The following is a 72089-nucleotide window of genomic DNA, read 5'->3' as shown; positions in this document are numbered from 1 at the left end:
GTGGAAGAAGCTAGGAAGCTGTGATGTATGTGCATCCTGATACTGGGCGTGGAGGACAACCAGCTGGTGCTCGCACTCCAGCACCTCTCCTTGGCCTTCTGCAGTGGCGGAGCAAGAAATTCAACTGAGATACTCATCCTTTCAGTTCTCCCCATTCGTCTGCTCCTGCAAATGTCTATCTGGTCCGATCTGGAGAGATCTTGAGGAGGTTACCCAGCCAGTCTCATTCCCCCAGGCTATTACTGCCCCCCCACACACACACACACTGCCTGAAATTCCACCACTGTGAGTCCTTCTTCCCTCTTTAGGCATTCTCCTTTAGAAGAGCTAATAGAGTTAAACCGTAATGAGCAAGTGAGACTCTACTAGGGAAGAATTCATCAGATGTCTTTTTCTCAACCACCCAACACCCCCTGAGAACCATTAAAGAGGCACTGCAAACACTCCACCAGGGTTTGGGAAAATGTCTCCAGGGCAGATTCTGCATTCCAATCTGCTCCCTTCCCACTAACAGTCTTTTCCTTTTAGACTTAGCTTTCCCATCTGGTCTCTCCCAAACATTGCCTTCAACTTCCCAGTGTGAGCTCTGCTCAGGCCTGCATTTGCTGCAACCAATCCTAGTTGTAACTATATCAGGTAGATGTGCTATCTCTTTGGGCCCCGACCTACCACCTAGTACCCTGAGGCACCGAGGGGAGGGACACTTGATGTAAGGTGGGTGAGAGAAAGACTCTGGGTTACGTAAACGGTATATAGTGCATAGTGACACCCAGACTTGTGGGCCCTGGGCAAATGACCCATGGTCTGAGTGGGAAGGGAAGGGTGGAAGAAGGGGAGGGAAGAGAAAAAAGAGATGTTTCCAGACTTGGACTCCCTGAACTCACCCATTCCTCTGCCTTAGCAACACAGGAATTTGGAGGAAGGCTCTTCCAAAAGGCAATATAGGGGAATACATTTGGCCAAATAACTGATGCTTATGGGTGCTCAATAAATAGAATGGATCGATAATAATAATAATGTGCAAATATCTTCAGGTCAGTTGCTCGTCAGTTTAATAAGACTTTCCACTTGTGTTTGCCAGGTGTGTGGAAGAGGATAAGAAGATGAAGTAAGTACTCCAGAGAGAAGCCCCACTGTGTAAAGATGTGGAGGCATCACGTGAAATAGTGATGGCGTGTAGGGGAACTCCAAGTAGCTCAGGTCTGCCGTATCAGAAAGTCTCGAGTGTCAAAATACAAAGTGGAAGTGACAAAGGGAGAAGCTAGGGAGTCCTGCAGACACCACTTTTTTGGTAAGGGGGAAATTTTAGCCTTTAGCCGCATAGAGCAAAAAGCAAGGTAACACCGTCCAATAAATAAGAATTACTACCTAATCATAGCCAAAGCCCCAGAAGGCTAAATTAAGTGGATGTGGTCACTCAGCAGGACTTATACCCTTCTTGAAGACCAGTCATCCACCTTGGCTTGGCTCACACATTACCTTCTCTGGGAAACCTCCCCTGGCCTAGTTGGATAGACTAGCAGCTCATGTGGCTACAGCAGCCTCTTAGGCCTGTCCCAGTCATAACACATACACTCTGAATCTTCATGGCAGATGGGCTGGCTTGGCCACCCCACCACTGCAGGCACCATGAGGGTAGAATTTTGGTTTGCAGTAGGTGTTCAGCATTTATTGAAGAACCTCCCCTTGACCTCACAACTGTCCTGTACTAGCCAGCATATTTTCTTTGTCTCACAGCACAACTCCTTGGAAAGAGCTGTCCATACTCAGGGTCTCCACTTCTCATTCCACTTTGCGCTCATGCTCACTTGAAACCACTTCAGTAAGGCTCTGTCCTCTCTTCTACAATGCAACTGTTTTTGTCAAGTGCCCTCCACATTGACTTCCACACTGCCAAGTTCAGTGGGGCTTTATCAGTGTTTCTCTTACTCCTAGCAACACATTGGGCCACTTCCGCCCCCTTGAACATCTTCTCTTAGCTTCTGTAACACCTTTCTCTCCAGTTCTTCCACACTCAACAGCTCTTCTAAGGCCCCCGCTTCCCCTTCATCTCTTTAACATGTATTGTCAGGTTTCTATTAAATGCAGAGTGCCCTCTGGCAAAAGCCTTGGACTTCTGTATCCTCACTCACTCCCCAGGTGACCTTTTCTGGTCCCATGACTTGAAATATCCCTCTTTATGCTGGCAGCCCCAAAATTGATACTTCTAGCCTTGAACTCTCCCTTAAATTCCAGGCTCCTTTTTCCAACTCCCTGTTCAACATCTTTACTTGGAAGACTATTGAGGATCTCAAACTTAACATGTCTAAAACCAGACAACATGTACACACACACAAACACACACACACAAAGTTGTTCTTCAGCTCCCCCCTCCCAACAAATGGCATTTACATTTAGCAAGATGCTTAGGCTAAACACCTAACAACATCCTTGGCTCCTTTCCTTCTCACACACCTGCATCTAATTCATCAGCAAACCCTGTCAGCTCTACCTTTAAAATATATCCAGAATCCAAGACAGAAGAAAGAGAGATTAAGGAGTCGATCCCATTTACAATTGCACCCAAAACCATAAGATACCTAGGAATAAATCTAACCAAATAGGCAAAGAATCTGTACTCAGAAAACTATAGAATACTCATGAAAGAAATTGAGGAAGATGCAAAGAAATGGAAAAATGTTCCATGCTTATGGATTGGAAGAACAAATATTGTGAAAATGTCCATGCTACCTAGAGCAATCTACACATTTAATGCAATCCCCATCAAAATACCTCCAACCTTTTTCAAAGAAATGGAACAAATAATCCTAAAATTTGTATGGAACCAGAAAAGACCCCAAATAGCCAGAGGAATGTTGAAAAAGAAAAGCAAAGCTGGCTGCATCACAATTCCGGAATTCCAGCTCTATTACAAAGCTGTCATCATCAAGACAGTATGGTACTGGCACAAAAACAGACACATAGATCAATGGAACAGAACAGAGAGCCCAGAAATGGACCCTCAACTCTATGATTAACTAATCTTCAACAAAGCAGGAAAGAATGTCCAATGGAAAAAAGACAGTCTCTTCAACAAATGGTGTTGGGAAAATTGGACAGCCACATGCAGAAGAATGAAACTGGACCATTTTCTTACACCACACACAAAAATAGACTCAAAATGGATGAAAGACCTAAATGTGAGACAGGAGTCCATCAAAATCCTTGAGGAGAACACAGGCAGCAACCTCTTTGACCTTGGCCGCAGCAACTTCTTCCTAGAAACATTGCCAAAGGCAAGGGAAGCAAGGGCAAAAATGAACTATTGGGACTTCATCAAGATAAAAAGCTTTTGCACAGCAAAGGAAACAGTTGACAAAACCAAAAGACAACTGACAGAATGGGAGAAGATACTTGCAAATGACATATCAGATAAAGGGCTAGTATCCAAAATCTATAAAGAACTTATCAAACTCAACACCCAAAGAACAAATAATCCAATCAAGCAATGGGCAGAACACATGAACAGACATTTCTGCAAAGAAGACATCCAAATGGCCAACAGACACATCAAAAAGTGTTCAACAACGCTCCGCATCAGGGAAATCCAAATCAAAACCTCAATGAGATACCACCTCACACCAGTCAGAATGGCTAAAATTAACAAGTCAGGAAATGACAGATGTTGGCGAAGATGTGGAGAAAGGGGAACCCTCCTACACTGTTGGTGGGAATGCAAGCTGGTGCAGCCACTCTGGAAAACAGTATGGAGGTTCCTCAAAAAGTTGAAAATAGAGATACCCTATGACCCAGCAATTGCACTACTGGGTATTTACCCCAAAGATACAAATGTAGTGATCCGAAGGGGTACATGCACCCCAATGTTTATAGCAGCAATGTCTGCAATAGCCAAACTATGTAAAGAGCCAAGATGTCCATCAACAGATGAATGGATAAAGAAGTTGTGGTATACACACACACACACACACACACACACACACACAATGGAATATTATGCAGCCATCAGAAAAAGAAATCTTGCCATTTGCAACAACGTGGATGGAACTAGACGGTATTATGCTAAGCGAAACAAGTCAATCAGAGAAAGACAAGTATCATATGATCTCACTGATATGAGGAATTTGAGAAACAAGACAGAGGATCATAGGGGAAGGGAGGAAAAAAATGAAACAAGATGGAACCAGAGAGGGAGACCAACCATAAGAGACTCTTAATCTCAGGAAACAAACTGAGGGTTGCTGGAGTAGTGCAGGGTGGGAGGGTTGGGGGGGCTGGGTGATGGACACTGGGGAGGTATGTGCTATGGTGAGCGCTGTGAATTGTGTAAGATTGATGAATCACAGACCTGTACCTCTGAAACAAATAATACATTATATGTTAAAAAAAAAATAAGAAGATAGTAGGAAGGGAAAAATGAAGGGGGGGGAATTGGAGGGGGAGATGAACCATGAGAGACTATGGACTCTGAGAAACAAACTGAGGGTTTTAGAGGGGAGGGGGGTAGGGGGATAGGTTAGCCTGGTAATGGGTATTAAAGAGGGCACGTATTGCATGCAGCACTGGGTGTTATACGCAAACAATGAATCATGGAACACTAGATCAAAAACTAGGAAATGATGTAATGTATGGTGACTAACATAACATAATAAAATAAAATTGATATAAATAAATAAATAAATAAATAAATAAATAAATAAAATTTAAAAAATATATATCCAGAATCCAAGCACTCGACCACCTCCACCAGATCATGGAACCCAAGTGGCCATCATGTCTCACGTGGGTTATTGCAGTAGCCTCTTATCAGCTCTATCCCTAACTTTACACTCCTAACCCCACACAACAGCCAGAAGGAACATTTCAAAACATCAGCAAGATCATGTGGCTCATCTGCTCAAAGCCTCCCAAAGGTGCATTCTCCTCCTCTCTAACGACACCTTCGACCACTCTCCCTCCTCTGTCCCCTCTAGGCCCACTACTCTGGCCCCCTTGTTGTTCCTCAATGTGCCAAGGATGCTCTCTCCTTAATGCCATTTCCTCTGCCTGGAAAGCAATTACCCCAAATATGCAAGGATGCATTTCCTTACTTCCTTCAAGCTTCTGCTTAAATGTCACCTCTTCAGAGATACCTTCCCTGATCTTTGCCAGATAGCTTCCCCCATCCCTTTCTATTTCTCTTACTTTACTTTGGTCTTTTTTGTAGTGCTTATCACAACCTGACATATTTGTTTCTTTTTTAAAAATTGTTTATCTCTCACCATGACAGCAAGGATTTTTTTGTTCTGTTCACTACTGAATCCCCAACATCTAAAACTTGATAAATGTATGAAAGAACAGATGTGAGGGAAACGTTGGTGTCTTTAAACAAGGCTGGAAGACACTAACATGAGACAAGGGCTTCATTTCAGAAATGTGAAAGACAGCTTCCCTAATGAACCTGCATGAGTTTTTGTTGTGGTGGTGGTAGTGGTTTCTTTTGTTTTAAATCTTTGTATTAAACTCAGAACCACTCACTATTTAACCCTGCCAGCAAATATGAGTTTCCCCTACTGGTGCTGTGATCACTGTGGTAGCTTCAACCAGGAAATGAAATCTTAATCATAGCATCTGCCATGCGCCCTTCACTTACAAGCCCACAAATGAAACTCCAGCTAGGCAATCTCATTTCACTAAAGTGTGGTTGGACCCAATAACTGGAGGCTGGTGTTCACAGCACATTGTTCTGCCCAATGCTGCTTAATCTTGACAAGCTTCAAGGTTTATAGCACCGTAATCTTTAACTTAAACAGAAAAGTATGTGCTGGCTACTTACTTACCAACCCATAAGCAATTGTGTTATATAAGTCTACCTGGGGGCTTTTCAGTGTTACTACCTCAGTTCCTTGCCAGACTAAAGGTTTTTTAAACCTGTTGGGACCAATGGTTACCACTGTCATTACTGGTTTACAACCAAATGGCACTTAATGTTGATGGAGAGAAAAAAGGGGATAAGTCACATCGGATCCAGCTTGACCTACCCATGAACACATGAACAGGAAGATAAGAGGGAGACGGGCAGTTTTCTTCATTTCCCAGAGAATTGGGAAGGAGGAACCCCAGAACCTTGGGGACCTGGGGGAACAACACTCAATCAGATGGCCATATGTCAACAACAGCCCAAGAGCATCTCAAAGCTCCTGACCTGCTTCCTGTTCCAACCTGAGGGGGCTGCAGTGTGATTTCCAGGTACCTGACTAGGGCCAGGCAATCCAAATGTTGAGCCCTGCGAAAAGCGATTAACATTCCAGAGCAAATGTGTTACCCTCAAGAAAGGCCACTTCCAGGAGCACCTGGCCACTGAGCCAGGTGCAGGTTGGTCCCCATGACCTCAGGGAGTCACTTGCATATCAGATATCAACAGGTGAAAGCAGCAGTCACTGGAGCAAGCAATTTTATTGATGGAATTGGGTTTACAAATTACCTTCAAAACACACTAAAGTGAAATATTAAATTCCCCATTCCCTAGAAGACTCCTTCTGGATTTGGAAGAAGGAAAAGCAAAACACCACTTTTCCTAATAGCCATATCCCCGCTACAGTAATAGGTTGACAGTTATCAGGATCAACTATTGTGAAGATTGGCTAGACAGGTGCAATCCAAATGATTAACATAGCTTGATCAAATAAAATCAAGAAGTGATTACTACAGGCTGAAAGAGACCAAAAAAAGCATTTAGAGGCTGGCTCCTAATGTGCTAGAAACTTCTCTTAATAAATTAAAGAATAAGAATCAGGTATACCTTAGATGCCACAACACTACCAATATCTTCCAACATTCATATCCTGGTGGTACTTTGGGGTTAAGGGTTCTCCCCTTGGTCTCAGAGGGAGCAACTCTTCTTAAATAGGCTTGAGACCTCGAATGATGGGCTACAAACCATGGGCCTCAACTCTGGATGCACATTAGAATGACCAATAACACACATCCCAGTCTCGACAAATGGGGTCCCGGCAATGGTATTTGTAAAAATCCCCTTGGTGATTCAGTGAAACCGGGGATGAGAAACATTGCACTAAAAGAAGAGAACTTGGGGCTCATTTAGTCCAGGGCTTCTCAAAACTGTTCATAAGAATCACTGCGTGACTCATGTTCCATATACAGACTATAGGACATCTTCCCCTGGAGAGTCTGACTCAGTAGGACTGGGGCAGAACCCCGGAATCTGTATGTGTTTACAAACACCCCACAGGATCTTTTTGAGCAGGCAAATTTGTGAAACCTTAATTTAATGCACCTCCTCATTTTATAGGGCAGTCTGGTGTGATTCTTAATTAAAAGCTCCTCAAGAGTGGAATTACTCCTGGTGCACCATGGTATTATCCTCAGAGCCTCATATACACAGTAGGTGCTCAATAAATAATTTTTGAATGAATGAATGGAATAATGGAAAAAGCAGTAATCTGATTTCAGTTTTTTTATTTGGTCTCTTAAGGATCACATAAACTTGGATAAGACTCAAGACTTTGTTTCTTCATCTATTAAATGAAGATAAGAAGACTGATCCCACCTATCTATGTTCCAAGACCTCAGGGGATGCCTGAAATTGCAGATTAGTACTGAGCCCTATGTAATTATATTTTCTCCTATACATACATACTTATGATAAAGTTAATTTATAAATTAGGTACAGTAAGAGATGAACAATAAAAACTAATAATAAAATAGAACAATTATAACAATATAGTGTAATAAAAAGTATGTGAATGTGCTCTTTCTCTCTCTCCCTCTCTTAAAATACCTTATTGTGCTGCATTCACCCTCCTTCTTCTAGTGATGATGTGAAATGATAAAATGCCTATGTGATGAATTAAAGTGAGGTGAGTGATGTAGGCAATGTGATATAACATTAGGCTACTATGGACCTTCTGATGTTATGTCAGAAGGAGGATCATCTGCTTCTGGACTGTGGTTGACCATAGGTAACTGAAACCATGGAAAGCAAAACCATGGATAAGGGGAGACTATTGTAGTGTTTTCAAATAATTTTTGCATAAAGATTCAGACCTACATAAAGTATTGTCAATATAAAGAAATTAAGGGCCCAAAGCGAGAACAACCCACTGCACAGAGTTAATGAATGGCAAAGCTAGACCTAGACCAAAATTCCCTAACTCCCAGCCAAGGCTACTCATCACTTTGCCACTGGGCATGGAATTTTCTGGCAAGTGGCCCAGCTGAAATACTTCACCCAAACTAGTATGATAGTACTGTCCCTTTAGGAAGACACTTTGTTTCAAGTCTCCATAGATGCCGGTAGATCTCAGAATTCTGAGTTGCAAGCCTCTTGATGAGAAACCAAGAGCCACCCCAATGGAACATCAAGGTCCCTGCCTTTTCCTACTACAGCAGGACCCAGGAGGAGAAAATGCAGCCATGCACCAGCTGCTGCTTGCACACAGAGGGACCCAGCCAGGAGACAGGGGGATACCATGGGGGAGAGTGATTTGTATGTGGAAGGCTCAGTCATTGTGCCTTCTCAGAGATGATGTCCAAGATAACTACATGAAAGAAATGCACCATAGCAGGAATCTGAATGGTCAAGGCAATTTCAAGTATTCTGATTAGTCTTTTTATTTTTAGAAGAATCTTTCAATACGTGTATACTAAATGTACATATACTGCAAACAGAGTCATGGGAAAATTGTTGCATCAATGACTTTGTTCTCAAGGGATGAACCTGCGACCAAGACTCTGTCCTAATGATCCACTATTACAGCCTTACTGTTTTCTGAGACAGCTGAAAAGTGGTTTTGGTTTTATCAGATACATCTCTTCTACTTTTTGAAGGGAGAAAAAAAGTTACAAACCACAGAGGAAGAACCAAGGTATTGTGAGTCTATGGATTGCCCATGAAGCTTGCAATATTGTCACAAAGCCCTGAGAAGTCAGTGAAAAGCTGACACCTTTAAAAGGTAAGCCCACATTCTTCTAACCCAGAACATGAGGTGGACATGGAGGCTGCCCTAGCTCCTAAGAGTGATGAGAGGAACATAATGTCAGTTCAAGGAAGACTTTGACGAGAGAGTCCAGACAGTGCAAGCCATTCTACCTGCATTTCATGGGACTGTTGTACTGGCTAAGAGCTGGTAGCAGGCTGAGTTCATTATTTCCCCCTTAATGATCCCATGTTATTTTTAGGGATGTTAATATGTCAAACTCGGGGAGAATGTAGTACTTGGAGATTTTTTTTTTTAATTATGCCCATGTTCACAAAATGCATTAACTAATAATCATTAGTTCACAGTTCCTCCTAGTTCTGTTCTATTCCTTGGCTTCCATCTTGCACACAGGGAGGGTGTTGAAAAGCAACAGAGGGAGGCTGAAGGGCAGGAACAGGAAAGCTCCCTCCCAGAAGGAGGCTGAGGGGCGGGAGCTGAGTGGCCTTCCCCCACTGGAAAAGGCAGCAGAGCTCATCCCATCCCAAGGCATGTCAGGTTATCGTTTTGCATCAAAGATCTAGAATTTCTAATGCATGATCCAAATAGGATTCTAATTATTTCATTTGGCTATTAGATAAAATACCAACTTAAAATATGTGATCATATCCTTTTCCTGCTTATTAATCTCATTACCCAGGGTAGAGCTTTAGCTCTTTAGCCTAAGATATAAGGCCTTGGCTTCATGCCTCATGTTCTCCCCTCAAGTTTTCCCCTCTTTTTTTCCTTGGTGACCTCTTACTCTTCCTTCAAGATCCAGATTAAATGCCATTTTCAATGTGGCCCCTTCTCCTGGTCCCACAAGCTTCCTCCTGTGGGACTCACGAGAGACAGTGTGACATGGGGGCCAGGGGGATAACTTTCAGAAACACAAGGACAGTTCTGCAATTTAACATGGGCAAATCATTAACATTATTGAAAATCCATTTGCTATAATCTAGTGATCTAGAAAAAAGTACGATGTGGCTTATGAAAAGGTGTAATGATTTTCACCTGGGAAGCTGGCTACATAGAAAATGGTATGATGGCTAAATAGAAAATGGTATGAAGAACCTAGCATAGTTTCTAGTACATAGTAAGGTATCGATAAATGTGTAGTTTCATATGCCTGGCACAAAATAAATATACAATGATTACAGAATGAAGAAATTCCCAGCTGTACCCAGAACACAGCTCTAAAGTTTTTCATACTCATAATCTAAATGGATATGAGAGGTCAGTAATACTCCAGAGTGTCTATTTTTCTCTCTCTCTTCCTCCACATTCCCTTCTCTCTCTTTATCCTTATTCACTCTCAAGCTTACGTCACCATGGGAGCTGAAGTAGAATACAAATAACACATGTCTTCCTTATCGCACCTATACCTCAAGGCCATTCCCAGTAAGTCTAAACATATAAAGTTCCCAATTTGCAAATTCACACAGGTCCTAGGGATCAGTTCCTTTTCTCTAAGTGCTAGTAAACTATGAATTTAGTAACCTACCTTAGATCAACATCAGATTTGATGGCCCTGAGTTTATTGGCTCCTCCCTCTCTCTTTGATTTCCTGAAAAATGCAGGGCACCTTAGGACAAGCAGCCTGTGGAGGTAAATCCTAACTTTGACCCATACAAATCAAAAGATTGGGCTATATGAGAGCTATTATATAGACAAGTTTGCATGAAAGCCCAAGCATATTTCATATGCAACATTGATCATTTATCTAAATCTATTTGCATTTTAATATCCCAGAAAGACACATACAATTGGAGGAGATTAATATACTTCTCTATTGAGATTCCACAGATATTCAGTGATGCCCCCAGAGGAGGCCTGCAGAGCCCTGACACATTGAATATTTTTACTGAAATGTGAGTGTCACATTTGAAACCAGGGTTGACCCTATATTGATGAAAAACGATTTCAGAATAGTAAAAGAAGTACCATATGGCCACCTGGCCCCAGTTCTGGATCTTCTAATGTGATGAACATTTGATGCTCATCTGAACTGCCAAGCATGGTTTCCAGTTAGGGAATTTCCCACCGTAGGAGGCCCACCTTGCCAAGATAGAAGCCGGAAACTGGTTTCCCTGGCCTCCCTTGGTGCTAGGCCCAGGCCCATGGTCTACGCTTAGGACTATTAGATACTCTTGATCAAATGAGGTATATTTCAAATGACAAGAGAGAGATAAGAAGAAAGAAATCTCCATGTGGAACTCATACAGACAAGGGATGGAGCCTGGTAGGAAGTCATCCAGCCTCCAGACAAGGCAATAGGACAGGCCCAGTGCTAGGGTCCCATGCGGTCAGCCATCATGCCTGTGCCTTGTGATAGTAACTCCTGGGTCTCCAATGGAGCCCTCCACCAGTGCAATTTGGAAATTGTTCCTGGTCTTACAGCCTCCAAGTGTGAGTCTCTGGCCCTTCCAGAGGCTCTATCTGCCACCTATTGTTATTTTAAAAATTCCTCTCTATGTAAACTATCTAATGCTGATATAACCAACCTTGGGCAAGTCATTCACTTCTATGGTCCTGAATATTCTCAGCTAAAAATGAGGGCTTCTGTCTAAACCACCTCTAAACTGCTTTCTAGTCCTAAAAATCTGTATTTATTTAACACTACAAGCTGATTTTTCAGGGTGAGCTTTCAAGCAATTCACAGATTAGCCTTCTAAGGTCTTACAATATGGAGAAAAAAAAAACAATGCACGCCATGTTTCAACGTGTGATTTTTCCCTCCTAGAAATGATCGTGTTTCTGTGGCATCAAGCCTTTCTCATTCAGCAGGCATTGTAAACAATAGGCCAACCTGTTCCCATTGAGGAGAGGCACAGTATCAGTAAGGGAAAAAAATGAGATAAGGGGAAATTAATATTTTTGAATGTCCATAAAATTAGCACCGAGCTTGGGACTACCATATGTATGAATTGCCTCAGCCTAATTTTAATCTGCAGAATAAGCCAAAGGTATGAATTATGATTTTCATTTTACAGATAGAAAACTGAGGTTCAAAACCATTCAGGTATTTGTCCAAGTTCATGTTGCAAATGAGTAGTAAAGCAAAGATTCAGTCTAGGTCTGTTCTCTACACCCAGGGTAAAAGTTGTCATGAGAAAAGCCTATCTCCAAACTCATTGCCAAGTCTACCCAGTCAAAGTAAACTTGAAGGTTGAAGCTCTCTGTTTTAAAATTAGGCACAAGTTGGGGTTGCCTCAACCTAGGAAATTCCTAATAAGGCTCATGATGAGCTTCCCAAGAGAATACAATCTTAAAGAGAATTTCAAAGATGGGAAAAAAGTCAGATGCATACCAAGAATGAAAAGACTCAATAAGGAAAATATACATTCTTGTTTCCCCATGCCCTCCTCCCCCGCTTTTTTTTTTTTTAACAATCTCTCTTATTAACCCAATTCGTTTACTAAAAACAGAAAACAAAATGAAAACCCCACAATTTAATGTATTTGATGCTCTTGCAGGAAACTACTAAATGTTTATTAAGGCCATACCATACATGAAAGAATGAAGCCTGTTTCACATATTGTTACAAATCTGTAATGTTAGAATAAAAAGGAAAACTGATTCCTACCAATTATGAAAATGTACAGGATTAAATCAATAGCTCTGCCAGATCTGACCAGCATCTGGTCTGCAGCAGGGGCCAAATAGATCTCATTTGGGATATTTATGAAAAGTAACTTCTGAAACATAAATCAGGACTATAAAATCATCATCTGATTACCAAAAATTTTAAAAGCAGAGAAGAAAGTGTATTCAAGTGTGAAATATGGTTTTGGAGAAGGGAGGAGGCAGGCAGCTTTAGCACAGAACAAGAAGCAAAAATCAAAGAGCAAGAAGAGGGAGGGATGAATGTCTTAATGCAAAAACTTTAGTCTGTCCTTTCTGGACACAGAGCACGATGAGGAGTCAAAGCAATTAGCAGGCTCATTCCAGCTCATCTTGCAACCCCACACTTCCATTTCAACTGATGAAAAGAGGCTTGGGGACTTACTTATATCCAAATAATCATTTTAATTTGTTTTCTTCTATCTAGATGTGGTCTTACATTCAGGAAACCAAAAGGAGAACTTATGAACCCAAGTATAAGAGGAAGAAATGTTGATATATTCAGAGATAAAAAGGATAGATGTATAGACATAGGGGTTTGGCTTAGACACAGTTGTAACGTGTAACACAAAGAAGGCTCTGGGCTGTTGAAAGGCTCTGGGCTGTTGAAACCGCCCTGGGGATCTGTATCAGGGAGACTACATGAGTTCTTCAAGTATTCATGCTCCTCACCCTCTGTCCCATAAGAGACAAATTCAAGTCATAACCAGGTCCCATTTTCTCAGTTCCAGGGAATGCCTAATTTTAGACTACACCTAGCATATTTCTATGCTTATAGGATTTTTTAGTTAGATAATTTCAAAATTCTGTTCTTTCATCTTTTCCCAGTCAGAAAGAGGTTTACAACAACCCTTTCCTCAGCCGGAGGGGGGAAGGGGCTATGCAGCCCGAAGAGGAAAAGAAAATTACTGAAAATAACTTCTTTATGGGCACCCAAAACCATTGTTATAAAAAAAAGATTTTTCTAATTTCAACATATCAAATTAAATAAAGAAATCCATGGGACTAACGCTTTTAGCACTTATTATACACCATGTGCCGCTGTAGAAGTGAAGGACATTGGATGAGAAAGATGTTATCTTCTTTGAAGGAACATACAGTTTAGTCAGGAAGATAGAAAATATAAAGAAATTATTGCGATGCACTGTGAAGATCAGTAGGGGAAACTTACATTCAGAGAGCAGTGGGGAATCAAGTAGGGGGTTGAGAACACCTTCCTGGGAGAAATGATACCGAAACTAAATCCAGAAGAGTAACCTGGAGTGGAGTAAGCCAGGGGAAGGAAGGGGTTTTGCTGAGAAAGGGGGCCTCCAGGCAAGGGAAGCAGCAAAGGCAGAGGTTACTGGCAGCATAGAGACACCCAAGGTGGTCCAGTGTGTCTGGAGCAGAAAGTGGGAGGTGGGAAATGGCAGATGATTCCGGAAGAAACAGATCAGGGAGAAACTGATATGCCATATTAAAGGAGAGACATATCTTCTCTGAGAGAAGTTCATTCACCACACAGGGACTAAACATCACTGTTATTTGGAAAGTCTAGAAGACTCTAGAAGATTCCATTTTCTACCAGCAAAAATAGCAAGGACTATGCTGATCGACTTTACCCACTTAGAGGTAGCTACAGCCCAAAGAGTATGTAAGATTCCCAGAGTCCAAAGGGTCTGAGATACCAGATAATGCCAAAAAGGAAGATTGAAACTGGAAGATGAACTCTGGACAATTACAATCAGCGTGAGTAGTAAAAAATGGTGATGTAGACTGAATCAGAATCATTAGAGGCAGCCACTCAAAATCATCTTCCTTCCTCTGTAGGGAATTGCTGATGTCTGCTGGTTTGTTGTTGGTTGGTTGGCTTTGCGTTAACTTAAGATAGAGGATCTCTCTGAAATTTCTGGTTAGACACCACTTCTGTACCTCAACAATCAATACTTGTAAATGTAGTGCTTCCATTATATAGCAATTTGTTCTTCTCAAACATTTTCATGAACTGTGCCTCGTTTGCTTGTAAGGGAGATAGATGAGGATCGTTCATGCCATTTTTCAGGTAAAAACACCAAAGGTCCCCTCCAGAAAAGATGACTTGTTTAGGTCATCTAGTCAATCAGTGGGTGATAGAGCAAGTGTTAGAATCCTGCCTTCAGGAGCGCCTGGGTGGCTCAGTCGGTTAAGCATCCGCCTTCGGCTCAGGTCATGATCCTGGGGTCCTGGGATTGAGCCCCAGCACCAGCATCTGGCTCCTTGCTCAGCAGGAAGTCTGCTTCTCTCTCTGCCTCTGCTACTCACCCCTGCTTGTGCTCGCGCTCTCTCTCAAATAAATAAATAAAATCTTCAAAAAAAAAAAGAATCCTGCCTTCGGTCCCAGATCCAGACACTCCCCAATGACAGAATCTGACAGAGTCTGAAATAATATGTGACTTATGAACAGAAGGACTAAACAGCGTTGGCTTAATTATTCTGTCTGGTTTCAGAAGCTTAGAGTCCACACACAAAACCATATTTTGGAAGATTCCAGAGCAATACGAGAGGAATATAGGAAAGAAAGCAGCTTTAGAGTCGTAAAGGCCAGAACTCAAAAATCAGAAAATTTGCTAGCCTACGTGACTTTAGGCAAGTTACCTAATGCCTTTAAATTCAGTTTTCTCATCCGTAAGTTGGGAATAATAAAATATTCCTCACAAAAAAATTAAAAGTAACAGAGGACCAGCATTTTAGCAGGGTAGCTGGTATTGGGGAGGTATTAAGTCATTGGTCGCTACCATGAGTATGACCATTATTCTGCACTAGCTTGCACCAGTTGCTCTGAAGGATAAGATTGAAGCATTTTCGGAAAATCTACTGAATTTTTTTTGCCCTATATACACTAAAAGAAGGTTTCAAAATACCAAAAGCTCACTTTGGGCTGCACTGTGATGCATCTACACTATCCCGGCACCCAGCAACCAGTTGGAATAATGTCCTCATGCCTCCATGAACCAGTTTATTATTAATTTCCCTCTGCTGATCAAGACAGAGAGGATACAAATCATTGATCACCAGCAATTGTTTTTCCATGCTTGGAATATGATTAAATGGTCTGCAATGTTGAAAAAAGAGATGATTAAGGGGAGAAAAGTGATAAAACAGATGTCGAATAAAAAAATACAATTTCCCATTGAATAAAGTAGTAGTTGTGCCCATGAGAATTAGCTACACAATACATTCTTCCCTCAAGGGCTTGAGAGGCATTTTGTTCCTGTTCACTTGCCCCCTGGAAAAAAAGCCCAACCCCCTCAGGGAGTCATGAATTATTCTGTTTATTACCCTTGTCTGTAATGTACTCTATATCTTTTCTTAAGTGTACAGACTTTAAGGTTAAAATCCAGTATATTTCTTAATGCTTACTTCGGTCTAGGCATCTAATACACGGCAACACGCCTTTCATGAACTTTAACGACAACTCCAGCAAGCTGGTTTGCTCTGGCACTCAAAGAACCAAGAGTGAAATGTAATATCACCATGCAAATCTTTCTGTTGCTGTAGTTTCAAGGAAAGATACCAAGAGCTCTTTTCAAGTAGCTTTTTGCTAGAGACCATCTACAGCCTAGTAACCAGAAGAGTGCCTCAGGGTTTGTCAACATTTTCCTTCCTGTGAGTAAAAATAAATAAAATTAAAGGGGAATGGAGGGATGAGTGGGTAAAAATAAAATCAGACACCTGAAATAAAATTGTTATTCAAATGATGTAAAGCATTCTATGTAGAAAAAAAAAAATGTAAATACCACCAACGTGACCAGAAACCTAAAGAAGACACAGAACAAATTATTTGTTAATGGATTTCTGCTTAATATTCATAAGAAGCTTTTAAAACAGTTCCCTCATTACCCCATCCCTCAAAATATAAAAATGCTGAATTCTACCACCCAAGGTCATTAGACTTCATTTTTAAGCTTCTGTGTGGAAAAGAGTTAAGATATTTTTGGTAAAAAAGGATGAGGTCTGAATGTCGATTAAAATACAGAAAAGAAGGTGCCTGGGTGGCTCAGTCAGTTAGCATCTGCCTTCAGCTCAGGTCATGATCCTGGAGTTGGATCCAGCCCCCATCAGGCTCCCTGCTCAGTGGGGAATCTGCTTCTCCCTCTGCCTGCCCCCTCCCTACTCATGCTTCTCTCTCTCTCTCTCTCTCAAAAAAAAATGAATAAAATCTTTAAAAAAAAAGAACACGGAAAGGAAAAAATTGTACGAAGAGTCTTCTCATACTTTATCTACTAAGTACGAATTCTAAGTTACACTCCTTGTTGCCAGGAGTTAACATTCTGAAGCATTTAAATTCCAACCAGAAAATTTTCAAGTCATTTAAGATTAAGCTATCTGCCATTTTCTTTCAAATTAAGCCATAGTCATTAATCTATCCATCAAATCTTTTGACCTAACTTCTGAGTACATGGTAAGATTGTACTTCCTGGCCCCTTGTGTTGGGTGGAGCCAATGACTAGCTCCGACCAATAACTTGGGAGCAGAAATGACATAGTCACATCTGAGTTGTGCATTTCATTCCTGGACTCATTTCCCCTGAGATTTCATTTTACCTCTGCTGTGATAACTGGTGATCTCCAAAATGATGTCTCCATCATCCTGGGTCCATGACAAGGAGCATCTTGCTAACTGGCAATGGACATGTGACATATGAGAGAAATCAACTTTCATTGTTTTAGGTCACTGAAATTTTGAGGTTTTGTTACAGCAGCATAACTTAACCCATGCTGATTGATACACTTTACTTTTCATAACTGCACAAGCTCTAACTCACTGAGGTAACTTCCCTCATTCAGAAGCACTGTTCCCTCTCACACCTTCTCTCTTCCTTCCTATTAATTCAGCCACAGCACTAATTCAATCTAAAAATCTTCTCTGCTGTACTGTGGTTAACAAATTTGATGTTGACAGAACACGATAATTCATGGCCAGTATCTTAATTTATTTATTGGGCACTTTATTAACCTATACTCTTTGCAGCCTGTGCATTTTTAATGGCTTTATAGTGGGATTATTCATTTATTCCTGTGTGTGAAATGGGTCCTTCATAATTCACCTGTGGCATTAGCAGACATTAATTATCAGGATCAGGATCTCACTAATAATGAGACCACTAATTGTGAAGATAAAATACATTCTCTTGTACTTTGCAAAATCCCTTGCCTTTTCTAATAGCAGTGATGGCACATTTTATTAAATTTAGATTATTAGATTTAAATCTAATTTAGATCACTAACTTAGTTAACATTGTACCAATATTATAAGCATAGGATAAGAAGGAAGAATATGATTATGAATAAATATGTTATTCCTCTCATTGATAAAATAATCTAAAGATGTATTTTTCTAGAATGTTCAATGTTCAAGAAACAAAACTTAAATGCCTATTTTATGCCATTCCCAAGTTATGCATATATCAAGGTTCTTTGATTGAAAGCAAGAGTTCATCTTTGGATAACAAACAAACATGTATGTTATTGTGATGATATGGAAAAGCTCACGGGATCTAAAAGAAGGCTGAATAACATAGCTAAAAATGTACAGGAATCAGCAGTTCTAGGGGATCTTGGCAAAAAGAATGACCAGGCAGCCTTACAGGGGCACTTCTGCTGAAAGAAATGCATCCCTGCAATGTATTGGGCCTTTAGGTACTCTCTGAAAGGTCTAACGTCCAAAGAATAAATCTGATGCTGATTGTTAAGCTTAGGTCACATGCCCAAACTAGGTGCATAGAATCCGAGAGAAAGAAACCCCTGAGTTTTCTTCAGCTTACAGAGTAGAATAGGACTCCGAATTTACCATCCTAACAAAACTACACACAGTGTAAGAATGTTTATTCTCAAAAAAGAAAAGTCAGTGTTGTTAATCGGGGAAATGATGGCTGGGTAGCTAAAAACAGAACTCACGTATTCACTATAATCTACATAAAAGCTGAAAGCTTCCATAAATCAACATGTGCCAAAACACGTAATCTATTTCATTCTGCAATATGTCAATCAGAATTTAGGCGGCAAAAGGAAATCACTCTGGCTGTTTCGAGCAGGGAGGAAGTTAATTCAGGGAATTCGAGGCTTACTAAATCATTGACATACAGAAATCAGGAAAGTGCAGGATGTAGGAAACTGCCACCAAAAATACCAGCAGCCTACAACACTAAAGTGGGTGATTTACAAGAGGTATCTGCAAGCCAATGGTGAAATCTCATGTTTGTCGTCTGCCAAAGCCTGATACCTACTACTTCTGCCACAGAGGTAATAGTGGCTTCTGCATATCTTCTGCCTTCCGAATCTCATACCTCTCTTTGGTGAACTCTAACCTGAAACATACTGTGGTGATTCTGGGGAAATGTAGTTTCCAGGTTTCAGTACCTCCAATTCAAGAAAGAACACAGAAAAGGGAAAATGGCGCTGTTTAACTTAATACGTAACTCATTATTTGATTATTTTTCTCCTTTCGGGAACCTTCACGTAGTTGCAAAATTCATGTCAAATTGCAGCTTGAAATTATTAATTCCACGCTTCATCTTCTAAGTAGGTCTATGTAATTCAAGATTACTTTCTTCCACCTACTACTTCTTCTCTCATTCTTTCAATAAATATTGGGTATCTACCATTTGCCAGGCACTAAACTAACACAGTCGACCCTTGAACAATGAGGGGGTTAGGATTACTGACCCCCATGCAATCAAAAATTCATGTCTAACTTTGCCCAAAAACTTAACAATTAATAGCCTTCTGTTGACCAGGAACCTTACCAATAACATAAATAATCAACACATATTTTGTATGTTACATATATTGTATACTATATTCTTACAATAAAGCAAGCTAGAGAAAAGAAAATGTTATCAAGAAAATCATAAGGAAGAAAAATACATTTATAGTACAGTACTGTATGAGTTGAAAAATTTGTATAAATGTAGACCCATGCACTTCAAACACAGATTGTTGAGGTATCAACCATACATGCATTGGTGATATAAGTTAAAAACATGGTTCCTTCCCTCAGGAACCTTACAGTATAGACAGATGCCTAAAGCAAATATGAATGTGTATACAAGGTGCAATGAAAATATAGGGGAAAGAGGATACTTTCCAGAGAAGATGATCTTTGGGCTAAAACTTAAAGGACGACTAGGTTATCTTTAAGCAGTTAAGAGTAGGGATGGAATTCCAGGTATTTCTCTTCTATACAGGAGTTCTGTCCACCTCCCCTGGCACAAGAATCTCACAGTTTTTAGTATTGTAATTTTATATTTTAATATCTGGTGGGGTGATTTTTCCTTTATATCCTTCCTTGGCAAATGCTTCCCTATTTTCCACACTTATTTTTACAAATGAACATTAAAATTGTCTTTACACCTTCCAAGGGGATTTTTATTAAGATTGGCTTATATCTTATTAGATGGCAATTTAATCTCTAAAGCTCAAAACTGAAGCCAAGGATTTAGCAGAACTGTTAGACATCCTCTAGTCAGCCCTTATTTGATGCCTTTTGTATATTTCTCTTTTGTTTTCTAAGCCTCATTCTCCATATGACTCTTTATCCCTGAATTGTGGTAAATTCACTGTAATATTTTGGCATGAATGTTCTGTATTGATTTTTTCCTGGAACATACTGTGCTCTTTGATTTAATGATTCATGTCTGCCTTAAGTTAGGAAGAGTTTTCTTATATGATATCTTTAAATATCTTTTCTATCATTTTTAGGTGTATTAATTATGTATAAGTTGAATTTCCTTTGTTCCTCTGTTGAATTTCCATTTATCCTTTCTTTGTAATCAGTTTTATACTTACTTTCTTTGTACTTGATTTTCTCAAGCCTATATAATGTTACCCTACTTTTTGGCCAATTTTATTCTAGTTTATGTGACATGTAATAAGATTTTCATCTCATAATTTTTTCTGTTTTCTTTATTTACTAGTTTTCTTTTTATCTCCTTCCATTGATATGATCCATGATCTCTTCTTTTGGTCCCTGTATCACTTCTCAGACTATTTTTTAAGAGATCACCTTATATATAATTTCTTTGAAATATGGAGACCTATTTATTTTTTAAAAGATTTTATTTATTTATTTGACAGAGAGAGCACAAACAGTGGGAGCAGCAGGCAGAGGGAGAGGGAGAGACAGGCTCCCTGCTGAGCAGAGAGCCTGACATGGGACTCAATCCCAGGACCCTGAGATCATGGCTTGAGCCAAAGGCAACTGCCCAACTGACTGAGCCACCCAGGTGCCCCTATGGAGACCTATTTAAAATCTACCTCTATTTTTTGTGAATAATTCCTCATATGGAGGTATACCCACTATATTCCTTTTGTTTATGTTCCTTGCCTCATTTTCTCTTATAGATTTTCATACATAGTTTCCATCTTTCTGCTTATTTTTGAAAGGAGTCACCACCTGTTTGAGAATATCATAGAATTGGTGAAGTGGAAAACAGATGGAGAAACTGGAAAGTTCAGAGTCCTCGTTGATTGTTATGGTTGTATTTACTCATCTATCACAACATTAAAGAGGTTTAACAAACCACCCCAAAATTCACGTCTTCCAAAATACTTGTTCATTAGTTTATGAGTTGACTGGGAAAGCTCTGCTTCAGCTGGGCTTGGCTTCATGCTTCCTGTAAGGTCAATGTTTTTCCATCTCGCTCTGGGGTCAGGTGAAGAGGAAGTAGCTACCTGGAGCCTACTTATTCTCATTGCAATCACAGGAGCACAACAGGGCTAGCCAGACTACGGAAGCACATTTCAAGCCTCTGTTTGCATCATGTTTCATCAAAGTAAATCACATGACCAAGCTCAAAGTCAAGGAATGAGAATTATACTAAAAGCTAATACTGTCACCATGAGCCATGGAAGAACATGGAAATATAAGTCTATTAAAGGAGGAAGTAAGTAATATCTCAGTTGCCTCAACAAACTGATTATAAGCTTAACTTTGATAAAGTTTACCAAATCTATTATTTCTGCTGTCCTGGGGCCATTCCTCCTCACTGTTTTGGACTTCAAGTGTTTACTGAAGTTCACAGTAAAACAAGTAGGTGAGAAGCTCTCTGGGTTCAGACTTGGCAATTACCAGTTTCCTCTCTTACCTTCACCCTTCACCCTTCATCTCCAGCATTCTCTCTCTCAGCAAACTGCACCATGACAGACATTAGAAATAGCATGTCAGTAAAGTTTGTCCTTCAAGTCTGTCTTCCCCATCTTTCATTGGGTGGAATGAAGTCTTTCTAGAAGGATTTTTGACCACCCCTTTGGCCTGTCTTTGCTCCCAGAAGCATTGTTGTCCACATCTGTCAGACTTGTGGCACATTAATTCTAGATCTTAATCCAAAAATAATCCAGGGATCCACATTTATACTCTCAGCAATCTCCCACATCTCAGCCTGGAAGCCACAGCATTTGCCACGTGTGCTTCTTGCTTTGTGGCTTGGGTTGTGCCATTTTTCTTTGGTTTCATTGAATAAAAAGATTTTTTTCTCTCTTTTTAAATTCTTTTTCTTTTAAGTTTTGGGTGGGTTTTGAGGGTTAAAATGTTTTACTTTGCCAGTTTTAAATGGAAGCCACAAGATTATACATTGAATGTACAACCAAATTAGAAACCCCAGGACTTTTTTATATTTGGTCCTACTCAGTCATGTCATCTGATACTATAGTTATACAGTTGAGTTTCTAGATTTAAGAGCCTAACTCTAAATTTATCCCTGTTAAATGATGTCTTGTTAAATTCAGCCTTGTCTGATATTTTAAAGGATCCTGATCCTGGCATGCAATATATTTATCCAGCCCTTCCTTCTTCACATCATTCATAAATCCAGTCAACTTACTGTTAATGTGCTCATCCAATCACTGCTAAAATTGTTGAATCAGGTGGGGTTAAAGGCCACCATCCCTACCTCCCCATGGTCTGTCAGTTACCATGATCCATTTAACCTACATGTATCCATTTTGTGTCCAAGGATAATGTGACACATTTTGTCAAATGGTTACTGAAAGTCAGATAGTTCTTGTCTGTAGCATTCTCCAATCAACTAGAGTAGGGAGCCGCTATGCTCTGAATGTGCCTACCTACCTCCTCCCGAACACCCACCCCTCCCCAATTCATATGTTGAAATCCAGAGACCTCATGAATGGGATTAGTGCCCTTATAAAAGAGGTCTGACAGAACTCCTAGCCCCTTCCACCATGAGAAACTACAACAGGAAGTCAGGGACCTGGAGGAGAACCCTCCCTCAATCATGCCCACACCCTGATCTCAGACTTCCAGCCTCCAGAACTGTGAAAAATAAATTTCTGTTGTTTATAAATCACCCAGTCTGTGATTTTTTTGTTATAGCCACCTGAAGAGACTAAGACAGGAGCCAAACATTTTAGAAAATGAAGACAACAATGACAAATCACAAGAAGCAGACAAGAAGAATGGAGGGAGAAAAAAAAGGGGAGGGGAGAAGGGGAGGGGGAAAAAGGAGAAAGAGGAAGAGAGAGAACATAGGAATTTGATTAATAGTTTGGTTAGAGAATAATTAAGAAAAACAAAGAGAATGGAGAAAGAGATAATATAATGCAGTCGTGGAACAAAAGAGAACTGCAAAATATTTTTTAATCCCATTTCTTATATTCAGGGAATTAAATATCTAAACCAGAGTTACCAAAACTAAGTTCTGCAGAACAATATTTAGAAGTGTCATACTATAGAATAGATGCTTTAACTGCAGGACTTCTCAGAGTGTTTACATGCTAATATGGTTTATCTCCGAAATGGATATAGCATCCAGAATTGAACAGAAGTGTTTGATCAGAAGTCCTTTTTACACTAGCCATCTCTCAGGATTACGGTTACCAGACCACATTTTGCGAAACACTGGCATAAACAATCCATTTCATTGTTTAAGTTACTGGGGAGCACATGGAAATGACTGCCAAATTTACCCTGACTTTACAAAGAGGAATCACTTTAGTTTGACTTCCCTCATGGGAAAAGAGGAAGGTAAAGCATCGCTCTGGGATGTTTAACTCTGGAGACTAGAGTCAAAATGAAATTCACATAGGAAACAAGAACTGAGTTAGAGAAAGGCAGTAGGAGAAGACAAAAAAAAAATATTGAACTTGAAGACAAGTCCATGAGCTGCCATTTACTGACCAGACAACATTGTTTGAGCAAGGAATCTACCTCTCTGTGTTTCAGTTTTCTCCTCTGTAAAATGGGCACAATATTCATCCTTCCTAGACCACAGAGCTGTTGTGGGTGTCAGGTGAGATAATGTCTATGAAAACACATTTGTAAAGGTAAAGCACTTTACAATTGTAAATATGCATTACTCAGGGAATAACAAGAAAATCTCAGTGGCTTGACATAACAAAGATCTATTTCATGCTCAAGTCCACTGGAGGTTATTGAGGTGGATGGTTGTGTTGGCATGCTCTACTTGGTCATTCGGAGACCCCCTGCCATCTGGTGGTGCTACCATCTTCATCCTGTGACTTTCAAGGCTCTGTGGAACTGGAAAAGAGAATGAAGGATGGAAGTAAGTCTCAATGAGTCATCCGATTTGCCAGAACACAGACACATGGGCCCACCATACCTGCCAGTGGCTGCAAAAGCCATTTAGGCATGTTCCAGGAAGAGAGGGAAAGCATATGTATGGGCATTCACTGACACGGATGTTGGTAGTAAATGACTAAAAGTAGAACGAAAATAATGTAGTGTGCCTTGCATCCTGCCAGCCCATGGGCTGTTCTCTCTGAACGCATCTAAATCTATGATCTAACTTAACTAAGATTGACTCAAAAGGAGGATTTCACATTCAAGCTGACAATGTATAATTTAAATCTATTCACTCTAAATAAAAAGGATTATTGAGTATTGAAAACTAGGCAAATGAGATCCTCATTAGAACTTTCTAGTAATTAAGTAAAAGCTAATGCTGTCAGAGAAAAAATTCCCCTGCCTTCCTCACAGTGTGAGGTGCAGCATGCCTTAAGGTACTAGTCCATTTAAAAAAAAAAAAAGTACTAGTCCATTTTCAGAAAAGCTAAATAAGAGGCCCGTTAGCTGTTTTTAGTAATATTTTATCTTGTTACAGAGATAATAAATGTTCACTGTAGAAACGTTTAATATAGGTAAGCAGCCATTACTCAAAAATGACCACTATTAACATTTTCCTTTAGCTATTCTGTATCATATGAAGGTTAAAGATTTGAAGACTGCTTCCCCATAAAGAAAAACATGAATGAAATGTGCCTTCTATCATTTGCCTTTTCTGCATAATTTAATTTTTGCTCACTCTCTGGCAACTGTGAAGAAAGCTTGTTTTCTACCCAGCTCAATCTACAGCAGCAACCCACCAAATAAACTGGTTATCTGTTGCTGCATAACAAACCACCTCAAAAATTACTGTCTTCAAGGAACAACCGACCATTTAGCATTGCTCATAATTTTGCGGGTTGCCTGGGCCCTGCTGGGCTATTCTTCTGCTCCAGGTCTACTGGTTGTGGCCAGAGTCATGCAGAGATTCAGCTGGGCTGAAGCCTTAAGATGGCTAACTCATGTGGCAGGCAGGTGGTGCCGGACATCATCCGGAAACCAGTGCGACCTATTGATGGAGGACCTCAGTTCTTTCAATAGGGCCTCTCCACATGACTTGAGCTTCTCCCAGCATAGAGGCTGGGCTCCGAGAGGTGAAGAGGTCAATGGCAGGTTTCTTAAGACCCGGCCTCAAAAGTTATGTGGTGTCACTTCTGTCACATTACTTTGTTCGAAATAGATCACAGTTCAGCCCAGATTCAAAGGGAGGACAAATAGACAAATGACAAGATGACATTGCAAAAAAACATAAGAGGGAAGATACTGCTGTGGAATATTGTTTGGAAAGACACCTTCCCACCTGTTTAGCAAGTGTCTCTTGACCCCACCAGTGCCTTTAACTACTCACATGCACACACTCAGACCTATGGCTACAAGGCCTTTATAAAAGATTACAGCTGCCATCTCGCAAGCCCAGAGACTTTCCCCAAGCCTTACAGCTATCTACTATTTTAAGCCGTCTTACTCTTTCAAGTGGCTTTCCAGGGCTTGTAGCTAGATACTTCCTTTCTTCCTGGTTCCTGTCATTAATAACTCATTACAAGACCAGAGGCAGCTCTAGCATGTGTCCACGAGAATAACTTGGAGATGGCAAACCTGGTTGGAAGTAGGAGTCAAAAGCATGTGTTTGTACCTGGGTGTAGACTTATCTGGATGACGGGATGGGACATGATGGAGATCACGAGGGAGTTAGTCACGTGGTGCTGCCACCATAGAACATTGTAGAAGGAGAACAATTGGAGGCGGAGGGAGGGAGTTTCTTCTCAAGACACTGTATCTCCAGACACAGAGACAGACACTCACAAATACACACACACACACACACTCACACATACATTCACATGAACACATGTCCTTACAAACACGCACAAACACACACTTTGCAAACCCACACATACGTTCACATAAGCATACACACACACACACACACACACACACACGGACCCACACATTCACACACACTCACACAAACTCGTACCCAAAACTGAATCCCCCAGGCCCTTTGCAAATCTAGAGGGAAACAAGGGGGTCAGTGGTTTCCCTTGAGCTTATTCTCCAAAAGTAGTAGCTTTTCAACAATTTTTAGGTAATAGGTGGCCCTGGTGCTTATTGACTGTGATCCTAGATAAAACAGTGTGAAAGAAACACAGTGAAGAGAATATAGTCAAAGAGGGGTGCTTTCTCTGTGCTTCCTTCCACACCACCGAATGGCACCCCCCGCCACGTCCCCCAGGACCACCTTCCTGGCGTTAGAACCTGGATGTGCCTCTGCTCAAAGCCCCTCTTGTCTGGTCTGGCAGGGAGGCAAGCCAGGGTTCCTGCGGACATTTCTGTGGCGGCTCTCCCCCAGAGACATTGATCGATGATGAGATCAAGCCCACACGAGCCCCAGGGGACTGGATTCCAAGAAAAGATCATGTAGCAGAGGGCTTTCCATTGTGTGGATGTCGACTGTGGGCTTCAGAAAGCACAAGGAAGCCAATTCTGGGAAGTGTTTGCAGAGGGGAGAGGAAGAGGAGCTCAAGGTTACGCGAGGGCACCCAGGTGCAAAGTGAGTGAGAACTGTTGGCTTTTCTAAAATTCGCCAGCCCCAACCATTTTTAATATTTCTTTCGTATTGTGAAAATAAAAGGGTCAAAGGGAGATAAAGGTGAGCTTTTATCCAATTGAGGATACATACTGTTTTTGTGCCTTTGCACATTCATTTCATTTTAGTGTCAAAGAAAAACCAGCACATCGAAATCCCATGAACACAGTTCATTTGTTTTATTGGGAAGGTTGAAGCAAAATCATTTGAAAAGACCACTACTTTATATCACGATGCATACGTCAACCTTTCAACTTCAAACATAGCCTCCAAAAACATCAAAGTTGATTTTTTTTTTCTTTTTTGGTTAAGTGTACAATGACAAATGTACCAATTTTAGGCTCCAAAAGAAAACCTCCACCTCAGTCTGACTTATCACTGAAGGCTGGTAAATCAGAGTTAAGAAAGACAAGGAAACTGCCCAGTCAGATCTGGTCAGCCCAACAAATATTTACTGAGCATCTTCTATGTATCAGGTGCTATGCTGGATGCCAGAGAGAACAAGCTGAATAAAACAGAGCCCCGTCCTTGAATGGTGTATAGCCTGGTGAGGTTGGCAGAAGGGTAAAGACGTGTATTTAAATATCACTGAGGATCACACAGGTGCCAGGGGGCCCCAGAGAAGGAAAACCCCACCCCTCTCAGAAGAGATGGCACCATGGCCAAGAGCTGCAGGGTAAATAGAAGATACCCAGGCAAAAAAAAAAAAAAAAAAAAAGCAGCTGACAAGAGGGCAGTCTAGCTTAGCAAGAGGCCAAGAGACTTGAAACAACAAAAGTGTGTGCAGAGAACAAACCCTAAACCATTCAAAGCCTCCAGGGCACTGAGTATTAGTCAAGGAGCAGCAGGAGCTGAGGCTGAGAAGGTGGGCAGGCAGGAAAGACCTCCTATACTCGTAAGGAGCTTACACTTACCCTGGAGGTGACAGGAGAAGGGGGACCTCGGAGGCCGGATTTGCATTTTAAATAGGGTCCCTCTGGCAGCCGCGAAGAGGATAGACAGGAAGAGGCTAAGACCCGAGGCCGGGGACCAGGTGGTCGGCTAGTGGGACAGTACAAGCAAGAGATGATGAGGGCCAGAGCCAGGGCAGCGTTCGCAGGGCTGGTGAGCAGGAAATGGATTCAGGAAATATTTAGGGCAAAAAAACAACAGGATGCTGTTAATTAGGCATGAGATGAGGAAAGAGAGGACAAGGTATCTCAGGGGATTGGAGCAATTAATTAAGAGAGGGCCGCTAGAAGGAGGAGCGGGGCTTGGGGAAATTTGAGGAGGTCACTTTGGGAAAAATCAATAATAAGGAGTCTGGGAGTTGCCAGGTGGAGAAACCCAAAGCTCAGAGCTGCTAAGGGAGATGAGGAGGCAGTAACGACGAGTCTCAGGACTTAGGATCCGGGATGCATGGAAGTCTCCCAAGGAATGGGCTGAGAAAGGGGGCGGTGGAGGCAGAAAAGAGTGTGATTCGACCAGAAGCCTTGTTCAAGTAACGTGGGCTACAATGTGCAGATGGTATAGAATTTGTTGTGTGTGCTTAGAAGCGTGGTACCAAACAGGCTCTTCTATTTATTGGGTGAAAGCCAGGAAATTGCATTCTAACCAGAAAAATCTTGGCGCCTGAGGTCAGTCCAACCTTACGGCTCCTTTTCTCCCTCCCAGCTGCTCTTCTCCCATTCCCTGATCGCCCTCCAGATGGTATCACATGGTGTTATTCTTTATGAAGCACCTACCGTGTGGCAGGCTCTGGGCTGGGCTCTAAAGTGACCAGATTGAAAAAGCATGGTCCTGCCCTGGAGAAGTTTACGGTGTGGTCGAGCCTCCCCTTCCGGCTGTTTGCTATTCTACCCCCTTGTTTGCCTACTCACTGCAGCCAGGCTAGACCTAAGGCTTTTATCTTCCTAACCCCTACAAACAAGTCATAATTTCTGCTTAGCCTGCTAGAATCAAGATGCCCCCTCTTTTGGCTTCTTTGCTCCAACATGTTTCATGCTTTATTATCGTGGCCTGGCAGTTTCTACAGACCTTACAAAAGGGCCAGTTGAGAAGTCCCTGGGGAGGGGACAGTGAGCTGCAAGACACCTGCTCCTTAACGGCAGAACGAAGAGCAGATGTCCTCAGCCCTCTCTCTAGCCTCCCTGTACCTTTGCCTCCAAGCCAAGTGTCCATGGTCCCTTCCTCTTCACTCCCCAACCCTGCAAGGTCACCCCTCCAACCCCTTAAATGGAAAGAAGCTATAAGCTTACCATGTACAGCCTAAGCTTGGACATCATTATAGGCCATAGTCACCCCAGAGGTAGAACTCTCTGCTTTCACTATTGTTCATTCATTCATTCATTCATTCAATTAATACATATTGAGAGCCCACTGTGCACCAACACCTGGTTATAGTGCAGGGATGATGGCCAATGGACACAGCTGACAAAAAAATCTCTGTCTTCACGGAGTTTATGTTCAGGTAAACTTTAGCTACCAGCGTAGTAGACTAGCACTAATAGATACACATACCCTGGGACGCAAGGGGACTAAGAGCTCACCAGGCCCATTCCCCCACCATCCCTTCTGAGCGCGGTGGCCCTGGCAGTCCTCTCCGCCTCGCTTCAGCGGGGCTGCAGCTACACCCTCCTGACCTGTGAAGTAGGAGGCCTATTTGGGAGAGCTGAGGGGCCAACTGCGGTAACTTACGCCATAAACATTGGCAGTAGTGCAAATTTCTCGTTATAAAAAATCGGGTTCAACTTTACAAGCCATGTTGGTATATGTACCACAGTATACACAAACTTTGCAACCTCTCGAGGAGGAGCCAGATAAAAGAATAAAAACTCTGCCTCTCAAGACAACGGGACTAGCGTGGCACTGCCCAGCGGTGGATGAAAAAGAGTCAGCCGCAACCACAGGAAGTGCCATGTAACAAATCCAGTATGTGAGGGATTAGATTGCTGATCCCATTTCTTTCCTCCCCCGTAATAAAGGTACACATTCACACCTTGCCATGAGCTCAGTATACTTGCCTGCCCCCGGACTTTGGCTCGACTTCCTTTGGCGTGACTTCCTCCGACCGATGGGATGGCAGTGGATATGACTCTAGCAGAGATTGAAACGTGCTTACAGAGTCTAACTTGGAATTGTGTGCTTCTGCCAAAGCCATGAGGACAGGCTCTAACTCAGTGTTGCCCCGTCACCCCGGGCACTAGCGTGAGATGCACGGGGGAGAGCCAGATGTGCCCAGCAGCCGGAGCCAGGAACAGCCAGACCCCCAAATGGCCCACAGGCCCATGATAAATATTTGTTGTTTAAGCCACTGAGATGTCGAGGTTGTTTTTAATGCAGCACTGTCGTGGCACGAGCTTGGTGATACACACTGCTAAGGCACTTCCACACCAAAGGGTTCCTGTGAGTATCTCATGAATATCCCAGTTTGCTGCATGTATCAGTGGCAAAGGGATCCACACTCCTGTTGGCTCAGCCACCTCTCCCTGCCTAAGAGGCCCCCACACAGGACATTCCAGAGCCGAGGGTCCTCCAGCTCTCTCGCCCCATCGCAGCCTTCATTCAGGTTTAATGAACTGCTCTTCTATTTGTCTAATGTCACTATTTTCCCCAACTCGGCTATACAGTACCTGGACTGTCTAGGAAACCCATTACTTCTATTAGTCTGCCAATAGCAAATCAGTAGAATTGCTTGTTCCTTAATTGATAGAATACACTCCCCTCCTCCTGATAGATTACCCTGGGCTAACAGCTCCAAGACCCATTCCCCAGTGTCCGACTACCATCCAATCCAGAGCAATTGGTTTATACTTTCAGTAATAAATCCTAACCTATCAATATATAATAGCTCTTCATAATCAACATCCATAGATTCTGTCTGGGTTCAGAAGCAACCACCAGCCATTTTTTACATGCCTATAATTAGCAGTGGCCAGATGATGTTTGTGCATCTTAGCACAATACTCCTTCCTCGTCCAACAACGATAACACATTTTACATAAATTCAAGCTGATTTAATTCCCTTGTCGGAGTATGGAGATATAAATACATTTATGCATGTGTAATGTTCTGTAAATTAAAATAGTTCAGCTGACCTGAGTGCTGCGGTGAATCCAGCTCACCTCTCCGAGAGGCTGACTGTGGGCTGGGGCAGAGAAGCTGTCTCACACGGCTCAGCAAACCCGGCCAGCTAGAAGAGGTAATGCACATCATTTATTAAACGTCCGTTGATCTAAGTGCGTTTTGCAAGCTTATGAAGTTCTCCTCTCCATCTAAGAGCAACGAGTCTTAGACCAAAGTGCACAGTCCACTGATGTTTAACACCGAAAGGGTACTGACAGAGGAGATAACCTTCGGGGGAAGAAAACCAACTTAGGTGAAGGGGGTGCGGGAAATGGGTAGGTGGGAGGGGCATAATGGAACTAAATGCACATCCTTCGAATGCCCCTTGGAAGTAAGCTCACCAGGCAGGAGGACGAGCGTGGCCCCTTGCTTCTTATAAATTAAATGTCACGAAAGAAAGCTGGTGAGAGGAAGGGAAGAAAAAGTGCCCTAAACAAGGTAATAAAACTATAAACTTAATGAGGGCCAGTTTACCACTTTGCAGTCTCTCTCCTTTATAACATGTCCTTCTAAGCCAGCCTGTCAGGGTAATGTAATTGAGAACTTGCTATAAAACATATGTTTAATGGAGCCAGGGGCCAAGAAAAACACTGTGTAATTGTAATAAGCAGCCTAGTAAGTAAAATGATATCTTTTAAAGGTTAAAATAGAGTTGCTTTCAGAACTGGGCCAGTCTGCTTCTTCAAATATTGCTTTGCTAATGATTTCTTCACTTCACTTACAAAATGCATCTCCGAGGAGATTTGTTACAAATGTGATCCCTGCCTGGGAAGTAAACTGCTCATCATACAGAAGGCTTGGGCATTTATTCTCCAGTTTTATATAACTTAGAGAATGATGTTAAAATTGGCAAATACATCTGAGGCACACCAGGCCACAGGATTTTTTTTTAATCCACTCATTGTCCAATGCAGTTCAACTTGAAAGAGATACAACAGAGAAAAGATTGATCCTTTGTGGCCTATTCTCTTTCCAGAAGGTAAAAGCAATTCCCATCAACAGAGCCCAGTGCTCCATGGGGTCATCTCCATTCTGCTCTGGGGAATTCGTTGCTCATCAGGGCATGAATATTTTTAAAAATAAGAAAGAAAGGGGAAAAAATGAAAACTGATTCTGGGAGCTGGAAGACCCCACCTGTTAAAGGCCCATGCCTGGTCTACACCTAGTACTTGCTAATCATGACCTTGAAGATCCTCCGTTGGGGAACTAATAGATGAACTTCCTCAGCAGTAACCTTTTAGATTCGAGTTTCTTTGGCTTTTGAAGGACATTTTTTAAAAATATGCAAACCCCCACCCATTCCACCCAATTCTACGGCTGTTGTTTGTTATGTGGGGTACGGAGGGAAGCAGGAGGGGAACCGCACAACAGGTTCATATCTAGTCTCCGGAGCTCAGTTTAAGCGCCTGTTAGAAAGAGGTTTATATAAATGGTACGGTAGGAGGGGTTGACCTAGCAAATCTCTATCTCACTTCCAGTTTTAATGAACTGTGATTGAGATTAATATCAAGATTATATATGCCAGAGAGATTGTTGAATGGGCCCTCAAAATCTGCTCTCCCTCTTCTACAGTATTAAAACTCCTGAGGTTTAGCTCACCTAGCTGCCCAAAATAAAGGGCATTACATTTCCCAGTCTTCCTTGCAGTTAAGTAGGGCCATGTGACTCAGTTCTGGCCAATGAGATGTAAGCAGAGAGTGTCATATGTCAGCTTCCAGAAAGCTTCCTTACAGAACAGTTCACATATGTCCTTTCCCACTTTTTCTATTATGCTGCCTGGAAGGTGGATACAATGACTGGAGCTCCTACTGCTATTTTAGACCAAAGGATAAAGGCTAACCTGGGGATACTGGACCAGAAATCTAAAAGGGGACTGCACTTTAAGTTTTTCATCTAGCAAAATCCCCTTTTCAGCCTTGGATTGCCTACCTCCTCACTCTTATGCATAAGAGAAATCAACTATCACATTTAAATCACTGTTATTTGGGGCTCTATTACTTGCAGATGACCTATGCATTGTATTCAAAGTGTAATTATATAACTAAATTATTAATTCCACAAATACTGACAACACATATGTACAATAACCATTCAACAGCGTGATCTTTTGAAAACATAAAACTGCTATGTCACTCCCTTAACAGCCTCCAACAGTTCGCATTATGTATAGAATGGAATCCAAACTCGTTCTCTTCCCCACAAGGCCTATGAAATCACATTTGACCACATCTTGCACCTTTGCCTACCATGGCTCAGTGTTCCCCAAAGCACCCATACCTTCTTTCCCCTTTTGGAAGCTGTAAACCTTATTCTGGACTTGGGGATTTTACAGTTACTGTTTGCTCTTCTTGAAACATTCTTGTCCAGCTCATTGCATCGTTGATTTTTTCTAATATTCAAATTTCTGTCCAAATGTCACCCCCCCCAAGAGGTCCTCCTGACCAGCCTGTCTAAAGTGACTTCACACAACACACACACACACACACACACACGTGCGTGTGCACAACGTCTATGCAGAGTAACTGCCCACCCCATGATTGTATTTTATCTTCTTCAAAACACTGAGACGTTCTTATTCCTTTATTGAGCATCTTGTCCAGGTAGAGTATAAAACCCACGAAAACAAGGCCCGCGTTGTTCTTCACTGTATCTGAGAGCCTAGAACTGTGTCTGGCACTTAGTAGTCATTCAGTAAATATTGATTAAATGAACAGGTGATCCAGAGCGCTGTGCTTAGGATGGAGAGAAATGGGTGGTAAAAAGGAAGTAAAAGATAGTGTCTCTCTGTTCCAAACAAGAGTGCAGATGTGGTTATGTAGGCCCACAAACACTTGGATACACATTCCTTTGGAATTCAAAACTTTTAAATTTTAGAAATGTAATTTAGTGCATATATCATATATCGTGAAACACCCAGGGTAGAGTTTGGGACACCACCTCATAATCAAGTATGTTAATATTTTTGCAGAAAATATAGACTATTTACCCTAAGTGGGACAAACACTGAAAACAGCCTTTTGCCAGCTCAGGGAAGGTTTGACCATAAAATGCAGGTCGGACCTTGCTGCCAAAGAATATGGAGAAAAATATTTTAATTTGGGGGATCTTTTGAACTTCAGGATTGCAGAGAAAGAATCTGCATCTGTACTAAAAAATATCATTGGAGAGACTTCTAGAAGACCCTTATATATCACCACTAATGTCTGGACATAAATATTATAGATGCATAGCTATTTTTTATTCTTCTTATTCAATCCAGCTTAAAAACTTCTCTTCAAAGAATATGTTTTATTATGCCCCAAGATTATAAAAATATTTAAGAGAGTTTGTGTAACTGGTGATTTGGTTGTCATGGAACTACCCGAAAGGCTTGGGAATGAGGGTAAACAAGTGGCTAAGACAGTAACAGCCGACATTTGTTGAGCATTCATACGCCAGCACTGTTCCAAGCACCATACATATATGTATTCATTCAATCTTCACAATAACACCATTCATAGGCACTATTATTTTCTTCACTTTACAAATGAGGACACTGAAGCCAGAGAGCTTAAATAGCTTATCCAATGTCAAAGAGCTAATAAGAGGCAGGGCCAGAACACAAACCCCAGAACTCTGGTGTGGAGCTTGGTGCACCTGATGACCTCCCAGTTTTATTGCTGAGTGGCCTTGTTCAGGAATTATGAATAGACCACTGAAGGTGAATGTATAATTCCAGTTACTTCTCCTCCACTGCCACCATAACTACCCCTTTTTCCACCTTGAATCCTCACCAAACATGTAACTGAAATGCACAAAATTGGGCATCATCAAATTGAAGATGGCTACATGGGGAAATGAAGGGATGAGTAATCAGACAGGTACGGGGCAAAGAAAGGGTAAAAAATGATCTTAATCTAAAGGGAAAACAGAAAGGATCCACAGACAGGTCAAGTAGAGCCGAGAGAAATGACACCAAAGGTAGAAAGGGCATCCACCTAAGGAGGACAAAGGGTAAGGCTTCCAGAAGGCTTTCTCTGGCAGCCTGAAAGCTAAAGACCAAACGAGATCAGCATACTCTGAGGAATGTGCTCCACACTGGGAGGCCAGCAGCCCCTTTGGCATCCTAACCTGGACGGCGTGCTGTTCTTGCTGGCTGATCGTGGCCACCAGCTTAGCAGACCTACTGTCTTCCATCTCTCAATTGTATTATTCTTCCTCTATATAAGGAGAGCAATTGTTCAGCCTCACACTATATGTGTAACACTGAACCAAGGTTTATTATTTACTGTGCTGTGTGAGCGCTGAAGATACAACGAAGAATAAGACAGGCCTCACCCTGCAATCTCTCACAATCTCCCATGGAGGATGGGCCTATATGTACATAATACAACAAGGTGCTATCTTCCACTCATTCAACAAATGATCATTTCACTGTACCTCACTTTATTGCACTTCGCAGATTTTGCATTTTTTAAAAATTAAAGGTTTGCGGCAGCCCTGTGTCAGGCAAGTCTATCGGCGCCATTTCTCCAACGGCATTTCCTCACTTGGTGTCTTTGTCACGTTTTGATAATTCTCACAATATTTCAAACCTCTCCATTATTATTATACTTAAATTCCTGCAATCTCATGATGAAATGTTAACAGATGAGGAGTAGCTTCTTAGGGATGAGCAAAGAAAATGGTTTCTTGAGATGGAATCTACTCCTGATGAAGATGCTGTTGAAGACTGTTGAAATGACAACAAAGGGTTTGGAATATTCCATAAACTTAGCGGCGGCAGGGTTTGAGAAGATTGACTCTAATTTTGAAAATTCTGGTAGGGGGATGCCTGGGTGGCTCAGTCGGTCGAGTGTCTGCCTTTGGCTCAGATCATGATCTGGGTGACCTGGGATCAAACCCCACGTCGGGCTCCCTGCTCAGTGGGGAATCTGCTTCTGCCTCTCCCTCTGATCCTCCTCCCCACTTGTGCTCTCCCTCTCTGTCTCAAATAAATAAATAAATAAATAAATAAATAAATAAATAAATAAATAAATAAGAATGTTCTGGTAGGGCTAAAATGCTATCAAACAGCCTCCCATGCTACAGAGAAATCGCTTATGAAAGGAAGAGCCCATCAATATGGCAAACTTCACGGTTGTCTTATTTTAAGAATGCAATTGCCACAGCCACCCCAACGGTCAGCAACCACCACCCTGATTAGTCAGCAACTATCAACATCCAGGCACAACCCTGGGCCAACAAAAAGATTACAATTCACTGAAAGCCCAGATGATGGTTAGCATTTTTTAGAAATAAAGTATTTTTTAATTAAGGCAGATACACTGTTTTTTTAGACACACTTAATATAGTATAAACATAAAATTTATATGCACTGGGATACCAAAAAATACATTTGACTGGCTTTATTGAGCTATTCACTTTGTGGCAGTGGTCTGGAACCAAACCTGCAACATCTCCAAGGTATGGCTGTGTTTACGGATCATCTACTATCTGTCAGGCATTAGGCATAGAGCAGAACAAAGAGATGCAAAGTCCCATTAGTTCAAAGAGCCAAGCAGAAGTGCACTCACTTGCCCAAAGGAACTAGACATGTTAATATAAGGAGTTGGGTTTGAGGAGCAGGGAGCTGTGGCAATCTGGAGAGGAGGCATAGTCTTGTTAAGAGGTCAGATGCTACTCAGATCCATCTACTTGCTCCATCCGGCTATGCCGATCCAGTGTTACCAGCTCTTCTGGTTTTGAGAAGAATCCAAAACTCAGAACTCTTCTGTGAAATCTTCCCATCTTTAAATGTTACAGGTAATTCATAACATTTTCAACAGCCTCACACAGCAGGTCTACAGGCCACCCTGCTGTCATCTTCTGAAAACATAACACAGAACCTTGTTGGGGGGGGGGGGGGCTGACACTGCCACCCATTTCAACCCCACCCCCACCCCCATCCCCGCTGGCAAGTGCACTCCCCTGCCGCTCTCCCCACTGCTGCCCCACCCCAGCCCCTCTGGTCCAGCTTCCCTGCTCCCAACCTCCCCTTTGCTCCACCCTCTCCTCTCTTCACCCTCTATGGCTAGTCAGCCTGTTTCCTTCCAAAGAACATGGTCCAAGGGCCCCTATACATCCTTCCTGCATTTCATCATGCCAACCTTATCCGTTACTGTTTTCCCACTCAGACGAGGGAAGTAAAGAACTAATTTTTCAGAATTCAACCCAGCTGTTTAGGGAGAAACGAAACCACAAATTAGTCCTTCATAAGAGGGGCTCGTGGCTCTTTGCATGTGATCATCTCTCCCTACCAGCAACTTTATTGCCCTGTGGAGCCAGGTCTATTCTTCTCCCCAAAATTTATGGATATTTTTAGTTTTTAACTGTTTTCTTCCATAGGTCTAATCTCCTACTCCTTTGAAGTTAGGAGACCCTGAACCAGACTTCTTTCTAGGACTGGAATACATTACAAGCTACAAGGTCAGTGGTCATTGTAAGCAGTAACAAAACATATATATTATAAATTATATATATGCATGCAAGGGTCCATGTGTATGCACATGCATGTACATATATATATACACATAGAGAACCTAATAAGTGTTACTTCTAAAAAGATCTGTTGAAAAAAAATAACTTCCATAGGTTTGTTATCAAAATCTTAAAAGATGTTTTCATTTTTTAGAAAACCTTAAGCCTTTGTTGCAAAGATATAAAACATCATAAAAACGATTGCAGGTGACTAGCCAGTCTTTCGTTATATCTCTAAACATAAGACAAACAATAATGTGGTTTTTTTTTTCTTTTAAGAAAAAAAAAAGAACTCAATATTAGTCATGGTAAGCCTCAACATATGGGAATAGGTGCAGGGTGGGGAAGGGGGAGGGGAAGCCCACACTTCATAGTTTTCCGAACCTTTAAAACTGAAAAAATATGTATCCCTGCTTTCTGTATATGCACATAATGTAAAATTTCATCAACCACAATATTTTAAGAGACAGAAATCATGAGATATATCACATCTAAATGGAAATATCATCTAAGGAAGGCACCATTTATCAACATCACTTTGAAATGCAGTGGAGGATGTGATGGCCTTATGTAGATCTCAAATATCTATGGGTGAATGAAATTGGGTAACCTTAGCAACCCCAGGTACATCCATGCAGCTATAAATCAAATGTCAGCACTCTGAGCTATGCACAAAATAAAGAAATAATTCTTTGAAATATTCATAACGCTATGCAGTGTATTATTTTGTAAGTCTGACCCCATTATGCATTTTTGAATCTAACTAAAAAAAAAAAAATAGACATTACATTTGCATAACACAGCATCCCGCCCACCCTCCCACTCACCCGCCAACCGATATCCACAGGAGCTTCTAGAAACAGGCAGACCTGTACTATACACTAATGGCCACAGCAGAACTCTGGTTCTTGTGTATGAGAAGGAAAGGGAATTTTATACACAGGCAGCTAGTCTGACAGCAACCCAAATGGTTTCATATTGATTATTCCATTAAAAAAATAACAACTAAATAAGATATGAGAATTTTGGTAAAAGTGTCATGATATAGGTACATTTTTTGTACGTGTGAAAGTAATATATTCAATATTTCACCCTCTGAAACTGGAAGAGATTTGCTTTAAAAGAAACGAGTTCTTGCTGGCAAGAAAATTTACTAGTCTTCTAATCGGGGGTACCTTGTCAATATGGAATTATGACAGGCAGCCCAAAATAAAGCCCTTTATTTCATTTACACTTAAGATTTTTCTTTGATAATTCAGTTTATTTGGAGGGGCATGTTTTTTATATGAATACATTTGCTAGCACCTCGTTTTAAAAATTCTGCCCCTGCCTGTTCCTGGAATCGATACTGCAGTGCCTGAATATCGTAATACCTGTGATGGATTCCAAGGGCCATCAAGCCATAATAGCTGTGACATAGGGCTTGGTACGATTCTAAATCACACACATGTAAATATGCTGATACTACATAAAGACGGAAATCCTCAGGTTGACTAATTGTTTTTCTGTGAAATTTTTATAAGCACATTCAGTTTAAAATATCCAACACGGCTAACCAATTGAGTCATCTTGACACATTTAAGTGGCCGCTATAGGAAACAACAGGCTTTTCATATACAATTAGATAAGTGCCATTTTACAAATGAATTCTCTTCACCTTAGATACGTAGAAAGTGGCACCAAATGGACAAGGGGTTTCAACCAAGAATTAAACAAGCCATTTGAAGGGAAATCATCCCGTTTATCCTCAATCTATTTTTTTTTTTTTTCCAAGTTACTACCCTCTTCAAGCTGTATTAATTGTTCTGGACCTATAGCACATGCTTCAATGAAAATAAATTACTTTATTTCTATTACACCACTAATGGCTGTGTGACTTAATTTCATTAGCTCGAACCTGTTGAGAGTATTCAGATTTCCATAGCAGGACGCACTTAAAATGAAAAGATTCTTTCGATTCTCAATTAACGGAATCGTTCTCTTTCAACTGAAATGAATGTTATTGAAACCAATTAGCATAGACTGGAAAATCTCTCGCTAATGAGGGGAGTGTGGGTGAGTAAACAGCAATGAAAAGATGAAATTAGAGGAGAGCCTCTTCTCGTTGGCCTGAATAATTACATGCTTAGTTGCCTAATTGTCTGGTGAAAAGCGCCGTGGTGATAGTAACAGATTGCCATGTTCATTAGGCGGCAAAAGGCCACCTGCTGCTAAGCTTCATTTTCCTGCAGTCGATATACACGTGTTTATCCCTGGGGATTGATATTTGGACACAACACTAGCTGGGAAAAGCAAATGAGCTTGCCAATATGCTGCAATATTGTGTCCTTTATGCCAAGATACAGAAGCTTAATATGTCAAATAGAATGAATAAAACCAACAGTGATAACAAAGTTTATAAGGAAACTGACCTTAGAACAGGCCCAGTGTAGGACTCTAAACTGTGTCAAGTTCAACCTTTCAATACAGATGTTCCTTTCTGGCCTGAACAGCTCCAAATTATATAGTACAAAAGATAAATTACAATGGTTAGGGCCTCCGCAATATTTTAGACAATGGTATAATGAAAGCATGCGATGTAACTGTTAAAATTGAAAACAAATGTACAGTCCTAAAGGCGAGAGGAGTGTGTGAGAGAAACGGCGCTGTTCCTATCACCTCCCTGTAGACAGGAGATCAAAGAGAGGCCCCTTTGTTCGCCATCTACCCTCCTTTAAATCCCCTTCATTTCTCCAGATTGTCCGTCTACGTTGTTTTCTCGTGTCCTCCATCCAGCCGGTATTTTATATTGCACACCACCCGCTTTCCCTCCAGCATCCTACCAGCTCTGATTGTCCACGACTCTAGGAATCAGGGAAAGCAGAGGCTGTTTTTAAATGTCAAGCTTCTTTTGTAGGCATTATCATTTTCACCCGTGGTAATGTTGGAAGCACTTTCAATATCCTAAATAATGCACTTGATAAAATGGGCATTTTCTTAAAAATGAGTTCAGGGAAATTGGTCAGGAGCCTCTCCGTGCTCACATAACAGCACTCTCTGCCAGATGAAGTAGAATAATTGAGCAGTAAGGCACTTAGATGGCCTGGAGTTCAGAAATACAAATTTTCAGCCCTCAGATGGGGCCTACGGGAATGTTTACCTTTGACTGTTTGTAAAATCTGTTTACATTGCTTGCCAACGTTCAAAAATCAGGAGATTTAACATAAACAGATATATATCTGGTTTCTCTTAAAAATTCAAGGACCTGGAAAGCATGGCCCCCATTCCAGTGTGGCAACAATCAACTGGACAATACTGGTCATGAGATTTCAGTTTGCCACAGTCCCCACCACTCCTTATACATCCCCAAATACCGAGGCAGATCACCAGTAGCTGTTTATTATCGTTCTCGCACTACTGTTCCTCTTTAAAAATGCCATAGTTCCCAGTACCCATAACTTTCTCAGATGCGGGACAAATAGGTCAAGCATTAGTCTTCTGAGAAGTATTCTTCATAGAGTTGGCTTTCTTCACTCATTGGTGTTACCCACTTTGTTAGAGCATGGCTTTAGCATGCAGTTTGTGATCCTAAAAAAAAGAAATTGAGGCTCTGAAAAGGAAGGTGAGTTCTCAAGTTTCACTCAACAGAGCTGGGACGAGAACTGGGGCCCTCCAACAATGATCTTCCCTCTATACAAGGCTACCCCTGTCCTACAAGAATATGGCATCCATGGTAGAGCATGCTACTCTTCATCTTGGGGTTGCAAGTTCGAGCCCCATGTTGGGTGTAGAGATTACTTAAAAATAAAATCTTAAAAAAAAATACAGCATCCTGAGAATTAAAAGGCATGAATCCTACCCGCAAGGAACACGTCAAAGTGCACACATTGAAAAATAACAACCAACACAAGATAGACTGTCAATAGATAGAGTGCTGTAGGAACATAGACACTACAGACATGGCAAGGGGAGAGAAGGGAGGCGGGGAGCTCGGTGTGAGGTGGGGGCTCCCCCTCCCCTCTTCTGATTTAAGAGTGGAAGGAAAATTGACACTTTGATGTGCACTGATTTGTCAGTCATGCCCAAAGAAGCAACAGCGTCTCGGCGGCCACTTGCTTGGCCCGACCACACCATCCAACTCAAGAAGAGATGGCCTCTGGGAGCCAGGCCTGAGAAAACATTCTTGTGGTAAAACCACCACACTCCAGGTCCGACATGAAGCCCAGCTCCCAGGCAAAGGACACAGAAACTCGAACAGAGACAAAAGCCCATGCTCCATAGTCCCCAGGATCCCAAATTTAAAAATCCCTTTGGACCCTTCAATCAACACTTGCTTTGCAATTCCAAATGTTGATTCATGTGAGCCTGTGTTGGTGAAAGCAGAGCAAGGCCTAGAAACAAAAGTCGTGTTTGGGTCAGCAACAGGGATGCCCAGCCTCGGTGTGCTGTCACTCCATGTTGCCCCAAATTATGTCAAGGGGTACTGAAAATCTCAGCAATAACTTTTCCCTTCCAAAAACTATTTAAACATACATTATTTTGCTGTTTGGTCCCAGATTTCTTGTTTATGCTTAGGATTTGGGAGAGTTTTTTAAACGAAGGTAAATCATACTATATAAAATGTTAAAGGACCTGTATTCCATAATTTTACTCTTTATTCCACAAGTAATACATGTATATTTTTGAAAATTAGAGAATGCAGATGAACAAAAAAAAACTATTTTTAATCACTTATCATTATCATTCAGAAATAAACACTATTAAGATTTTGATATACAATGTTTCAGACTTTTAATGTGTGTGCATGTGTGTTTATTCACATATAAATTTTATTTGCTTCCTTTCCAATCTTTTTATTTTCTGAATGAAAGAGTAATACAAGTATATTTGAGTGTAGAGATTTTGGAAAACAGAGAAAGAACTTTTAAATCACCTATAATCCTACTACCTTGCTATAAACACTTGTAGTATTTGGGGGTACTATATCTAACATTTTTTATTTTTATTTTGTTTTTTATTTTATTTTAATATCAGAAAACACAAAAATGTAAAAATTTATCCCTAATCTAATCCCACTCCCATCAGTAGCATCTATCAAAATTTAGATGATTACCCTTCCCAACTTCTTCCCCAGTTTATACAAATATTTTTTACAAACAACAAATGGGCTCATACTTTATATGCTGTACTGTCATTTGCTTTGGTGGGGGGGCAGGGAACGCAATAATAGTGACTCTTTATTTAATAACTATATAGCCACGTTAGCATTCTTAAATGTCCACGGAGTAGTTCATTGCAGAACTGTAAAAATCCCCTCTTGCTGAGCGTTTAAGCCACTTCAAATTTTTCACTGTTATTTTAAAAATAGAATATAAATGTCTTCATGCATATATTGCACACATATCCCATCATTTTCTTTAGGATACATTTCTAAAAATAGATTTGCCAAGCCAAAGACGTGTCCTCCAATAATCGGGGCCCAGCAATGCCTTTTTCCCCATACCTTGGCTAACGCGGATATTGTCAATTCTACAGATGAACATGGTTTGTTTTGCTTTTAATTTCTATTTCTTTGACTACAAGTAACATTGAACAGTTTTAATTTGCTTATAGGCCATTTATATTGCTTTACTGAATTGCCTGCTTACGTCCCAAACACATTTTTCTGTGAGAGATAATCATTTTGTTATTTATTTGAAAGAGCTCCTTATCTTTACCTTCTGTCCTACGCAGCAACACTTCTTCCAGTTTATCATTTGCATTTTACCTTGGTTTATACTCTATTTTGCTATTCTGCGTTTTTAAATGTGCAGATACCCACCTTTCCCTTCATGGTGTCTACCGTCAGTCATGCTTTGAAAGTCTTTCTCTACCCTGAGATTTCATTGTTTTCATCCACAGTTTCTTATAAATGTCTTTATCATTTTACCTTTTATTGTTAAATCTGTAATCCACATGGAATTTATTTTTATATAAAATACAGCTTTATTGTTTATATTAAAGCATATAGCTTTACTTCTCCTAAATAGTAAGTCAGTTTTCCCAACACCATTTATTCAATAATATATCCTTCTTCTACTGACTTGAGATTAGCATCAACATTGTATTATTACATATACTAATCCCATTGTCTGTTTACTTTTGGGCCAACACCGTTCAGTTTTAATTTACTGAGCCATTATAATTCATAATGATTCCCGATTAGGCACACTGTTCCCAATCACAGCGATTCTCTTCTTAAAATTTTCCCTATTTTGGGATGTTCGCTCTTATGGATGACCTTTAGAACAACTTTTCAATATCTGCCTAAAAAGGGGAGGGGGGACTTAGTTCTTGACATAAACTACATTAAATGAATGGATTAATTTGGGAATACAAATTCATTTTTTAAATAAAAACATTACAACAATTTCAAAACAAACTTTTTTAAAAGATGCCTTCTCTACCTCTGCTGGCTTAAAATTATGTAAACAGAATATATGTGCTCAGTGACCCCACTTCATTGATTTGACAGGGCTAATTCCTATGTAAGCATGAGCTATTTCTCTAACGTATTGAGTATATGCTTCCACGACAGCATATTTTCTCCATTCCTTTAATTAAATGGACAATGAATTGAAATGCAAAAGAATTTCTCAGCAATAGGAGATTCATCCTCAACTCTTGATGTATCTTTCGTTAAAGAAAAATGAGCAACGACAATAGAGCAAGCGAATAGTGTCCATCCAAAAACTCCCCTGAAAATGTGCCTGGCTGAGACTGGAGGAGGGAAAGGCGACCTGCAGGAGGAGACCCAGCCAGTGCATTCCCACAGAATTCATTCAACGCTTTGGGAAGCACTTTGGGGCCACAGAAAGCACCCCATCGTGAGGACTCCCTGAGCAGGGCTTGCAACCGCTTGGACCTACCGATGATGAATCCTTTATCAGGGAAGGTCATTCCTGTTGTCTGAGCTTGATGCACACAGAGGTGAGGGAGAAAGAAGACCCAGGGCCACCACATCAGTGTAATGCTCCCTGGCAATCAATGTTGTGGTAGGGTCACTGCCAGGTCACCCTTATATTTGACTCCCTGAGCAAGTCCCTCCTTGACTCAGAGGTTAGCCCCGTCCTTATTTAATTGATGGGAGGCCATAGAGGGCAGAGGGTACACATGGGAGCGTGGGAGTCAGCCAAGCCAGTTGGAGTCCTGGCTGCCCTGCTTTCCCTTCTCCAAGTTTCCACTCACTCATCAGTGTAAGGAGGATAATAACCCTACCTCATTGGACTACTGTAAGATTCAGTGGAAAACAAACTGCCTGGCACATAGTAAATGCTCAATAAATGGTAGCTCTCATTGTAGTGGTGGGAAGTAAGGCTCGTTTTAATTATTGTCATGTAAAAAGTAAATCTCTATTGCTCCTAAGTTTATTTCTTAAGGAATTCTAAAATCTCAGAGTTGAAAGGAACTTAATTATTTGGTCTTTCTTTTATACTGCATCCTCGAAACTTTAAGGTAAAGAGGTATGTTTTGTAGAAAACAGGCAAGCAGCCCTGATGCAGGGAGCCCGAGAGAACCCCCACTCTGTGCTGTGTAAAAATCAGTCTCAGCCACTACGCAAAAACCCTATATCCGCTCGGAGGATTGTAACAAACTTCTCAGGCTCAATGCTAGTTAGCTTTTTGTGAATTTATCTTCATATTACTGCTTTCAGTATATAAACCCCAACACATATAATACTGTAGAGAAGGAAGCCTGCTTTCGTTAGACTTATCTGCATGTGCCAAAGTGGCTTCAGAAAAAGGACAAGAGAGAGAGGAAAACTCACATCATGCCCATCCAGCAGTTTAACCAGTTACGTAAACGGACGTGGGTGGTATCATCCAGGTCAGGCTACAGGCTACATAATTTGTGGGCCACAGTGCAAAATGAAAATACGGGACCCTTATTCAAAAATTATTAAGAATTTCAAGATGACAAGAGCAGAAAATTACACCAAGAGCAGGGCCCCGGAAGCCAGCCCCAGATGCACCCCACATGTGTGCACACTCACAGCCCTGCGAGCCAGAGTGAGCCGGCTGTGTCAGAGATCTCCCCAGCCCAGTTGAAAGACGATTGCAACTGGAACACATAGCCCTATTTGTCAATGGCTGAAGCACTGACAATAAACTAGAAACATCGGCTTTGGCCAAATTGAAACTGGCTTTAGTTCAGAATTGAATCAAGCTAAGATTAACTCTAATTGATTAAGTCTCATCCTAATTTCTACCTAGAAGCTAACTCTGATGTCTCCAGCCTCAGAATAAAATGATACACAGGTAAAGCAAATGCCATTTTACCTATTTGGGGCAACACTGTAATAATGACACACAACAAAATGTCACTAACCTCTGAAGGAATTTTATGGCTTTAGCCAAACTGAATATCCAAAGTACCTTATAAGTCTTAAACCAAGGCCCAAGTGGCTTAAGGCCCAATTAGTAAATTGACTACATTAATTACCAAGTTCAGTTTTATTACGATTGGTGAGTAGGTGCTTAGGTAGTTTACTACTTTCCTAATAGTCTAATCTGATTTATGGGCGATGCGACTATTAATGTTCGCTTTGGGGAGACATGTGCTAAATGCAGTTCAGTGAAATTCCCCAGTCCACATGCAGGAAGACGTTGAAAAATTCAATGCAAGTGAGCCAAATTTAAAACTTAATTAAAGTTATTCTGAGTAATAAAACAAGTGACATGTACAAATGAGAAAAATATGCATAATATTAGGCCTAAACTTACTCAAGGGCGGGCATTTTTACTTGATTATGTTTGAAGAACTTCCACTTCAGATAGGACTATTCTGAAAGTGGAGAAATTCTAATTTAGATCAAGATCAAGGTGGAAAAAACAAAGAGATGGGGATTTATTGACAGCTCCCTTCTACATGGGAGTTATCTGTTGAATGACCAACAGTAATTATAATAATGCAAACAGAATAAAGTTCCTCCTAATAACAACAAAACAGGAAGTACTTCAAATTTAAAAGTCCAATTTTATAGTTCAGCAACGAACTAAGGTACACATATATATGTAATACCTGTCAAAAGCCAAGTGTTTAAGACCAGTATGTGAGGGGCGCCTGGGTGGCTCAGTCGGTTAAGCGTCTGCCTTTGGCTCAGGTCGTGATCCCAGGGTCCTGGGATCGAGTCCTGCATCGGGCTCCCTGCTCAGTGGGGAATCTACTCCTCCCTCTCCCTCTGTTGCTCCCCTCTGCTTGTGCTCTCTCTTTGTCTGTCTCTCTGTCAAATAAATAAATAAAATATTTAAAATTTTGAAAATGTGAAAAGAAGTTACATTCTGATTGTCCAGAAAAGGAAAAATCACTATCCCTTTAAACAGATAGTCAATCATTTGGACAAGACAGTCCGCAAACCAACGTCAAGGCAAACCAACGTCAAGGCAACAGATAGTCAATCATTTGGACAAGACAGTCCGCAAACCAACGTCAAACCAACGTCAAGGCAACCAACGTCAAGGCAACGTCAAACCTACCTGCGCGTACATTCTCACACAAGTCCACTCAGCCAAAGAGAGTGGGAGAGAGAAAATAATCACTAGGTGAGTAATTACCATCTGTCTTCACATATTCTTATGGCTTGAATATTTTCCTTTAAGAACTCTATCTTTGAGAAAAAGGCTGTTTATTTAAGCAGGCTGCATGTCCTTCTCCCTGCCCCATTGTGTGTGTGTGTGTGTGTATACACATGTACATAGATATACATATATACCTATATGGACATATGCATATTATTTTTTCTAAGCCATTGGAGAATAAGTTGTATACATAATTCCTTTTTACTTGTTAAAACTTCAAGTGTATTTCCCATGAATAAGAATATTATTATACATAACCACAGTAGTTATCGAAATCAAGATATTGAACATTAATACAATATCATATTATCTTCATGTCATATTCCAGGCTCATCAACTTTTCCAATAATGTCTTTTATAGCAGTTTTCCCCTTTGGTTCAGGATCCAATCCAGGATCACACTTTGCATTTAGTTCTTATGTCTCTTTAGTCTCATTTAATCTAAATCAGTTGCTCAGCCTTTCTTTGTCTTTCCTGGACTTGACATTTTTTTAAAAGAACAGGCCAGTTGTTTGTAGCGTGCCCCGACCTTGGATTTGTCTGTGTTTCCTCATGATTAGATTAAATTCAGATTATGCATTTTTGGCAAGAATACCACAAAAGTGATACTGTGTCCTTCTCAGGGGATCAGCTCAGGAGGCTCCTACCGTTGGTTTGTCCCATCAGTGGTGATGCTCACTTTGATCACTTGGGTACAGGTGGCAACTGCCAGTTTCTCCACTATAATGTCACCATTTTCTTTATATAATTAATGAATAATTTAGGAAGATACTTTTAAACTATCCTTTGAAACTTTGAAATCTGTACCTCATCAAATTTTTAGCCACTACTTTTAGCATCCATTAATGATTCTTTCCTGATGATTACAACATGGTTATTTTTGTTAACTTCATCATCCTCATTCTATCTACATTTATTCATTTGATTTCTAATGTAAGGAAGAGCTTCCTCTTCTCTTCATTTTCTGTTTGTTATTACATGGACTGACAAATTCTTATTTTATTCATGTGTTATAATCCATTAATACCTTTCTTATTTTGATGCTGAAATCCACAAATACCTTAAATATGGTGGTTCAAGGAAGGACCATTTCTCAAATGTCAAGACACTAAGACAATTTTCAATGTAAAAGAAATTACCAAGAGAGCAAAAATTTTTTTTTTTTTTTTTTTTTTTTTTTTTTTATTTCTTGCTTTCCAAAAGGAGCCATATGTCAATAGAGGAGACTTAGTAGAAATGTTAAGAATAAGAAAATCAAAACTCATCACACAATTGAATTTTCATGAGAAAGGGGCAAGCCTTGAAATTATATTCAAGCGCCCATTATTGCTCATGCCTTCACAAAAACTTCCACTGCCTTCACATTTCATATTTCTGGACTCCTTTTCAAGGAGGCGTAAGGTGCGCACACCCTTTAATGAACCAGTCACTCGCCCACAGACCAGGTGCCATGTGTATTTACTGAATTGCTGCTGGAGATCACACACTTACAATCACCGTTGTTTTCTTTAATGTAATTTCATTTAATTTAGAAAGACATTTTGCTCAAGGTCATCAGTCTGAGAAAACATTTAAGACACTGTCATTGTGCAACTTCCCTCTAATATGACTAAACCCTACTTATAAGAGAGAGTGTCTCATTTGTATCAGTGCTTCAGGCCTGTCTAAAGAAATACCACGTTCACAAAGATTGCTGGGTATCTGCTCGGAGTTCTATAAATATCTAGTTGGCACACAAATACAATTGGCTTGAATTAATCCTTAAATCCTGAGGAATATGAATATCACAGAATAAATAGTATGCATTAAATACAGTGTCTTGTAAGTCTACAATGTGTCAAGCCATGTTAAGTAAGTAAGCCATGACTTACTTCGAAGTAAGTCGACGGGGATGGGATGGAACAGGGGATAACTTCCGATGCCATCTCAGGCAAGACAAATGAGTATAATAGTTCATTTTTGAGTTATTTTTTTCTTTTTATGATCACAGTATAGCTTAGGCTTCTATTCTTTATTTCTAAATCAGACTTCATTTTATGAATTTGCAACCCTTCCAAGTTATTGTATATTCAGCCGTTGAATTTAACATGGGGGTATCACTATACTAACTTTTCAAAAGTAGCACCAAAATGTCCACCACTATCAATTAAATAGCTAGCATTTATTGAGCACTTATATATACTAGTCCTCTGAGAAGCATCTGCATTCATTAGTTCACTTAATTCCTAAGACCACACAAGGAAGTGAATTCAGATGAGGACGTTGAGGCTGCAAGAGGATGAGAAAACTGTCCAGTGTCCCACAGCTTAGTGTATCTCTTGGGCAAGTAACTGTGATTGAGGCTTCAACCAGTCTTTTTCCAGAATCCTGACCAGTGTGCTGTATGTCCCTGTGAGGAGTGTGGAAAGAAGATTCCCCCTTTGATGTAAAAACCAGAAGTCTTTGATTCCAGCCCACCGTGTAATGTTTATAATGCAGGTTATACACCTGCATACTAAAGAAAACACACTCCTAGGGATGGGAATGCAAGCAATACAGGTTTATCTGGGATTCATCTTTCTCCTTCTCTTTCCCTCTTCTTCACCATATCCAATTAGTCACCAAGTCTTATCAATCTGCTCCCATTTAGATGTATACATAGATTTAAAATGTGAAATGGAGTCAATATCTTTTAATATACAAAGAGCCCTTACAAATCAATAAGGAAAGTGTTAACCACACAAAAGAATAAAACAGGCAAAGGACACTAGCCGACATTTCTATGAAGAGTAAGTATAAATGGCTAATAAACATATTAAAATTGTTCAGTGACTGGTATTCACAAATTGCAAATTGGAACAATGATGCACCATTTTTTAACTTATCAGCTTGGTAAAATGTGTCTAAAGAAATTCCCATTCCCATTGTTGGTAGGCTTGTAAATTATTATGAACTTTCTGGAAAATATCTTGGTGAAACATATCAAGAGGTTTAAAAAGTTCTTACTCTTTGACCCAGTAACCCCACGCCTGGGAATCTATCACAAGGAAATGATAAAAAATATGAATAAAGATGTATGTTCAAGAACTCTGACCAAAAAGTTATTCCTAACAATAAAAAATTGGAAAAATCAAAACCATTAAATAACACAGAAATAAATTATGTAACATCCATACAGTGGAATATTTTTAATCATTAAATATAACATTTTTAAAAGTCATTTTTAAATGTGGGAAATGATCAAAGGTAACAGGATAAAAAACCTACTCATTATGATGTTGTTTCTGTGAAAATTATTTGGTGGTATTGCAGGTGTTATTTTTTCATTATACACATCTATTTTTTTCCAAGTTTTCACAGTGACAAAATAGTTTTTATTCTTTAAAACCCAAAATGAAAATTAAAAAATGATACTTAATTGTCTTATTCCCAGTAGGAACTAGACTCAAAGACCAAACAAGCCCGTTTTTTATTTCCTCAGAGAGTGAAAATGACTGACTTCAAGAAACCGCCAGAATGCTGCTGTAAGCTCCCATTTCAAAGAAGTGGTGTGGTGTTTGTAATGGATAAATTTGAAGAGACAGCCAGTATTATTCTCATCTGTGATATATCATTTCTGCCTCTGATATGATCTTTAAAAAAAAAAAAAAAGATCCACTTTCACTTCTCTTTATTTTAACTCCTTACAACTATATGGACACCACTTGGTAATAAAAACATCCCTAAAACCATGTGTCTCATTATTTCACAGCTACTAACCATAAATAATAGTCTCGTACTTTTGAGATCATAAATTATTCATATGAAAGTAATGCCAAATTATTAAAAGCCATTGGGTGAATCTGTGACCTTGTTTGACAGCCGCTGGTTTGAGTGACAGCCTGAGAGACAGTGCAGGGGAAGCCTGTATGGACTAGTCCAAGGCAAGCTCTGTCCTCCTACCCACCAAGCTGCTTTAACTTGAAACCAGATCAACCGCATCTCTGAGCGAAAAGAGTCTTTTCCATTCTAGAGCTCATGAGTGATATGTGTACATTGGGAAATAGGAATACTTTTAATTTTGAACATAACAAATCACTTTCACATTTATTAACCCTAAACACTTGCTATTTTTCTAGAATCTTTGAGGTACATGGATTTTCTCTACAACATAAAATAGCTCTGGTCTAATTGCAAGAATGAAGAACATTTATTTACAATGTAGACCATATTCATTTTGTCCCCCTTTCTGCAGGAAATAACATTTTATTAGATGGCACAAATATCAGAGCAAAAAACAAAAATGATCAGAAGGGACTGTCATGAGAGGCTCTGAATTCTGTAGGCACATCTTCTTTCAGCCTTGCTTCCCTTTGGAGAACTACAGCTGTGCTCAGCTTGTAGTAAAAGATGCTAATTTGATCACACTGATTCCTTTTAATGCAAAGAGTGAATTGTTTTTAGACCACTGGTGATTAATGTGGGTATTGATTAGCTGATCAATAAGGCCACAGTGTCTAATTATTGATAATCCCTCTCCAAATGAAAGATCGAGTATAAGGAGTCCTAGTTACAGAGTTCAAAATATTAAGTGATTCAATGTGATGCCTGGTAATTGAAAGTCAAACTAATCCCATAAATTAAATCACAACAATCCATAACATTTACCTGATAAGTCCTTTGGAAGCTGTATTTAACTTTCAGTATTCTGGACTTTTTCACCCTTATGAAGCCCTCTGAAAAGCGCACAATTTGTTGAGAGAGATAAAAATCATTCTAAAGTGATTTATCGTTATGAAGTAAGGGATCCAATGGCCCCACCACTGATGGTTACACATTCAAAATGATGGCTTCATCCCTGCATCACATCGTAGAATGAAAAATAAAGAAAACTTAGCATGAATGCTCAAGAGAACAAAGGCTGTCCCTGATACTTAGGCTCACAGACCTGGAAGGAACTTCAGCGATCCCATAATCACCTTCTCACTCTACTACAGGCCATGTAAGGAACCTGAGGTTGTCACACAGCCAGCCAGAGGTCAGGACAGGATTGAGAATCTAGGTCTGTTACAACTTCTCCCCTTTTTTAGTGTGTCCAGGGTATGTAGGCATTAGTTTGTACCAGGGTCAAAATTTACTCATAAAGTCAGTTACTATGATACGCAATAATAATAAAATTTCTTTTATTCTCTGAAACAGATCTCCACTTGTTCCAGAGCCCCTACATTTCCACTGGTGATGAAGGGGCAAGGTGGGGAGATCTTGCTAATGGAAGACAACTAATTCTCTTCTTGTTTGGGATTACCTCAGTCTCCTTTGGGTAAATGCTTGACTTGGAAAATTTCTTCCTCTTGCTTCTCCTCAAGATGGCATCTGAGTCTATGAGGAGCTTATGTGGCCCCATAGCAGTGGGAGAGGGGAGGGGTAGATCTGTGTGGGCTTTGGGCAGTCCTCTGGAATTGACTGAAAGCTGCTGTGAGGCGGCTGGTCTGACCCCCCAGGAGTACTGCACAGATCACAACTGATACATAGCTGCTCCTGCCTAGTGTTCTTTTTTTTCTTCACTTTTTTTTTCCTTTTTGCATTTTTTATTCTGACACATTTGATCCATGCAAAATTATCTCGGTAATAGATAAGTAACTTAGCATGATAATGAACACTCATGAATCCACCACCCAACTTAAGAAATGGAATATGATCAGTACAGTTGATGTCCCTTAAAAGACCCTTCCCAAACTTCTTCACCTATTTTCTTTAGTTTTCTGTTCATCATTCCTTTGCTTATCTGTATGAATTTAGGATATGGGCAAATGTGCCTAAAGTACATAGTTTTTTGTTTTGTTTGTCTTTGAATATCATGATGGTTCATAGCTCATGTACGCTTTGTGGCTCACTTTTGTTCATTCAACATTCTAAGATTCATCTATTCTTATATCCATGAATTCTTAAGCCAAAGCCCAAGTTGGTGAGAACAGAGTCCTTGAAGACTACCGACTGCATTTAATCTTGCCTTTGCTCCTCCAGAATATCCCCCTTCCTCCCATGGTAGCCAGTTTCCTACATCCTCCTCCTGTCTGGTGAGGACATCTCTGTCGTCATATTCTGTCCCCTCTGTACCATCATTTGTAGTAAAACTCATCACTATAATCTCATTTACAGTAAAAACACATAGATTGATCAAACCTGGTTGTTGATATGTAAAGAGAAGCTTTATACAATTTAAAAAGCCTTTCTTTTTAGGAAGAAAACCTAGCTTTTTGGACTTCTGTTTCCAGCTAAGACAGTAGTTTGCATCAATTTAACACACAACTAAAACAATTATAGAAACGGTATAAAGCTGCTTTTTTTTTTTTTAAGCAGCTGTTTGAAGCCATCAAAGAGCAACCAGGGCATCCCAGACTTGAGGAGCCCAGATCTCAAAGAAAAGATAAAAACATTGGGGTGAGTTCGGCTTTCTCTTCCTCTTCTCCTCATAAGGCAATCACCAATCTGTGAGAGGTTTAGGCAAGAGACTGAAAAGAAAGTGATGGGTCAGAGCTTTCAAAAGACTCACGGGACTGGGATATGGACAGTGGGAGTTCAAGCTTGCCAGAACAGCCAGGACTGGAAGATCGGTTCTCAGGAGAGAAGGCGAGCTCAGGGCTGTGAGCCTGATGGTCTGAACTGCTTTTTTCCCCTCAAAGTGTTTGCCTATTTGCAAACTGGACAGGCAGAGAGATGGAGAATCCAAGCAGAAAAAGCTACTAACAGACTGAGATGCTAAATACAGCTATTCATTGCCTTTGACGTTCGGGAGACAGGGACGTTGAGAGCTTTGGCAAAGACAGGAGTCCTTCAGTTTGGAGCCCTGAAGGACTAACTGTAGGACTATGAATACACTGGAAATAAACAAGGCCTTACTAAGCGCGAAGTCCAGCCTTGAGATATCTCAATCTGAGACCTTAAATCACTGTGATTTGACCCTACTCTAACAGCCAAGAAAGCAACAAAAAAAGACTTTCAGCATTTTCATGAGGCCAGAAAGACGAAAGCTGAAGGTAAGGGTTACTAAGGCAATCAGGACTTGAGGGGATTGGAGTAAAGTGACCCTTAGATAAGTGACCCCAACATTTTACACGTTCTTCTTGAAGCATTGTCCAGTGTCTAAGCTATACAGGGCAAGAGGCCGAGATACCACATAGAAAGCAGCAGCTGAGACGCTAAGAAGCTAAGTCACACCTGACAAGGAAGAGAAGCCTTAGAAAACATTCCAGGATTTCCACTGAGACCCCTGAAGACCAAGCCCTAGGAAGGAGGTGAACTGGAAATCAGAGATGTCCTTACAATCACTGAAACCCACTTTCAAATCACCTTGATCTGGGACTAGATCAAAGCAAAGTGCCCACAAGAAGAAAATTACGTTTTCCTTGGAAAATACTGTCACCCAAAGCCTCTACAATTTTTCATTTATAATATCTAACACACAATTAAAAACTACACATATGCCAGGATACAAGAAAATATCAAAAGATAATATAAACAGGCCCACCAGTGATTCAGATAGTAGGGTTATTATAGACTTTAAATGTCTATGGATTAGTATGGTCAAGAAAATGACCAAATAAATAGTATCACCAGAGAGTTAGAATCCTTACGAGGGAATTAAATGCAAATTCTAAAATTGAAAAATACACTGATATTATCAACAATAGCCAAATTATGGAAACAACCCAAATGTCCATTGATGGATGAATGGATAAAGAAGTGGTATACAGGCACACACACACACACACGGAGGAATATTAGTTAGCCATAAAAAAGAATGAAATCTTGCCATTTACAATGATGTGGATGGAACTAGAGAGTATTATGTTAAGCGAAAAAGCCAGTCAGAGAAAGAAAAATACCATACAATTTCACTCATACATGGAATTTAAGACAGAACAGATGAATATGGGGGGGGGAGGCAAACTATGAAACAGACTCTTAACTACAGAAAACAAACTGAGGGTTGCTGGAGGGGAGGTGGGCAGGGGATGGGCTAAATAGGTGATGGGGATTAAGGAGGGCACTTGTGACAAGCGCTGGGTGTTGTATGTAAGTGATGAATCATTAAATTCTACACCTGAAACTAGTATTACACTTTTTGTTAACTAACTGGAATTTAAGTAAAAACTTGAAAGAAGAAAAAAAGAAAAGAAAAATGCACTGATATTAAGAATGCAGTAGATGGGTTTGATAGATAAGGCAAAGATTAAATGTGGATTAGATGTAGCAGAAGATGTGAACAGGAAAGTAGGTCAGTAGAAAATGTCCAAACTAAAGCATGTGAAGAAAGCAGAAGGAAAAGAAAAAGACAAAAGAAAGATAAACAGAAGGAAAATAGAGAAAAGAGCATGTGAAGCCTAGAGCAATGTGCAAAACCATGCATAATTGGAGCTCCAGAGGGATGAAGAGAGAGAACATGATAGAAGCAATATTTGAAAAGAAATAGTTGAGAATTTCCCAAAATCAAAGAAAATCATCAACTCACATATTCAAGGATTTATTCAATGAAATAGGTAGAAATACAGACTGCAAGAAGAAGTGAATAGAGCCAGAAAAATCACATTTATGGAAAATCCCTGAGTCTTGCTCCATGCTCAGCACTGAGTCTGTTTGAAGATTCTCTCCTGCTGGCCCTCCCCCTTCTTGCATTCTCACTTGCATGCATGCACACGCTCCCTCTCTAAAATAAATAAATGGATCTCTTAAAAAAAAAATACATGATTAAAAAAACAGTAACAAAGAAAAGAGGAGATGAATGTATGAAGTGAAAGTTTTCTAAGGAAATGATTAAAAGTACTAATTTATGCAAAACACTAATGAGTCAAGGATGCAAGTTGTGATTTCCAGGGTAAGAACTAATTGACTAAGAAAAGGATAAAAGGGAAAGATTGAAAAAAGTAATTAATACAAAAGAAAATGAGAGGGAGAAAAAAAAACGAAGAGACAAAACAAGTAAGACAGCAGATTAAAACCCAAATACAGAAGTAATTACATAAATCATAAAAAGACTAAGCAATCCATTTAAAAAAAAGTTTACCAGACCATGGGGGAAAGAATCAATATATGCTGCCTAAAAAAGCAGGATTTAAAAGGCAGAAAGTAAAAGAATAGAAAGCACGTACCGCACAAGGGCAAGGAGTCTAATTTGACTGATCAAATAAAAAGGGAATATGCATGCATTGGTAAATAGGGGCATTTCCTAATAATAAAGCATCAATTCACCAGGAAAATATAACATTTCTAAATTTGTATTCATCTAAAAATGTAGCTTCAAACCATATAAAACAAAAACTGAAAGAACTAAAGTATATATGGACAAATCCACAAACACAGTAGGACATTTTAACACACTTGTGTTGGTAACCAACATAACACATTGATAGAACAAATAGACCAAGAATCAGGAGAGATCTAGAAATTTTGAACAATATGATTATTCAATTTGACCTAATTGTATGTATGCATACATATGTGTATGTATCATTGTATCCAATACACATTATTTTCAAGTATATGTACTACATTTACCAAAGTTGAATAATCACTAAGGCAAATAAACTCTCAACAAATGACCCACTATGGAAATCATTTAAAGTAGTTTCTTTGATCAGTGAAATTAAGACAAAATCAATAACAAAATGATAACTAGAAAATCCAAACTGTCTGGAAATTAAGCAATATACTCCTAAATCATCCAGTTATTTAAGAAATAACTGAATTAGGGCGCCTGGGTGGCTCAGTTGGTTAAGCGACTGCCTTCGGCTCAGGTCATGATCCTGGAGTCCTGGGATCGAGTCCCGCATCGGGCTCCCTGCTCAGCAGGGAGTCTGCTTCTCCCTCTCCCGCTCCCCCCTCTTGTGCTCTCTCTCTCTCTCACTCTCTCTCTCAAATAAATAAATAAAAAAAAAAAATCTTTAAAAAAAGAAATAACTGAATTAATAACTGAATAGGTTCAGTTGAATACATTCAAGAAATCACAATGGAAATGGAAAACTAGTTTGAACTGAATTATGATAAAAATTATAAAAAATATATCATAACTTGCATGATATAACTAAAAGAAACGGAAAACACTTGATTGTCTTAGAGAACAGGAAAAGGTGAGAGTTAATGATTTTAGGATTCATCTCAAGACACTGTTTTAAATAAGGAAATGAAACACAAAGAAAGTAAAAAGAAAGAAATATAAAAGCAGACATTAATGAAAAAAATAGAGAAAATCAACTATGGCAAAACAGACTTCTTTGAAAAGATTATCAAAATTGATAAAATACCAAAGACTGATATTTAAAGAGAAAATGCATGAATTAGCAATATTAGGAATAAAAAAAAGACATCACTACAGACTTATAGGCCTTAAAAAGGTAATGATAAGATTACGAACAACTTTATGCAAACAATTTTTAAAATTTAGGCCAAATAGATAATTTTCTTGAAAACACAACTTACCAAATTTACAAAATAAGAAAGGTATATTAAAATTAAATACATTTTATGTGTAATTAAAATCTTCCCCCAAAAAAGAGCACCAGGCCCAAATGGCTCTATCAGTGAATTATTTCAAGTATTTAAGAAAGAAGTAACACAATCTTACACAAAGTCACCCACAAAGCAGAAAAGAGGAAATATTTCCCATCTCATTTTATAAGGCTCACATAATTTCATAAAGGATATTATAAGAAAGATAATAGACCGTATATCTTGTGAACATAGATTCAAAAGATCTAAACATAATTTAGCAAATCAAATCCAGCAATAAAAAAAGATAAAGCACTAGAACCAAGTTCAGTTTGAACGCAAGATTAATTGAATATTCAGAAATCAACTCATTTATATTAGTTAATGTGTACAATATAATTCCCTACAATAACAAAAAAGATTGCATGATCATCTTAGTAGATATAAAAAAACTATTTGATGAAAATAAACACTCTTTGCTATTTAAAAAAAAAAACTCTAAGCAAACTAGGAATAAAAAAGACTTTCTTTAATCTGACAAAAAATATCTTTAAACAGTGAAGTGTTGGAAACTTTCCCCAAAGGTTAAGAACAAAAAAGAATCCCATTATTATCACTTGTATTTAACATTTTACTGGAGATCCTATTCAATGTAATTAGGAAAGAAAAATTAAAATGCATATAAATCAGAAAGGAAAAAATAAAACTACTATTATTTACAGATGATTATGAAAGTAGAAAATCCAAATGAATCTACAGGTAAACCACTAGAATTAATATGTGAACTTAGCAAAGTTTCTGGATACAAAGTCATTATGCAAACACCAATTTTATTTTTATACTGTAGCAATATACATTTGAGGATGAAACAAAAACTTATGTCATTTAAAATAGCAACAAAAGGGATGCCTAGGTGGCTCAGTTGGTTAAACATCTACCTTCGGCTCAGGTCATGATCTCTGGGTCCTGGAATCAAGCTCCGCGTCGGGCTCCCTACTCAGCAGAGAGTCTGTTTCTCTCTCTCTCTCTCTCAAATAAATAAATAAAATCTTGAAAAATAAATAAAAAATAAAGATGTCAATTCTCCCCCAAACTCATTTACAGATTCAATGTAATCATCATCAAATTCCCAATGGATTGTTTTGTGTAAAAATTAACAAGCAGGTTTTAAAATTCATATAGAACTGCAAAATAACAAGAAAAGCCAAGATAATCTGCAAGAACAATACCAAAGCTGGAAGACTCAATAACATATATCAGGACTTATTACGATGTTGCATTAATGAAGAAGACAGTGTGGCATTGGTATAGTATGCACGAATAGACAAATCAGAATAAAAGTCCAGAAACAGCTTCCAGGAAATGACAGAGGAACATCTTCATGACCTTGAATGGGGCAAGGATTTCTTAGACAAAATACACAAGCATAAATCATAAAGAAAAAGATAAATAGGATCACTTTAAAAATAAGAATTTTTTCATGAAAAGACACTATTAAGAAAGTAAAAAGGCAAGGCATAGTGGAAGATGATTATAAGATACCTATCTGACAAGGATTTACATCTAAAATACAGAAAGAATTACAAATCAACAAGAAAAAAATACCTGACAACAATTTTAATGGTCAAAACAAACCAAAAAATTAGTGTGAATAACCCTTTTACAAAGGAGGATATATAAACGGCTAATAAATATGTGAAAAGGTGGTCAGCATCATTAGTCACTAGGGAAATACAAATGAAAACCACAATGAGATACCATTATGCATGCAATAAAATAGCTAAAATGAAAAAAAAAGTCACAAGAGTAAGTATTGGCATCTGGAATTTTTATTTACTGTGTTGAAAAATAAATTGTGGTATATTCATACAGTCAAATACTATACATCAATGAAATTGAACAAACTAATACTATACACGATAACATGGATAAATCTCACAAACCTAATTTCAAGAGAAAGAAGCCAGACATAAATCATCACAAAATGGATGAGTCATTTTATATAAAGTTCAAATATAGGCAAAACAAATCTATGGTGACAAAAGTTAGACTAGTAGTTACCTCTTATGGGGGGTAATAAATGGAAGGGCAGGGAAATTCGGGGTGCTGGCAATGCGCTTTATCCCGATTGCATAGTGGCTACACAAATGCATTCCCGTAAAAATTTGCCAAGCAGAACACTTAGGATTTATGCATTTTTTGTCAATATGTGATATTCAATTCAAAAGTTTACTTTTAAAAAAGCCTCTCTTTTGAGACAATTAACTTAATGCAGATCAGAAGTCCTATTTTGGAATTCAAAAGCTAAACATTGGATCTTTCTTTCCCTTTTCATTCTAACAGTCCAAAGCTTCCCCAAAGCACTGGATGCCTCTAGCTGGATAGCAGAAGAATCACGTAAAAGGAAGTACAAAAAGGAAAAGAACATTAATATATTTCAAAAATATTATCCCTGTTACACTTTTCATAAAGCCCAAAATCAAACGAACAGAAACAGATGTAAATTAAAACTGTGATATAATTTTTCAAGATAACGGCAAAATATTTTTGAGAGGATATCCTTCATGGTAGAAAGGATGCTTAGAAATAGACATTCCATATGGTATTTGTACATGCATTCTGGAGGAAAACTTGGGGAAAATCTGTAAAAAAGTGCACACTATTTGACTTAGCAGTGCCCTTCCCAGAAACATGACAAATAAAAAAGAATCTGTGCAAGGACTTATCTACAAGTATTTTCTTTGTGATTTTGTTTATAATGTAAAGAAATGTGGGAAAAAAATCTAAGCCTCCAATGATAGAGAAATTATTATATATTCACATGTAAAATTGTAGAAATAAATGTATTGAAAGAGAATGATATTCATACTTTATTATAGGTGGAAAAAAACAAGCCATTAAACATAGGTAGACACCATAGGCTTCCATTTTGTTAATATGCTTTGAAGAAAAGTCCAATGGGCCAGGAGGAATTGCCTCTGGATGGTGAAGTCATTCACTCATTGATTAATTAAATGCTTATACACCAGGCCCAGTGTTAGGGAACAGGTGTTCAAAGATAGACACATTCTCTGTTGTTATGGAGATTAAAGCTTAAAAGAAGCCACAAACCTTCACCCATTCCACTCTGCTAGAGGCCCCTCAACCATCACAGACACAAGAGTTGCTGAAAACATTCACAAGCAAGAAATGAAAGCTTTATAACCTGAAGTTGCCCAGCTACAATTTAAGGACGTTTCCTAGGGGGGTTTGCTCAGCGAAGGTGAGAAAGAGCTGGTCACCTCCCATGTCCAATTGCTCCGCACTAGAAATGGAAATCAGAATTAGAAATTGTTAAATGGTGTTTAAGAGCCAAGAGGGTCATGATGTTGTTTTTGGTTATGTTTGAGTTTGAATTTGTTTTATATGCTAAGGCAAGCCTCAAAATATAAAAAGGAGGCAGAGACATCATCAAAATGAGAATTTCACAGTGAAATTCATGCTTGCTCGTCATATTTATTCTTGGTCTAAACACCATGGGATAATATTTTTATTCCTTTAGACACACCAGAATCATAACCCAGTGGTTGAAAGCAGAGACATTGGAATCAGGCTTCCTGGATTCACATCCTAGTTCTATCACTTTTCAGCTTTGTTACTTAGGGCAAGTTAAGATATCTTTCAAGCTCTGTTTCATCATCCATAAAATGGAGGCAATGACAGTAAATATGTAAGGATTAAATGTGTTGAAGAATAGTTCTTGTGACAGGACCTGATTTTTTTTAAAAAAAACCCTTAATAATGGTTAATTATTATTGCATTCTAAATATATAGTGACTTCCTTCTTTAACAGAAACATAAAGGATTTCTGCAAACACTTTATTCCCAACAGACCCAAATTAAAGATTCACATGGAAGAAAAAGGGTCACCTTACAGCACAATCTACTAGATTACATCTGAAACTTGAAAACTGAGTAATTAATTACTTGGTTAACTTATTCAACTTAGATAGCCAATATGGATTTTTAAATATTTTTTCCTCACAAAATATATTTGTTTTTCTTTACAAATATGTCCTCTGTTCTCCAGTTCATAATTGCCACAGGAATGGTGATTTCCTATATCCCACATTGCTCAGCACCCACCTAAACCCATACTTTCCCAGAAACTCCCATCCAATTGTGGCTTCAGACGAGCAAAATGGTGCAAAGACTGCTTGGAAGTGATGTAGACACCGAAGAGGTCATGTTTGACAATTATTTTTGCCCTGCCAGTCTCCGAGCTCATGGATTATTTACATAGTGCTTTACAATTGCTAGATCCGCTCATATAATTCTCTCTCCAGGTTTCATGGTTGGTTAGATAGCTGTGTTATAGCTTCTTTTATTTAACTCACAATGATTCTATATGCACAATTTACATGGGCAAGAGCAATTGCTAAATCTCCCCAGCGCCACACTGCCCTGCATAAGTTCTTATAGCATCAGATTTATTCCTTTCTTCTGGATCATACCCATTGGCACACAAACATGCAGTAATCTTCCATCTTGGAAAGAAGAAAGGGAGGGAGAGAGGGAAGGACAAAGGAAGGAAGGAAGAGAGAGGAAGAGGGATGAAAACAAGAAGAGAAGGACTCTTATGATCCCGTGTCCCCCACCCCCCACCCCCCACCAAGCTGTTCTCCATTTCTGTTTTCCTTTACAGTGAAACTCCTCCATAGAGGTTACTCAGGGACTGTCTTCCCATTCCCTCATAACTGTCTCCAGTCAAGACTTCATTCCTACTACGCTACCAGAACTGCTCCCTCCATATTGTTAAAAGCAATGGTCAGTTCTCAACTAATCTAACCTGTCTCAGCAACACTTGATAGAGTTGATCACTTCTTTCTTTTTGGAATGCTTTCTTTATGAGCACATTCTCCCGGTTTTCCTCCAACCTCACTGCCCACTCTTTCTCTGCTTCCTCTTTTGTCTCCTTCTCCTCTACCCAGCGTCTAAGTATCAGAATTTTCCAAGGCTCCAGCCTGATTGACCTCCTCTGATACCATGGCTGTAAGCCCTATCTGCATACTCATGAGTCCCAGATGTGTATCTCCAGCCCTGACCACTCTCCTGAGCTCTAACCACCTACTCAGTATCTCCACTCCTCACCATGGTCTATGAAGCTCCCGCAACATATGGTCCCTAACTCTCATCTTAAAGATATCATCTACTCCACAAAAATAGACTCAAAATGGATGAAAGACCTAAATGTGAGACAGGAATCCATCAAAATCCTTGAGGAGAACACAGGCAGCAACCTCTTCGACCTCAGCCACAGCAACTTCTTCCTAGAAACACCGCCAAAGGCAAGGGAAGCAAGGGCAAAAATCAACTATTGGGACTTCATCAAGATAAAAAACTTTTGCACAGCAAAAGAAACAGTCAACAAAACCAAAAGACAACTGAAAGAATGGGAGAAGATATTTGCAAATGACATATCAGATAAAGGGCTAGTATCCAAAATCTATGAAGAACTTATCAAACTCAACACCCAAAGAACAAATAATCCAATCAAGCAATGGGCAGAACACATGAACAGACATTTCTGCAAAGAAGACATCCAAATGGCCAACAGACACATCAAAAAGTGTTCAACATCACTTGGAATCAGGGAAATCCAAATCAAAACCTCAATGAGATACCACCTCACACCAGTCAGAATGGCTAAAATTAACAAGTCAGGAAAGGACAGATGTTGGCGAGGATGTGGAGAAAGGGGAACCCTCCTACACTGTTGGTAGGAATGCAAGCTGATGCAGCCACTCTGGAAAATAGTATGGAGGTTCCTCAAAAAGTTGAAAATAAAGCTACCCCATGACCCAGCAATTGCACTACTGGGTATTTACCCCAAAGATACAAATGTAGTGATCCGAAGGGGTACATGCACCCCAATGTTTATAGCAGCAATGTCCGCAATAGCCAAACTATGGAAAGAGCCAAGATGTCCATCAACAGATGAATGGATAAAGAAGATGTGATACACACACACACACACACAATGGAATATTATGCAGCCATCAAAAAATGAAATCTTGCCATTTGCAACGATGTGGATAGAACTAGAGGGTATTATGCTAAGCAAAATAAGTCACTCAGAGAAAGACATGTGTCATATGATCTCACTGATATGAGGAATTTGAGAAACAAGACAGAGGATCATAGGGGAAGAGAGGAAAAAATGGAACAAGATGAAACCAGAGAGGGAGACCAACCATAAGAGACTCTTAATCTCAGGAAACAAACCGAGGGTTGCTGGAGTGGTGGGGGTGGGAGGGATGGGGGGCGCTGAGTGATGGACATTGGGGAGGGTATGTGCTATGGTGAGCGCTATGAATTGTGTAAGACTGATGAATCACAGACCTGTACCTCTGAAACAAATAATACATTGTATGTTTAAAAAAAAAGAAGAAGAAGAAGATAGTAGGAAGGGAAAAATGAGGGGGGAATTGGAGGGGGAGATGAACCATGAGCGACTATGGACCCTGAGAAACGAACTGAGGGTTCCAGAGGGGAGGGGGTGGGGGGGATGGGTTAGCCTGGTAATGGGTATTAAAGAGGGCACGTATTGCATGGAGTACTGGTTGTTATACACAAACAGTGAATCATGGAACACTACATCAAAAACTGACGATGTGGGGCGCCTGGGTGGCTCAGTTGGTTAAGCGACTGCCTTCGGCTCAGGTCATGATCCTGGAGTCCCAGGATTGAGTCCCGCATTGGGCTCCCTGCTTGGCAGGGAGTCTGCTCCTCCCTCTGACCCTCCCCCGTCTCATGCTCTCTCTCTCTATCTCATTCTCTCTCTCAAATAAATAAATAAAATCTTTAAAAAAAAAAAAAACTAACAATGTAATGTATGGTGACTAACAGAACATAATAAAATAAAATTTAAAAAAAAGAAATAAAAAAAAGATATCATCTCCTCACTTACTCTAATTCACATGGACCTTCTTTTATTTTCTCCAATATGCCAAACCAATTTTTGCCTCGGGGTCTTTGCACTTGCCGTTCCCTCTTCTTTAGATGTTCTTTTCTGGTATCTACATGGCTGAGTTCTCCTTGACATTTAGGCCTAAAGTCAGATGGCACCTCCCCCCAACCCCCAGAGAGGCCTTCCCAATCACCCTTTACTGGCCACACCTATCCCCATTGCTCTCTATCATATCACCCTGTTTTATTTTCTTACTCTCACCGCTATCTAACATATATGTTTGTTTACCTGTTTCTTGCCTGATTCCCCACTAAAACATTAATTTCCTTGTGCGTAGGAACTTTAACTTGTTTTGTTTGCTGCTCTAACCTCAAGTTGAGAGCAATAACTGCCATATAAATTTATTGAGTGGATGAGTGATAAATATTTAGTTTGATGAACCATGAAATGTCCAGGTTGGTGGGTAGCCAGAAATTCATTCAAAAGGTGTTTCTTTGCCCTATAGGAAAAGTGAACAGAAACAGAGAGATGTGAAGAAATTGTGGAGTATGTGTTCACTTCCTACTTCCCTGAACTTTGACTTTGTCAAAAAAGGAGAACATCTCCTTAGGAGCTGTGTTAGGAAGTGTGATCATTCACCTGGGGACGTGGCTTATGGCCTATAGACCTGTGCTGACTTCAAGGTTACACAGTTAGCCCATACTTCTATGCAAAATGTTCTTACACGGGCTCCTGCCCCCAGAACAACTCTGGGAACTTCTTAATATGCTGTCATCTTTTTCTCCCCTTCTTCCTTACAATGTCTGTCGTCTCCCTCATATTCCCCAGCATTACTGGCTCAATACTGGTGGGCTTTTCATTCACCTGGAACAGTGATTCTGAGGCTGTTTGCAGCTGAACCAGAGGGAACCGTGTGAGTCTGGAACCTGGAAAAAAGAATCATCCTACATGCATGAACCTATCTTTCAGGCAGTAGCAAATCACCACCCTATTGGCCCTTTCTCTCCCACAAACATTAAAAAGCCTGGTTTGAAAGCCATTAAGCAGTAAGAAATTTCTGGAGAAATCAGTGCTGGAAAATTCCACCTTCTACTGGTTCAGTCACTGGTTATGGGTAACTCTAGGTGATTGTTGGTAAATAACAGTGAGAATCTGAATGATTAGCATCCATTGAGGGTTATGAGAAACAGAAGTTGGTTGCTCACATAGTTCTTCTTCTCTTTCTTCTTTCTCCCATCAATGGTGATGGAATAATGTATCAGGAAGGAAAGTTAGATTGATAAATGGAGGGAAATTATTTATTGCAGTTCCTCTGAATGTGTTCTATCTTCTCATTCTTTCTCATTCCAATATGCTGAAGTCAAACTGTTTAATTTCCAGATGGAAAGAAGATTATAAAATCTTACAAAAATATCTAACTTTCCCAACAAACTCCCCCATTTGTGATCACATACATTGATGATTTCATGTAAATTTGTTCATGTTCATTTGCATTCAGCAGATGTTTAATAAATGTACAAATGGATAAATGAAAAATAAGCCACTCATGAAACTTAAGAGAAGCTCTTTTGTCCAAGTGGAATGACAAAATCAGATCTTAGAGAATCATTATTTTTTTTAAGATTTTTTGAATTTATTTATTAGAGAGCGAGCAGGGGTGGGGGCAGAGAGAGAGGGAGAGAGAATCTGTGGAGAGTGGAGCCCAATGTGGGGCTCAATCTCATGACCCCAAGATCATGACCTAAGCCGAAATCAAGAATCAGATTCTTAACTGACTGAGCCACCCAGGCACCCTGAGAATCGTTATTATAAGATGAAGCATTTATAATAGATTAAACTCACTGAACCAATTAAAAGTCAGCACTGATTGATTGGTGTCTTTAGACAGTTAATTCATTCCAACAATATGTTATTTAATTCTAATGTTCAATAGCTCACATTTTAAGCACTAGAATCAGATATTTTCAAGGAGAGAAAATGAGAGACAAGAAGATGCAGCTCCCACTAAGGCCTAACAGTCGTGGAACCCAGGGCCACATCTGAGACAACCAAGATCAACCTAAGTCATTATATATGAGCTTAAACTCCAAACGCAAAACACTATTCCATATTTCAACTCATCATACTATGGGACAACAATAGCTGCTAAAATCCTTTTTCTGGGTGGTTACTCATTCATAAATTCTTAGAGATAACTGAAGTCAGAAGTTTCACACCAAGTAAAAGGCCTGCTTTATACCACTGTATAAAAACTCATATATCTGGTCATACCTGTAGAAAGCACAATGTAAAAGATTATTAGATTGAATAGGAATTTTGATTTAGTCATAGATTGGGGGGTGAATCACTAAACTTTTGAAGCTAATGTCATGGAGGGCAACCGGGTTCCTACTAAACAACTCTTGGTGTCATAAAATCCTAAACTAAGTTTAGATACAGGAAAATAATTTTTGTGAATTATATTTTATGAAAAATAGCTTCATCTTTAATCAGGATCCAAAATCATTTCCTTTAGTGGGTCTGAGTAGATTTGAAGTTGCTAAATAACATCTTCTTCCTTCATTCTACAAGCATTTATTAAATTCTTCTGGGTCAGGCAGCATGCTCAGCTTTGCAGAATGCTTCATAGTGCATACAAATGCACCATCTCACTTAATCCTTCCAGCCCAGCCCTTTGGGGATACTGTTGTTATTATTTCTACTTTATAGTCAAATAAACAGAAGCTTAGAGAATTTAAGTGCCCAAGATCAGTAAATAAGAAATGGAGCTCGTTCTTAACCCACAGTTTTCCCATGGAATTGGATATCTTGCTTAAAACTGTTTAAGTACTACATCCTCAAATAAAATCTTCACCAGATTTTAAGTCTCAATAATACAGATTTTCCAAGTTCCTTTCAACCAATCAAAGCTTGAGAGATTCCATAACAAAACCTCAACCCTTCACAGCATGGTTTTTTGAGTTGTCCCTCTCTAAGTGAGACATGTTATTTTGGGCAGTCTCATGTGATGAGAGAGATAATGGGCTCTTTGGGTGGTAATAAAAACAAAGTCACTACTTTGACAGTAAGTAAAATAGAAACTGAAACTTTAAAAAAATAGGATTTTCTGATTTCACAAATGAGCCATCAAGAAACTGGGTTTAACTTCTCAGTGTAATTTTCTCTGTCACTTAAAATAATAACATGCCAATTTATGAAGTCCTTTGGGCTCATTTTAACAAGTAAATGAACAACTCAAATTCTATTTAAAACGTAGGCTTTTGTATACAGATCAAAAATAAGGAAATATGAGAAGGAGATGTTTTGGTCTGGGTATGCTTTCTAGCCCAAGGCACAGGTGAGAATGGAGTGAAGGAAGGCCCAGCCAGCAGGGACTTCAGGAGCCCAAAGGGGAGCTAGGGCTTCAAGGTCACAGTCAATTAGGAAAATCTGGTGTTTGAGGCAGAGCATCCCTGGGGAAGTGCTTTTTAGTTGTGTAGGCTTTTTGCTTTTTTGTTGTTGAGAGTGAAGGTCCCTAAGGTAGCATGTAACCAACCAGCAGATACTAAGAGTGGAGATCTGAGGGATAAGAGACCACATCCAATGGGTCAGTCAGAAAAGCATCTTCTGGCAGATTTGGCAAATGAATGAGGAGTAGAACAAGATGGCCAGAAGAAAAAAAGAACCACTGGTAATTGCTGAGCAGAAGAGTATCAAGAATAGTGAAAAGTCTGATATTTTACCCTATTTTCAAGCTAAGAAGTTAGCTCGCCACAGTTTCATGGATGCTAGCAGAGAGCACAAGACTCCTGGGTCAAAGACAAAGGAATTTATGCTCAGAGCAGAGCAAACAACATGAGCGTCAGCATATTTGTATCAGTTCCTCTTGCTCTCAAGTTCCCTGGGGCAATGTGGATGGACTTCCATAGATGCTTGCACATGCAGTGGGTTACACTATGGGAAAGGAACACTGACCCTAGGAAATGAATCTTTTATAAGGAGCAGTAAGCATGCTAGCCCTTTGCTCTGGAGAAAGACACTATCTCTATCCTCCAACACTTCACTATACAAATATCTTCAAAAAAAAAAGTCTGGAACAAATGGCAATCAGTGCCTCTCTTGCAAGATATGTAGAAATGCAAAAGACTCAGGGAAAACGGTCTCTCGGGTGCCTGGGTGGCTCAGTCATTAAGCGTCTACCTTCAGCTCAGGTCATGATCCCAGGGTCCTGGGATCAAGTCCCACATCGGGCTCCCTGCTCGGTGAGAAGCCTGCTTCTCCCTCTCCCACTCTCCTTGCTTGTGTTCCCTCTCTCGCTGTCTCTCTGTCTGTTAAAAAATAAATAAAATCTTTAAAAAAAAAAAGAAAAAAGAAAATGGTCTCTCAACAAAGAGTTGCCTCCTAGATGGTTCTACATCCAGTTCCTCAGCTGTGGTCACTTAAAAGGACAACTGGGACCCCATCAGAATATATTTTCAGAAAAGCTGGACAAAGAAGGATCTGTCTTATGTTGGGCTCTCCAAAGGCAGACTTTGAGATGAAGATCCATATGCAAATGATTTGTTAAAGAAATCATCCCAGAACAATCCAAAAAAAATGGGTGAAGCAACACTGAAAAGGGGATTTTAGGTAAAGTTCTCTGATCCTGAAGTAAAACTCTGGTGTGTAGATTAAGCCTCAGAGTTGTCTCAATCCAAGGAAAGGGATCTAGGCTCTAAAACTCCTATCCCTTTCAGTCATTGAGCAAGGCCACTACAATGCAGCTTAAACTCTCAGATATTTATAGCTCTCTGTGCTTACAGGAAAAGAAACTCCAGTACCCTGCAGATGGGTTCCTGAGGAAGAGGCAGAGATGAGGGACATAGGAGGCAAAAATATACTGAAGCCAGGGTAGAAGCACACAGAAATGGAAAAGGGATCTAAAGTGATCTAATTGCTTAGATCCACTTACATCTCACATTATGTTCACTTCATACTGTCATAGTTCCTTCAAAATGATGGGTAGTCAAAATTTCTGGGGGAAAAACTTACAAGAGGAGGGTTAGTCAGATGAGTAAAAGCCCTCTGCTGCAATTGATCTCAAGTTCATCACTAGTATTCATAATCTCATTCCTCTATCACCCACTCCAGATTTCCTTTATCATTAGCTAGCACTGCTACTTGTGTAAGCAGCTAGCCTGGTAGTATTAACCAGACCTTCATCCCTGAGAGATCTGAGCCCCAATACAACTCTCATATTGGGCCATGGTTGCTATAATTGCCCATTTATAGTTTAAAATAACCATGGGAGCACCAAGACTAAGTCCAGTGGATCCCTAGAACTTTCCCCCATTATGTAGCAGCAACCCTACAGCATCATGATGTTCAGGGTCAGTTACTCCTGCCAGTATGGTAGCTCCTTTCTTTTCTACTATCACAAGCAGCCCTAAATGACCAGGTGACAGCCATAGCTTTATTGTAAATGGAATTAATACTGTGTTGGAGGAAGCATCCTTCCTCTGGGAACCAGTACCTCTAAACCCACAGAACCAAAAGTTGTGTGGCCATATGCATATGGACCCACTTGTTTTCTTATAAGTGAGTCCCTGATGCTGAGCTATACACTCACAGACACTTTCGGCCTTCTGACTCCAGTAGCCCAAGGGCAGACTTTCATAGAAGAGTTACAGATTCCAGTCATTGGATGAAGTCAAGAGAGAGGCACAGAAAAATAATAAAAGAGATCCAAGGGGATGTGAGTAGAGGACCAACAGTGTTTGCTATGGAATCAAACAAGAAAGTGTCAGGCAAGCTATTGCTTCCAGGAGCTAGTAATCTTCTATCCTTTGTTCATTCAACAGTCAATACCTATTATGTGCCCTGCACAGTGCTCCATGCTAATGGCACAGAAATAAATTCTTCTCCTTCTCCTTTTTCTTTGAAAAGGAATCAAGTAAACACTAGTCAGGTAGTAGGAAAGTTAGCCTGGGAGGGAAGGTGGGCTAAAAAGGGTGTGTGATCAGTTAGATTACCGCTGAGTAGATAGCACTTTGTTCTGCTGAGAACTCTGGGATCCAGTGTTGAACATGCACCTCAATGTTATCCCACTGAAAGGATGAGGGAGCTGGGGTATTTGTACACCAAATCCTATTGGGCATTACTTGAAAGCTGCTCCCAAGGGGCATTAGTTACCTAGCACTTCAACTGTCTTGCCTGTGAATAGAGCAGGATCTGGTCCCAGAATAAATCCTCAGGAAAAGAGTCCCAGGGTTGACAGTGGCAGTTGGAAGGTGGGGCTTGAGAACAATGAAAATTTAAAGGCTAAAGGGACAATGGATGGGGCACCCTTTTGAGCAGTTGCATTAAAAGTCTTGAGATGGCTTTTTAACTAGATCTGAAAGATGAGTAAGTTTGCCAGTCAGAATATTAGTTCCAGGAGTTAGTAAGAGAAAAACAGAAATAATATCTTAGTTCTGTCTGATATAACAAAATACAATAGATTGGGTGGCTCATAAAGAACAGAAAGTTATTTCTCACAGTTTTGGAGGCTGGAATTCTAAGATCAAGGTGCCAGCCTGGCATTCTAAGATCATGGGTGGATTCTGCTGAGGACCTTCTTCCTGGGTGGGACTGCTGCCTTCTTGTTGTATCCTCACATGGTGGAAAGAGAGAGAGAGAGAGCTTGTCCCTTATAAGGGCACTAATCTCATTCAGGAGGGCTCCACCCTTGTGAGCTCATCCAAACCTAGTTACTTCCCATCACATTGAAAGTTAGGGCTTCAACATATGAATTTTAGGGGGGCACAAACAGGTGAGGAATGTCCTTCCAAATCTAAAGCATACACATATGCTCCTTTTGGAAATATGACCAGACAGGTGGGCAATGTCACAGTTAATGCTGTAGTATACTTTCAACTTCTAATGGGGACTCAGGTCTTCCTGTGCTCATCCCTCATTCTGCCATGCAGAAGAGAACATCATGAGTTAAAATCAAGGGTACTTTGGGGTCCTGGTACTAGGGGATAAAGAATTCAATGGAATGTGTAAAGAGGTTACAAGCTGTTACTGTACTTAATTCTCTTAAAAATGGTAAAAACAGTATCATTTATGGGAATCTGAGAACACACTCCTAGGTTTCTCTCTCTGTTCTATGGTTTTTTCTCCTTTTTCTGTCTTGAGCCCAAACCTTAAGGCCAAGTAGGAATCAAGGGAACCACAACAAAGAGAACCCCAAAACTTCCCTAGAGCCCCTCAAAGAAGGGAGCTAGGCTGGACCACATGGCAATTGCAAAGACTCCTTCTCCTGCTCTGGCCCAAGATTTAAATTAAAATCAGTCTACTTTGAGACTTTTATTAAACTTTATTCAACTCGTACTAATCTTGCCCCACATGTTCACATCCAGTATCTGCCAGGGTTCCAGCTAAAAACAGATGGCTCATAGAGGCAGTACATATTCAAGGACTTGGGAGCAAACAAGGCCACTGTGTCTTTACCATAGGAGATATTAATTCCAAGCAGCTCAGACTGTCCTCCAACAGTGATAAAAGTAACAGAGAAAAACATCAGAGCCGAAGACCACACACTGCCTATACTGCATGGCTCTCACCACATAACACAATTTCAGGGGTACAGACAAAATACCTTCTCTGACCACAAACTGTACCCTGAACTTTCACAATCCCTATGTCCACAGAGACACAACTGTGTAAGCCTTACCTGAAGTTTGCACCTCAGCAAAAATGGGCTTGTTGAATTTGAATGAACAAATGTTTATAGTTAA

This window comes from Phoca vitulina, unplaced genomic scaffold, assembly GCF_004348235.1.
Source record: "Phoca vitulina isolate PV1807 unplaced genomic scaffold, GSC_HSeal_1.0 scaffold10, whole genome shotgun sequence".
Lineage (NCBI taxonomy): Eukaryota > Metazoa > Chordata > Mammalia > Carnivora > Phocidae > Phoca > Phoca vitulina.
The sequence above is the reverse complement of the archived record's forward strand: the minus strand, read 5'-3'. Positions refer to the sequence as shown.